Consider the following 72,089-nt stretch of genomic DNA (forward strand, 5'->3'; position numbering starts at 1 on the left):
AGAATCATAATTTCCTTAGTAAATAACCTAACTCTAAAAATTGCTTAGTTGTCATCCTTGATAATGTCCCTTTATTTCCGCCTCTCCATCCACCCAGCAAGTCTTGTCAGACCCATCTCTGAAATATATCCACACTCACCTTCTTGGTCCGGGCCACCATCACGTCTCCCAGACTCCTGCAACACTCTCCTCCTCAACTGGCTTCCTCACCTCCACTGGCTTCTTCCAATCCATGTTTCACCCAGTGGCCACACCGACATTGGAAAACAACAATCAGATCACATCACTGTGCTTCCTTAAACACTCTCATGGCTTACCGCAGCCAGAATGAAACCCAGCTTCCTTAGGGCAGCCAACATACCTTTGCCTTATCTCTGCAATCTCACTTGCTCCTCTGCCCCTTTATTCTCACCTTTCCAGCCCCATGGTCTTCTCACAGTTCCGGTCTGCAGAGAAGCCTGAGCACAGCCCCAGACAGCAGACAGCAGGCAGTATTTTACAGTACATGCCATGGGGAGGGGAAAAAAAAAAAAAAAAAAGAAAGAAAATAAGGACAGAAAAGTATCTTATAGCCGACCAGTTTGTTTTCCTTTTATGGAAGCTACCAGAAGACATATGCTAATAGGTTTTAGAAGAAGTAGAAACCTTGCTTTGAAGGTTGGAAAAATATAGATTGCATATGGGGGGAAATACATGGGACAGCCATGTTCCCAGTCTCCAATGGGGGTGCCCTGAGCATCTTCAAGCTTTTGTGGTTGTCCTCATCTCCTTTGAATCTAAGGACAGGGTCCTGGAGAAACTCAACCAACACAATTTAAAAGGGTTCTTGGTCAGTATAGCTATTTGCATTCAAAGGAAGTCATTTTTGAAGTGTTCCTTTCGGAATTCCAATTAGAGATTTAAAACATACCCGCACATAAATGGGAAAGCTTTAAATTGAGGTGTAGAATCATATTGAGGTTACTAACTTAATAGTATTTGAGCCATCAAGTAAATGTTCCATAGTACTTAGTTCATAACACATTTCAAGTTACATCTGGGCTAGTTTGGGTTAATAGTCCCTTTAATTATTCTAATGAGGCTTACTTGCTTGCCAAGCTATATTCTCATTCCATTTAGCCGATTATACTACCGTATATATTTTGATGAGCTCCCTACAAGTGGTACAAAGGGAGTCACTTCTGTCCAGGAGAGATGAAAGTTTATCTTTGTGCCTCGGAATTCATGCATTTATTCCACAAAGATTGACGAACACCGACTGTGTTCCTCGGCTGAGCACTGGAGACAAAACACAAACAAGACACAGTTTATACCCAGTTAGCATGCAGAGCGTAACTGGCAAAAGGCAGGCTCCAGGAGCATTGCACGGAAGCTGAGACACAAGGAAAAGTCAGCGTGAGCCAGGCAAAGTTTGAGTCCCCAACGGAGGAAACAGCCTGAGCAGAGACCTGGAGGCAGTGACCATGTGGCATTAGCATCCCAGATGGACTGGCTTTTATTGGGTAGTTCATCTTGACCTTGCAGATTTCTGAGTCTCCAGGATCCTAGATTCCTCTTTGTCTTTAGCTTAGGTAACCTTAAATGCCCAAGAACCCGGGTTCCTCAGCTCAGGTAAATTGAGGTTTACCTGTGCCAAACATCTTTGTTGTTCTCAGGTTTAAATTTCAAACGGGAAATCCTGGAGAGGCCATGCCCCAGCACCCCCAAAAAGTTAATAATGTACTTTTTGTGTAACTGAGGATAGATTCGATATGAAGTGCATAGCCAATGAAAGTGTAATTCAAAAGAAACTTATTTTAGTAACTGTGTTGAATTACTTTAATCCTGGATTTATGAAATCATTTGGGGCTTAAAAGGGCGACTTTAATTTTTACTTGTACTTTGCCGCATTTTACTAGAATAAGGTTCACGAGGGCAAGAAACTTTGTTTTGCTTCATTGATGTTTTCCAAATGCCTGGAATAGTACTTGGCACACAGTAGGCACTCAATAAATAACTGTTGAAAGATATAGTGCTCTTATAGAGGAATCACATTCTGTGTAAGTTTCCTACATCCTGGACTCTTGACTATCAAGGGTCCATAATACTCCAATGAAAGAGGGGTTGGGGTTCCCTCAGAGTGGGCTGCAATAGTCCCAATGTTGCAAAGAAACCAAGGACAACATTGGTAAAAGGAGAGGCCTGTGGGGCTTATGATTACCTCATCAAGGTTTAGGATAAAGCTCTCTTTTTTGGTAAATGTTGTCTATATATGGCATATGGACATGACTCTTAATCTAGTCAATCCCAAGTGTTCTGTAAATCCACTTACTTTCTATTCAAAGCTCTATCTTGCAGGAGTGGGGGAGGAAGGCAGGAATTAGCCCTCAGTCTTTATTGGGGAAACACACACACATACACAGTTGTGCCAACATCCCTGGGCCAGGGGTCAGACTGGCTACGACTGAGAAGCCCATTGTTCCAAGGGCTTCAGTTTCCCTGAACACCCTGGTTTCCCTGGACGCTCCACACAGCCATCCTCTCTGTGGTCCTGATACCTTTCGGGGAGGGTACGGTCCAGCCAGTCATGTGATTGTCATGATTGTCTATTTCAGTCTCTGAGATGCCCTTGAGCACTTTGAGCCCACAAAGTCAGCCTGCTAGCCTGTCCTCCTTTCTGGATCCATTGCATCATTTCAATGAACTCAACCACCTCTGCTTTGTGCCCAGCAGAAAAATCCCCAAGGCAAAAGAATATAGTCCGGCTACCAGCATGCAGATAGAAGCGGGACAGAGAGGACGTGAAGAGAACAAATAGATCGTCTCAATAAATTATTCTCTTCCATGCAGGACCGAGCGGCCATTTCCATCATTCTTCATTGATAAGCCAATTAAGAAAACACTCCTAAGAGAAGTCCAAGGACTGGGGACCCAATGCCTGACTTTGGCAACATTTGCTCACAGTAAATAGAAAGCAAGGAACCGTTGGGCACATCACTCCTTGCTCTGAGCTCACTTTGGCTGGAAGGCAGGGGGGGCTCTGTTTTTGCCAGCACACGTTTGAATGTAACTGAACCCCCCTGGCTTCTGGGCATCTTTGTGGTGTGTGAACCCTTCAACCTTCTGTCACTCGAGGCTTTTTTCCATTCTCACCTCGAATCCCTAGGAAGCTTCTCAGAAACTTCAAAAGTCACTCACTCAGACACTGCTTTGGTGGTTGGAATATAAATGTTGAAGTGTCTTGACATCTTCTATGGGGATCTCTAAAGAAGACTTCAAAGAAACAGCTCTCCTGCTTTGAGCATTTCCCACATAAGTAATAAATGAAAATAATTCCCCTTGCTATATGTCTCTGATCTCATTCAGAGGGATGGGTTTATTAAACAGACCTGAGAGATTGCTGAGGAATCTCTCCACAGGCCCTGAGAGCCTGTGTGGTCACTGGAATCATTTAACCTCTTCCAAAAGGCTTATGTGACAATAGGTGGACACTGTCATTTGGAAATCAGGCTTTATTTGTAGGGGACGGGAGGGGGGAGGGGGTAGATGATCATTATCGTTATCCTTCCGCAAGTACCAAAGCAGCTTTTATAATAAAGAAAAACATATCTGGCACGAAAAAAAATCTGAAACAATGTCTTACTTCCGGATATGGCATCTTCCCCTATTTTACCGAGTAGCATTAGCACACCTTGTGTGCAGGAAACAGGATAATGTCAGAGGGAAAAGGAAAAGCTTAGAAGTTCGCTAGTGTCCACCCTTCTATTTAAAAACAAGGAAACACAATAGAAGGATTTTAACTTTTGTCCTATACCCTGCCATAGGAAAAAGATTGAGAAAAAAATGAAGCAAATTGAGTCGGAGTCTGATCCTCAGCTCCTTATCATAAAAATAGAATAAAAGTACCTGTCTCACAGAGCTTTTGAGAAGGTTAAGTGAAATCATACCGGGGCGCCTGGGTGGCTCAGTCGGTTGAGCATCTGACTTTGGCTCAGGTCATGATCTCACTGCTGGGCCGCACTGGGCCCTGTGCTGACAGCTCAGAGCCTGGAGCCTGCTTCAGATTCTGTGTGCGTGTGTGTCTCTCTCTCCGCCCCTCTCCCACTCGCTCTGTCTCTCTCTCAAAAATAAATAAAAACATTAAAAAAATTTTTAAATGAAATCATACCTGGGGGGAAAAAAGACATAGCCCACTTACTGGCACACCTTCAGTGTGAAATAAATGTTAACTACTAAGGAGGTTACCACAATGCTGGCCCAGAACAGGGACCTCAATCCAGCTGCACATCAGAATTTTCTGCGATATTGCTTCAAAAATACTCAAGCCTGGGCCCTGCTGCAGACATTCTGAGTCAATTGGTCTGAGGAGGGGCCCAGTTTAGATGTGGCTGAGAAATTCACCAGGTGACTTTCTTAATTTTTTTTAATGTTTATTTATTTTTGAGAAAGAGAGACACAGTGCGAATGGGAGAAGGGCAGAGAGAGAGGGAGACACAGAATCCGAAGCAGGTTCCAGGCTCTGAGCTGTCAGCACAGAGCCCGACGTGGGGCTCGAACTCACAGACCCCGAGATCATGACCTGAGCCAAACTCGGACGTTTATCCAGCTGAGCCACCCAGGCGCCCCTCACCAGGTGATTCTTCATGTGCAGCCAAGATTGAAACCTGCTGGCCTAGGAGGTCCAGGGACAAAGGAGAGACCGTGGTTCCTTAGCATGGGCTGACTACCAGATAGATGATAAAGGAAGAGAGAGGAAAAATTTTTTAAATACCATAGAAAGAAGTTTGAAAATGACACACACAAATAGCAAGTGTGTGGCTGCCACAAAAGGTAAATTATAACCAACCTAATGGAAGCAACTAGTAAGCCTTAGCAAGAGTCTTACTAAAACAACAGAATTCCTCCCTGTGCACATGGGTAAGGAGACCCGTTACCACTGCAGAAAAAAAGCACACCCAGACTAACAAGAGGGCAGTCATTTAATGCAGAAATCCAGTTAACAGAAAGAGACAGAGATTAACCAACAGGGAAGACATCGAACAATACTGCATAGTGTCACGGATTAGCTCTTACACGGTTGGTCTGTTCTTCTTAGGATTTGGATGCCGGTACAAAGACAGAGAAGAGACTTCCATTAAAAATAAATAAATAAATAAATAAATAAGGCAACAGAAGAGGAATCTTCCCGTGACAAGGAACACCCACCAATGATGCACAGATATTTGGTGCTGACACAAGACACCATTAGGACACGTGCCGAAGGGACCGCATTAAAACTTAACAAGCGTGGTACAATGACAAGAAAATTATACTTGCTTTGTTACGAACCCTTTTGCAAATAGAAAGGACTCTCGGGTAATTGTTATATACAAACTTTCTGAAATAAACGGCAATCATACAAATTTTCCCATTGCAATTTCCCCTTTTTTCTAAACCTAGAAATGTTCCATGGCACTGCTCCCAATTTCTCACAGTCAAAGCATAAATAGTCATTAAAGCACTTGAATCCACAGTAGTCTTGTCCGTAGAAAGGTATGGAGGTTTTGCGTGATTTTCTATCAGTCGTCCAGAAAGGGCTGGCAGGCAACGGTTTGGAACGTAAAAGACCGCTTTGTGCTTGGGATCCCAACTTGAATTCCACCACGTTCCTCTCAGGAGTCGTCGGCACTGTGGACGGGCCACCGAGCAGTGAACTTGAGTGCGGACAGTCATACCGTGGAGTCCCTGCCAGACTTTAGATGGGCAATCTTGGTCCGGCTAATAAACGGATAAGCGATGCACAGACCTCCAGCTGCCACGATAAAGCCCAAACTGCACCAGGCACAAAAGATGGACCAGCTGTAGCCATGTTCCACGTCATCAGGCAGGCTATAAATGAGCTTCGGGAGCCGGTGCAAGTCGTAGGAGATGCTGGCAGCATACGTACAGAGGGAGATGGTGCAAAATATCCCTATAAATAATGCAAAAGAGAACACGGTTACGGTGTTGCCTGCTAGAAGGCAAGTGCCACACAGGCCTCTGTGAAAATCGGGCCAACTGATGAAAAGGAGCTGTAATTCCCGCACTGGAAGTCGCCTGAATTCGTTCCACAAACACTGGAGAAACTTTCGTGCGCCAGGCTGTGCACAAGGTGTTGGAGGTAGAAGAGGAAAGAATACAGGAGGAAATTCTGACATCTTGAATTATTCAGAATTAGCTTGCTTGGATTTTATGTATGTTTGAACTTATTTTTGGCTTTTGTTCTTTTTTTTTTTTTAATTTTTTTAATGTTTATTTATTTTTGAGAGAAAGCGAGAGAGACAGAGAGAGAGCACGAGAAAAGGAGAGACACAGAATCCGGAGCAGGCTCCAGGCTCTGAGCTGTCAGCACAGAGCCCGACGCGGGGCTCGAACTCACAGACCGTGAGATCATGACCTGGGCCGAAGTCAGAAGCTTAACCGACTGAGCCACCCAGGCGCCCCTTGGCTTTTGTTCTTAAAACAATAAAATAAAAATTCTAACTATTTTTGAGGAAACGATCTTTTCTAAAATCACTCACACCTAATACGAGAGTCTTCCTTTCCCCTTACTCTGTACCTGATGGGATACATTTTTATGCAGTTACAAGCATCACACAAAGTCTATTTTCTTTTTCAATTACTATTTTCATTAGTATTTACCATGTTCCCTGTAAATAATATCTTACATGAAATTTTCAAGTGCTAAATTATGTTTTAAGGTACAGAGCATGGTATATACCAAGGCCTCAACAAATCATTGTAGGTTTTTTTCAATGGATGAATAAAAGCTTTTAAGGGATATAAATTAAATCCAGGATGTTGGAATTGATGTAAAATACCTGAGTTAGGAGATAATATACTTCAACCATTCAGAATATAGGAGGCAATTTGAGTGACATAAAGAAAATGGACAGGGACCCGTGGGTGGCTCAGTCAGTTGAGCGTCTGACTTCGGCTCAGGTCATGATCTCAGGGTTCGTGAGATCGAGCCCCGAGTCGGGCTCTGTGCTGACAGCTCAGCGCCTGGAACCTGCTTCGGATTCTGTGTCTCCCTCTCCCTCTCTGCACCTCCCCTGCTTGCACTCTGTCTCTCTCAGAAATAAACATTAAAAAAAAAAAAAAAAGAAAAGAAAAAAGAAAATGGACAGACCCCAAATTTTACTTTTTTGTACCAACACACGTATGTATAATTGTCTTTCCAGAACGCTAAAATCAAGACTTTGATAAAAATTCTCCAAACACAGTATTTTTAGTACTTAAGTGATGTTCCAAGGATATAGATGGTCTATTCCACCACAATGGACTGCCAGCGGTGCTCCTTTTGATGGGCAGGGGACCAGAATGTGGCAGTTGCTGACGATAGGTAATGAAAACAGAAATGAACACCTAGTGCAGTAATGGGATGCCCAGTTCTGTTCCAAGTCCGGTGCCTCTCTGCTTCATACTTTGGTTTATCCCAGCGAACAATGGAGGTTGTATCTATTTGCTTGAAAATTGCATTGAGGATATATTGAGCATCTCCATAGGTAATAGACATAGATTTGAGGGCTAAAAAGAGAGGGCCTAAAGTAACAGATTTCCCTCCATTCTTTTTAATAGAGCTCTGGCGATCAGAAACCAAATTCAGTGTAAGCAGCAATTGGGAGAAAATAAAGGTGACCTTAATGCCATTTTTAAGTGCCAGAATTCTGCCTGCACTTAAATCACATAAGGGCACATTGCCTGAATCCTTTTCCAATTGTGCATTTAGAAAAGAAATGTTTCAAATTAAGAGGATACTTGATCTGAGATAATTTGATATTTCCGACTCTTTGTCTAATTCTGTTTTTCCAAAAAGGATACAATCTTATCTTCTGACTTCCTGCTCCAGATTATTATGGCAAACATATCATTTTGAGTTCCCCAAAGATCAGATGGAAATAATTCTTCCATAAAGGAACAGGCCAGTCAAAAAATAATACTCCTCTGCTTTTTTCAAACCTCATGAAGAGCAAACGTTCTTATGTTTACATGAATGTTTTCACTGGCACCAAAACAAAGCCAGTGTTTCTATATAACAAAGTCCTTCTAAGGAATGCTGGTCATAGAACAATAAGGCAGTTAGAAAAAAATGATCTCTGGAGTATCAACAGGTAAAATATCATAATAGAACAATGACCCATTCACAGGAAAAACAACTCTATTCTGCATTCAGCTGTCTGCACAGAGATGAATGCCTAAAAGCAAGGCTTTTTACAAGTAATGTAGGTTTAATGACCTCTGAAAACTTGAGTTCAAACTAAGACTTTTAAGCATCCTTTGATGTCCAAATGCATTGGGCTGAGATGCGGGAAATGTGTCTTCTGGTCCCCAGATCTACCGCTGATCACTGTGTGACCTTGAAATTACCCGAGTCTTAGTTTCCTCAACCGGGAAAAAGAAATGGGGACTTAGTTACTGCAGACCCTTACAGTATCAAATTTCTGTGATTCTGTTATTCCAAAATAAAGGCACGGAGCAAGAACATTCCCCACCCCCACCCCCCCCACCAAAAAAAGAATGCCATGTATATACTATATATGCTCCCGTTGATTTTATACTGAACATTGATTTTATTAGCACCTCTCCCCTGCCAACTCCATAAAATTGCTTTTGGTGAAATGAATTCTAGTATAACACCACCGGTTTACACTGAATAGAAGCGGATTATAAGAAATCATCTACCCTGAAGGCTTAACCAGAAGGATGATTTTCTCTGCCCCTGGTGTCATGAATGATTGTGCCTTATGTCTACGGAGCTCATGGAGACTGGGAAAGATGTCACTAACAGAAATTCCTTTCTCTGGGGCGCCTGGGTGGCTCAGTCAGTTAAGTGTCCGACTTCATTCAGCTCAGGTCATGATCTCATGGCTTGTGAGTTTGAGCCCCGCACTGGGCTCTGTGCTGACAGCTCAGAGCCTGGAGCCTGCTTTGCATTCTGTGTCTCCCTCTCTCTCTGCCCCATCCCCACTCATGCTCTCTGTCTTAAAAAAATAAATAAAACATTAAAAAAAAAAAAAAAGAAATTTCTTTCTCTGACCAAGTTCCTGAAACTCCCTAAAGCTAATCAGTGGCCCACCATGAGCAAAAGTTGGGTACTTCATGTCATGCTTTTTGCTACTGATCTCACCCTCGGACCCATCTTGCCTTGCAAACCCAATTGTCCCTTTGTCGTATTTGTATTACTTGTATTTATTTTATGGTGAAATATCTATGTCTCTCAAGTTCTTTTTGGAAGAGGGCACTTGTCAGATCTGGATGAAAACCTGCCTTATTTTCTGCTGCCTTTACTCACTTTGCTTAAAGTTGGCAGGAGGGTTACTGCGAACCCACAAAAATTCCCCCGTCTGCCCTTCTCCCTTCCCACCAGTGCTCTCACAAGCTGCCCTTCGGTGACATTTTTAATTCTTCCAAGATGCTTTTGAAATTGTTCTGAGAAAGAGGAAAGCAAAGATGAACAAAACAGCATATGCGAGAGTTCCTCTTTTTCAGACTCTCACATCGTTCAGAGAGCTTGAACATAGGTTGCTGCCACAGCTGCTTTTTGTGGGGTGGGAAGGCCTGTTTGTGATTATTTCCAGGAAATGTACTGACAGGAGACAAAACATTGTTTCCACCTTGCCCAAAAAGACTTTATAAAAGAGGCCTAACCCACTGAAGATATTTTAAAAAGGAAAAAAAACTCCAACACTAAAGACACCAAGAAAGAGTGTTGATCATATTATAGGATTAAGGCCCACCTTCATGACCTTATTTTACCTTAATCACCTCTTTAAAGACCCCATCTCCAAATGCAGTCACACTGTGAAGTAAGGGGGGTTAGAACTTCAAACATCCGAATTTGGGGAGGGATACAACCCAGTCCGTAACATCATCTGTGGGTGTAGTCAATGCGTGAAGTATATTTCTATTCCTTTCATAGGTCTTAGCAAGAGTTTACTATTTTAAATGTTACTTGATCAGCTATTCAGTGATTAGTTATCAAGCATCTACTATGTCCCAATCCAGTTCTGATTATATTAGAGGTGGTTTAACGAGTCCTTATTGGTCATAGCCATGATGGGTTTGACGTCGCCATGATCAGGAACCCACTTCGCTTTCCAGCATGCATCTCAGGGCAAGGTAGTAGAGACCTCCTAGACTTTTGGTAAGTTCCACATAGAGTCTAATAGAGCTGAGCACATGGAGTCAACAAAACCTGATGAATGAAACTGACTTCTACAACACACTGAGTTCTACCAATCTAAGGACCAGTTCATCCCAAATTACCCCGTGTAGGACTTACCCCCTAGAGCCAGTTATTGCTGTTAATGCTGCATTTTTATCATTAGCAATCTAATTAATGCAAGGTATGGGGCAGGGGTATGAAAAGATAAATAAGGTACCACGCCTGCACTCAGAAAGTTCAAAATCTAATGGTCCTTCCTGATGATCCATGGAGAGAGACGTCGTCTCTCCTCCATTCTTCTCCGAGGCGTTCCTTCCCTTTCGCTCACTCCCTGACCAGCCAGAAGTCCCCCTCAGCTACCACTGACAGTCTTCAGCCCAGCTGGTGGTGCCTGGGGAGAGAGGTTCTTGAGTCCCAGCCTCGGTCATGGTTATTGCTGGTAGCATCTTCAAAACAGTGAATAATTGGGGGTATAGCTCAGGGGTAGAGCATTTGACTGCAAAAACAGTGAATAATTACTGGTTCTGAAAAGCCCTGTATGCAACTCCTTTTCTTATAAAATATTAAAAAGTTTTCTACCAATATTCTTAATTAGAAGATACCAGGATATCACAGAATTATAGGGTTGGAAGGGATCTTTTGCGGATCAGGATGGAAGTAAATTTATGCAGCCGTCCCAGATCATCAACCTAATTTCCTTCCCTGAAATCTTCAAGGTGCCTGTGGCCAGCTGGCAAGCTGTAATTAGGGTAACTGGGCCCACTCTTCGGACCATCCTCCTTTGATGTGCTTAACAGTCCGAAAGGAGTGAGGCCGCCTCACCCTGGTTAGCCTTCTTGATAAATAACACAACCGCAACACCCCAAGGCATAAACATTGATTTTTTTTTTCACTCCTTCAAAAGACAGCCTGCCCATCATTCTGGTCTCTTTGCTCTTCCAGCAAAAATGCCTCCTGCGATTTTTCACGCAGATTGCCCAAAAAGCCATTCCTCAATTGTCTTTCCTAAATGAATAGGCAAGACTAACAGAAACAGACAAAACTTAAAAAAAAATAAAATAAAATAGAAGGTCCACAATCTGCAATTATTAAATCCAAAACATCCACTCTTTTCCTGAAAGGTTGCAGCAATCCTGTTTAATGCAAACCCTGACCTGATGTGACATGAGTCTATTTATAGTCCTTATTGATCCTGCTTCATGTGAATATTCATATGTTTTGCTGCAGAAATGTTAATGTGTTTGATTTCAGACCCTGCTGAGGGTGTTAGATAACATAAGGTATATTCACCATATTTACTTTTCTAAAATGAAACTTAAAAATCCTGAATTCCAAAACACATCTGGCCCCAAATGTTTCAACTGAGGTCCTAAGGACCTGTGGTTTTAGGTCATAATCAATGGACAACCTAGATAATTTCATTTATCTACTACAGCGAAGTCTTTTTTTTTCCCCCCTTTAATGCATCAAAGCAAAGGAAGGGATAACCCAACATGGGTGTTGACTGTTCCTGAGCTTTGCTGGGCAGCCTGGGCTCTGTCACTTTTTGTCGGCTGTCACAACACTCACTGGACAGCCCTGCCTGTGAAGGGGAATGAACCAGTGGGCAGTGAGGCCCCCATCGAGAAAGGCCCAAGCTTTACCCAATTTTTGAGATTCCCAAGATTTTAAAAGATAATAAAACAAAAGCAACAGCAACATAAACGTTACATTTTAAAATGTTTGCTTTGAATAAGTTAACCCTTTTAAAGATCTGTGTATATATAACTGAAATTATAAGTATCGTGATTATATCACCATGGCGATGCATCATTGAATGTTGATGGAAATAGGCTTTCACAGCACCCCGAGAGCAGAAGATAAACTGGAGGATGTCTTAATCCCTCAGTCCTCTGCTCGGGCCTCTTCGATCGTGTGTGGGGGGGGGGGGGGAGGGAGGGAGAGCTCAGAGGCCATGAAGTCGAAAGGCTGTATCTGGGGGGCTCTGGGGGATGTGAGGCCTTCCCCGGGTCCTGCTGGAAGGCCCCTGGAGAGGCCCCAAAGGGGGGAAGGGGCCCAGAACGCGGCTCCCATTGTGAACAGTCAGCAGCACTGCTGGTCCACATGTGGGTAATCAAGAGCTGTCTGTATGCAATAAGGCAGAAGGAGGAAGACTGTTTCAAAGTTTCCATTTTAACATCTCAAACTGTCACATCCCTGATGCTCTCCATTGAAGGTTTGGCTAATAAGTTCAGGCGGAGAACGAAGATGCCAGCGCATTAGAAGGGGCTAAGTTTAGCATCAGAAATCTGTGGGAGAGATGCTGACAAGCGCTGCTGAAGACACTTCTGCTTAATTAAAATCAATTCTTTTAACCCTTAGTTGCTCTCTTCCACTGCTACTACACATGAACATCCTCCAGCTAATTTATCTTGTGCAGTGGATTAATGTCGCTACCCCGGCATTTACAAAGGAAATATAAAGGCACGATTTGAAATAGCAAAAATCAAACAAACCTCTCTAAACCCTACAAGGAAGGGAACAGATGAACACAACACAGCATATCCACCCCTCGGACGAGCATGTAACTATGGAATACCATTGAAAACAACAGAGCAAAAAAACAGAATAATGTGGGGAAAGCTTATGGCAGGATGTTATTTTTTTTCCTAATTTTTTATAATGTTTATTTATTTTGAGAGAGAGAGACAGAGACAGAGACAGAGAGCCAGAGCACAAGCAGGGAAGGGAAAGCAGGCTCCAGGCTCTGAGCTGTCAGTAGAGAGCCCGACGCGGGGCTCGAACTCACGAGCCTTGAGATCATGTCCCAAGCCGAAGTCGGACTCTTAACCAACTGAGCCACCCAGGATCTCCCCTTTCTTTTTTAAATTTTTTTTAACGTTCATTTATTTTGAGAGAGACAGAGACAGAGTGCAAGTGGGGAAGGGGCAGAGAGAGACAGGGAGACACAGAACCCAAAGGGAGGACGTTAAATGGAAGCCCAGAAGACTAAATACTTTACTGTGATCATGGTTACGAACATCTTTTTTTTTTTTTTTTTAAATGAGGCAAACTCATGGGCAAGATTTGGTCCAGAATAAGAAAAATATTTCAACAACCTCCTTTTTCAGGTGGTGGGATCTACAAGAGGATTTTCTCCTTATTCCCAAATGTTGGGCCAACCAAACATTTGTTTGGCCAACCAAAAGCCAAGAAAACTGGACGCTGTTATGTTGTGTCTGTTAGTCCTTCAGGACTGGTCATCAGACTTCAAGTTTCTAAGCCTGGGGTATGTTTTTTTTTGGCTGTTGTGGGTTTTTTGTGATTGTGGCTATTGTTTTGCTTGTTTCGTTTTTGTTTAACAATTGCACATGGGCTTTTGATGATAAATCCTGAGGATGCCTGAGTCAATCTGGCTCGGAGTTCTAGTCTACATAAGGATCAGAAATAAGGGCTGAGCATGGAAATGTGGAGCGGGGGCAGGACGCTTGGCTGCTAGCCTTTCTCCCTGCCTACCCAGTGCTCAACAACCACCCCCCTTTATTTAAAACCAGTCCGGCCTGCGACCTTCCTAGGAACTCTCACTAGCCCTGGCTTTTATGGCCCAGTGATTTATTTTACTGCTAACGATTGTTTTATATCTAAGAGCATCCTAAATTATTTATGCATTACCCATATTAAAGTGTGCTTTAAAACCACCACTAAGGTTTTCTTGTCTATAGCTTCTCTCATTTTCCTGACAAGGGGATATAAGGTGAGTCTTTCCAGGGTTGGGAGGGGAGGCGAATCTGCAGTTCTTCGATGTATACACGGACGAGAGTCAGGAAAATGGGGGCTCAACCAATAATGGGAGGGAAGAACATGGATGAGATTTTTAACGACCATTATGCCCCAGCAGAGGCTTAAAGGGATCCTCTGGGCAGACAGGCCTCTCTGCTTTTTGCTACCCTGACTCATCCGTTCTGCAATTTGGATTTTAAATGAGGTACCCAATGGCCAGTCTGGAGGGTTCAAATCTTCCTCCAAAACCTCAGGACCTAGAATTTTAGCCTCCCTGTGCTACAGTCTAAGAGCATTCACCAAAATATGGAAAGCTCAACTTGGTTTTCTGCTCAGACTACTCAGGGGCCGTGTGACCTCAGACGGTTCTGTCAGGGTGCTTACGACGAAGACGATGACCCATCTTGCTCACAGAGAGAGAAAGGGGCTGAAGGAAGGGCCCCTGCCTGTGACTTGGGTTACTTAGGCTGCCGATTGTCCGACCACACCAGAAAGCAAAGCGCCACCTACCTGTTAACCCTGAAAGAAGGACAGACAGGAAATGGTGCCAGCCAATGGTGTCAGGCATCACTGCCTCCAGTTAACCGGTGGGGGAGCGGCTATTAAGGAAGAAGCGCTAGCAAACCCAGGTGTGGTCGTTTGAAAAACTGAACTCCAGAGAAATAGGCAATAGGCTCGTTCAAAATGGCGACATATGCAGAGTCATATTGGCTCCGATACTGAGTAGACTTGTGAAACTGTTAATTTGCCATTTACTAATCACTAATACATTAATTACCTTGTGAAAGAGGAGAAGGGAAAAAAAGGTTTCTTCCCTGTAGCCGCCTTCAGTGTTAGCTGTCAACTCAGCTCCTGACTCCTTTTTAGACAAAAGCACCCTTCACCTGCTAATCAAAGAGACCACAGGCCTGTCTCCACACACTACCCCCTTTCCAATACCCTGCTTGAAGATCCCTCTTCTGCTTAAAACCTGGTGGCCTCCATTACCCTTGGATTGAAATCCAGCCACTGCCTGCATCTCCCACCTCAAGAGACACTATCCTTTTTCTCCCTGCCCTCCAACCACACTGGTCTTCTTTCCACGCTCGAGATACACCAAGCCACCCGTGCCTCAGGACGCGGCTCGCCCTGCAGCACATGCCCGCCCTCTGCCGGCTGCTTTCCATGATTTAGCTGGGAAATCACCTCAGCCAGGTGTTCCCTGAGACCCCTGTTCCACCTTCTTTGTTTTCCTCACAGTATTTATCATTATCACAAGTTATGGTCTCTGTCTCCCTGCGACAGAAATGGAGAAGGATTCTGTTTGCCTTATTCATGGTGTCTCTGGTACCTAGAGTAGTAAGTCCTCAAAAAACATCTGTGGAGTAATTTGTGTGTAAAAATGACACCACGGTGCCTGGGCGGCTCAGCCGGTTACGCATCTGACTCTTGGTTTTGGCTCAGGTCATGATCTCACGGTTCGTGGGCTTGAGCCCCGAGTCCGGCTCTGTGCTGACAGTGTGGAGCCTGCTTGGGATTCTCATTCCCTCTCTCTCTCTCTCTCTCTCTCTCTCTCTGCCCCTCCCTCACTCATGCTGTCTTTGTTTTCTAGAAAGAAAGAAAGAAAGAAAGAAAGAAAGAAAGAAGAAAGAAAGAAAGATGACACCAAAGACACCACCACTAAGAGAAGTACTTTGAGTTAACTTTCAGCCTTGGGGGCGGGTTGTGCTGATCACTCTTTCTCTCCTTGCGGGCTCCTGATAAATGATGACCAGGGCTTGCCAGGAGTCCAGGCCAGGGCTAGGGACATGGTATGAAGCAGAGACAGAAAATACAGGGCTGGCTCATACGGAGATCAAGCCCAAGACATTTCTGTCCAACCTTCTCGGGGCCCACAGTGGAGAAACCAGGCCTGTACTATTAACACTGCTGTTTTCTTTAAATTGTGTATTACCCACAAAAGCCAAACGACCTCTGGTTGCTCTTTGCACAAGTGACAGCAAAATTAACAGAGCGAGGCTGGCCACAGGCAGGCAGCCTCCACTTTTGCTGAGGTGTTGGGCGTACCTGTCATGAGGAAAAGGAGTCCGGCCACGTGTTGGGTCAAGCTTTCCTCCCAGAAGAAACTGACCGTGGCCACGATGCAGCCACAGAGCAGGACGGCTACAGCCATGCCCAGGAAGCCGGCAGTGATTCTTCTCAAGTCTACTCTCGAAACACAAACATTCCGAATGAAAAGCAGAAGCAGCAAAGTCATTGAAAACCAGAGAACGAAGAGCTTTGTATACACATTGTCAAAACTAGTAAGTGACCCAGGCAGTCTTAGGGTCTGTGGGGCTGAGGTGGTTTAGGGAAGTCTCTCCCCAGGTATTCCAGAAGAGGACAGACGGGGTCCCGCAAATCCAGGGGGCAGAGTCTACCTTCTCTGAGTCCACGGAGAAGTCTGTACCCCACGGAGAGTAGGCCAGAGGACAATGCCAGGGTAAACCTGGGTAATAGATAGCAAGTTCCTTAATGTACTGAGAGTGAAGTAGGTAAGAGAAATATCTTTACTTCCCTTAACAGAGTGATGGAAATGTAGCTTACCACCACTGTAGTGGCTCTACTTAATCTGGCTTTGGAGAAAGAGCCCACAAAGTGTGTTACAGTGAAATATGGTTTTACCTGAGCACCTTGATGGCCGATTGTTTTATTTCTCGCTTACATCTACTCCTGCCTATTTTCAAAAAGGATTTGAGAAAGTGGAGGCAATCGTGGTGACTGAAATGGGGCCCAAAGTGCACATATGGGATTATCTGCTCGTAAACTCCCTCTCCCCTTAAACACAGGCCCCACAGCCCAAGTACCCATTTCCACAGGCTGAGGAGAGACCTTTCTCATGGCCAAGTGTCCGCCGTAGACACAACCGGCAGGTATGGTCTGTCACAAAGACGCAATCGGGATCCCGGAGCCAAAAACCCAGCCCCTCCACCACCTCCTAGGCAAAACCAAGAGATGGACGGACTGCAGGCACCTGACATTGTCACTCTGATTGCTACCCTCAAGCAGTGCTCTGATTGCCCACCCTCTGCTATTTCACTTCTTCTATCTCCTTACCTTTTGTTTGAACAAATGTACATTTTTAAAATGGTTAGCTGAATACCTGTGACCCTTCTTAAAACAATAGATCTCAAGCAGAGATCTGGTGCCCCTGAGGCCAGTCAATAGCTCTGGGCACCCTTGGGCCATTCTTTTTTTTTTTTTTTTTTAATTTAATTTAATTTTATATATGTATATATTTTTATTTAATTTTATTTAAATACAAATTAGTTAACATATAGCTTAATAATGATTTCAGGAGGAGAATTTAGTGATTCATCCCTTACATATAACACCCATTGCTCATCCCAACAAGTGCCCTCCTTAATGTCCATCCCCCATTTATCCCATCCTCCCCACACCTCCCCTCAGCACCCTCAGTTTGTTCTCTGTATTTAAGAGTCTCCTATGGTTTGTCTCCTCTCTTTTCATCTTATTTTTCCTTCCCTTCCCCTATGTTCATCTGTTCTGTTTCTTAAATTCCACATATGAGTGATATCATATATTTACTTTCAAAGGGATTTCCCATTTTCAGCTCAGAGCATCTCTGCCTAGATGAGGAAGTGTAGACACCTCAGACCAAGGGCCAGGGACAGTGATAATTTAAAGGGGCTGAGTTTAATGTTAAGGGTATAAGTCATTTGGAGACATCCACATCTGAACAGGGGAAATGTCAGAAGAGTTCAGTCATTAGTATCTCAACTCCCTAAATTCCCTGTGGTTTCAGTAGTAATTCTGTTGTCTATGACCGTTAAAAGGTACAAGGTTCAGATATAATCCACATAGGATTTGCATCAGTACCAGACATGTTAAGCTTATCTGATAAACATGGTACAAATCACCAAATATAACTTTCTCAGAAAGGGCTATGCATGCAGATACCGAAAGTCTCTTTCTGGGAGAACCTCCAAGAGGATGAAGGGAACACTCAAATACCGTCTTGCTGGGCAACAGCAGGGCACAGACTCCTTGAGTACAGAGGTGACGCTCTTTCTCAGGTTCCTATGTCAATCTTTTCTCACCAGACAGAAAAATCAGTGACTGTGTGGCTTTCTAGACTTGTTGATTAAGGCAAAGAACTCCAAACACGCTCATAAAGAATTCAGATGTGAGAACACTTAGATAAAACTCTCAGACCTGCTGAGAAATGCTTGTTAAGATCAGCCAACAAGAGAGAGTTCTCAGGGAGTCATAGCACTAAGGAAAAAACCACATTTCAGCCAATGACTTTCCAAGTCCTAAATCTGCCAATCAGAGTATGTGTAACATTGAGACTGCTGCTGGAGCCGTGTCATAAGAGCTTCCATGGTCGGGTGTGGAGTTCAAAACAGAGCCTTTCATCTGCAGAGATTTCCTCACAAAATGAGGTTCTGCTTGGTTTTCTGCAGTGGCCTTGGCCACCCAACTGGATCACCAACGTCCTCGCTGCTTATGTCATTGGCAAATGACAGTGTCGGCCTCCGATTAGGGTCTAGTTTTTTTCTCTCTCTTTTTTTTTTTTTTTTTGCTTTCCTGAGTCATCTATCACCAGGCAGCATGAGTCAGCAATTTTCAGGTAGATATCTGCCCTCTTTAGTATCACATGGCATGGTCCTTTCTAGATTTTCACATTTTCCTGACAGTGAAAAAGAGTAGTTCCCATCATGGAGATGTCCTCTGATAACAGACCTCCTCTGAGAAAATTACAACATGCACTCATAAAGATATTTTGGCAGAAATACCAAGGTCTGAGATAGACGTGGTAGCTAAAATGAATATTCTACAAACGAAACAAAACCGAGAGTACCTAAGGTATAATCTCCTTGGTTTACTAACCTAAGTGGCCGAGCAGATCTTCATGCACGATGACTTGGTAAAGAAAAGATGCAGGAGGCCATTTCGGTACAGATGCCCCCAGGGCAGAAACACACACACACACACACACACACACACACACACACTGCCCTGTCTCGAAAAGCCTCAGGCCTGATTTTCACACGTTCCACCTGTAAATAAGTTGTGACTGCAGCCTAGCGAAATGACTCCCTGAGTCTCTGACCAAGTCGGATTGGGCCCACATAGAATCAGCACAACGTCCTTCCGTCCAAACCTGAGAGGGCTGGTGGGAATACTTTTTGTGCGGCAAGACACCATTTCCTCTCTGACCCGTTCCCAGAAATACTCACGAAGCAGGTGCCATTCATCTTGCTGAATTGTCTTGGTTAAATTGAAAGGAATGTTTCGTAAGCGGATTGGCTGAGAAAAGTGGTACTTGATGGCTGTGCATCGCTGTGCAATACCTTGAAGGAAATAAGAAATGCGATTTACTAGTCCGTGTATTTGTAATAGAATTCTGGAGATCTACAGCCCAATAATGTGTCCTGAACTGGGTTGAATGGGGGGAGGGATAGGAATCACCTGATGACTCTCAGTGATACAGGCAAGTCAGAGCAGTAAAAATCTAAAACGTGAAATAATTTTTTAAATCATGTGTCACTTGTGAATGTCATAAATTTGATAAAGATCTAAACTCCCCAAATTGTTTTTCAACGCTGAGTTTGTGTTAACTAAACACAAAACTCCTCAAGGAAAAATGGCCTAAAAGTATACATGTGGTTGGGGGAAATCAGCTTAAAATTTTAAGTTAACCCAGATAAATTACATGTGTCTGAACTTGATCCAATCTCAAACGGGTTGCATCAAAAAGTTCATTAGGAAGTGTGTTATTTGGAAACCAGAAGACATTATTTATTCCATGAAGACAACCCTCTATGTGGTGGCTTAGGTGGTGATTCAGTCACCAGATAACCCTCAAGAGCCTATTTAACCCCAGGGCAGCTGATGCATTTCCTTAATACAAATTTTACTGACCTAAATTCTGGGTCCCAAGAGAAAGAGTAATACTAAAAGTAGAGAGGGAAACGAAAATTAAAGTAGAGAGGAGAAAGAAAAAACTTTCCCTACCTTTTCTGGCTGCATGCCCAGCCCTAGGCACAATATTTTGAAATGAGCAAGTATACCCATCGATTTATCTAGTATCTTCTCCTACCCTCTCTCCCAACCCATGCTTTTATTGCATAAATAAATACGGGCTTATTTTTCCCCTAAAATCTTCTGAGGCCCATGATTCAGCCTGAATCCTATGATAACCCTGCAGCTACTAAAAAAAAATCCTCATAGATGCAAATAAATGTCTAATTTCTGGAATTTAATTACTTATAGAAATAAAACTTTGGGGGGCACATAGGTGTCTCAGTCGGTTAAGTGTCTGACTCTGTTTCGGATCAGGTCATGATCTCATGGTTTTGTGAGTTTGAGCCCCACATCCGGCTCTGTGCTGACAGCTCAGAGCCCGGAGCCTGCTTCGGATTCTGTGTCTCCCTCTCTCTCTGCCCCTCCCTTGCTCGTGCTCTGTCTCTCTCTGCCTCTCAAAAATAAATAAGCGTTAAACAAATTTTTTTCTTTCAAGTTATAAAAAAAAAAAATGTACATTCCTGGATGGACCCCACCCAAGATATTCTAAATCAAAGGATTTGGGATGGAGCCAGGAACCTGAACTTTAACAAACATCCCAAGTAATTCTGAGGCAGGCAGTCCTTGAATCTCACTTTGAGAAACACTGCCCCAAGACTACCTCTGCTTTGGGGAAGATTTTTCTTTTTTTTTTTTTTTTTCATCATGAAACCACCAATTCCCTCAAAGTTTGAAGCTCTATTTTTCTCCTTGTTTTTTCAACATGGGCCCGTGGCAGTGGTTCTGTGGTCTAAGGCACATAAGTTAGATGTTTACATAGAAGTCAGAAAACGCCTGTGCTTAAAAAGAACAAACAATCTAGGACGAGAATAGTAGCAGATAACATGCTGCAAATGTATTAATAGCTTGCATTTGTATTTTTCAAAACTGTCATTCCAAGCGGTATTCATCCTCTGGCTGACCTTGAGGCTCTGTAAAGCAGGGAGTGAAGGCTAAGGCAGAGCTGAAGACATGAACGACATCCACACAGAGCCCATCAGCAAACACTGGGACTTATTAGTTCCAGGCAGCTAAGGACATTCCTGTCCATTAGCTTCACACACAGCTGGTCAAGCAGAGACTTCAGGGGCCACATATGACAAAGAATAGAGACTTTACAGAATCAGTTAAGGAAAGTCACTAAAGAAACCAACAACAACACCGCCAAATAATAACAAACCCTGTGGAGGAAGAAGAAGAATCTAATTTCTAGAGTTGCTACATAATATTTTTTTTAAATACACAGTTTTCAGTAAAAAAGTATACAACATACAAAGAAACAAGAACATATGGTCCATGCATGAGGAAAAAAGCCATTCAGTAGAAAGTATCACTGAGGAAACCCAGATGTTGGACTTACCTGACAAAGACGTTAAATCAGCTGCTTAAAACGTGTTCAAAGAACTAAAGGCAAGTATGAGAATGATGTCTCACCCTACAGAGAATATCAGTAAAGTGACAGGAAGGATAAAAAGAAAAAAAAAAAAACCACAAGTGGAAATCCTGAACTTGAAAAGCACAATAAATGAAATGAAAAACCCACTGGAGGGGCAGAAAAATTAATCAGCAAACTTGAAGATAAGTCAATTGAGATTATCCAGTCTGAAAAAAATGAGGAAAGAAGAGAAGAAAATAAACAGAGCCTCAGAGATCTGTGAGACACCATCAATTATACCAATGTCAGTATAATGGGAGTCGCAAGAAGGAGGAAAGAGAAAAAGGGGCAAAAAGAATATTTGATGAAATAATTGTCAAAAGTTCCCCAAATGTGATGAAAAACATACATCCTCACATCTAAGTTTGATGAACCACAAATAGGATAAACTCAAAGGGAGCTACACCCAGACATATCATAATCAAACTCCCAAAAGCTAAAGAGAACGTTTTGAAAGAAGCAAGAGAAAAGCAACTTATCACATACAAGCGTTCCTCAAAAGAGTAGAAGATGATTTCTCATCAGAAATTATGGAAGCCAGAAGGGAGTGAGATGACATAATCAAAGCAACGAAAGAAAGAAAATTAATCAAGAATTCTATATGCAACAAAGTCATCTTTCAGAAATGAAGGAAAAATTAAGACATTTCTAGCAAAACAAAAACTGAGAGAGTATGTCACTAGCAGACCTGTCCAACAAGAAATACTAAAGGGGGTCCTTCTGGATGAAAGGAAAGTACAGTAACTGAATCTACATGAAGAAATAAAGAACATTTGTCAGGGTGCCTTGGTGGCTCAGTCAGTTAAGTGTCTGACTTTGGCTCAGGTCGTGATCTCACGGTCCGTGGGTTTGAGCCCTACGTCAGGCTCTGTAGTGACAGCTCAGAGCCTGAAGCCTGCTTTGGATTCTGTGTCTCCCTCTCTCTGCACCTTCCCTGCTCTCTCTCTCTCTCTCTCTCTCTCAAAAATAAATAAACATTAAAAAAAAAAAAAAGAACATTTGTCAAGGTCATGACATGGGTAAACATAAAAGACAATATACATGTACTATCTGTGCTGTAACTTTTTTTCTATTGTCTGATTTAAAAGACACAAAACATTAACCAATAATTGTAAATCTGTGTTGAGGATCATACAATGTAATTTGTATGATAATAACCATGCAAAGGAGAGGAGAGGGAATGGAGCTATAAAGCAGCAAAGCTTTTATATACGAGTGAAATTCAGTTGGTATTAACCCAAACTTGATTGCTATAAATTAAAATGTTAATTGTAATTCACAAGGCAACTTGTGTGTGTGTGTGTGTGTGTATACATACATATATAATACATATTTAAAAGGTTACTAGAAAACATCCATTTAACACAGAAAAAAGACAGTAATGGAAGAACAGAGGAACGTAGAGAAAACAAATAGCAAAACAGCGGACATAACTCCTCCCTTATAAGGAATTACATTAAATCTAAACAGATCAAACACTCCAATCAAAAGACAGAGATTGGCATTATAAATAAAACAACGTGATCCACCTATATGATGTCCACAAGAGACACACTTTAGATCCAAAGATGCAAATAGGTTGAAAGTAAAAGTACAGAAAAAGATATACCATGCAATCACCAAAAGAGAGATGGGAATGGTATACTAACATCAGATAAAATAAACTTAAAGACAAAAATTTTTACTACAGGCAAAGACATTTTAGAATGGTAAAAGGGTCAATCCCCTGGGAATTTATAAAATTATAAACACATATGCACCTACTTACCAACAGAGCCCCCAAAATACAGGAAGCAAAAACTGAAGGGAGAAATAGACAATTCAACAAGAATAGTTGAAGGCTTCAATATCCCACTTTCAAACATGGTACAACATTTAGAAGATCAGCACAGAAATAGAAGATTTGAACAACACTCTAAAACAACTAGACAAAACACATCTAGGGGCACCTGGGTGGCGCAGTCGGTTAAGTGTCCGACTTCAGCCAGGTCACGATCTCGCGGTCTGTGAGTTCGAGCCCCGCGTCGGGCTCTGGGCTGATGGCTCAGAGCCTGGAGCCTGTTTCCAATTCTGTGTCTCCCTCTCTCTCTGCTCCTCCCCCGTTCATGCTCTGTCTCTCTCTGTCCCCAAAATAAATAAATGTTAAAAAAAACAACAACAACAAAAAAAACACATCTATAGAACACTCTACCCAACCACAGCAGAATACACATTCTTTTTGAGTGCACATAGAATGTTCTCTACGATAGACCATATGTTAGGCAATAAAACAAATCTCAATATACTTAAAATTATTAAAACCATATGGAGTATGTTCTCTGACCATACTACAATGAAGTTAGAATCAATAAGAGAACTTGAGACATTCACAAATTTGTGGAAATGTAGTAACACACTCCTAAACAGCCAAGTGTTCAAAAAATAAATCACAAGAGAAATTTAAAAGCACTCTGAGATGAATGAAAACTAAATCACAGCATACCAAAATGTATGGGATGCAGCTAAAGTGGTGCTTAGAGGAAAATTTATAGCTGCAAATGCCTACATTAAAAAACAAGATGTCAAATCAATAACCTAACTGTCTACCTTAAAAAACCAAAAAAAGAAAAGCAAACTAAACCTTAAGCAGAAGAAAAGAGATTATATAATTACAGTAGAAACAAATGAAGTAGAGAATAGAACACAGAAAATAAGCAAGACCAAAAATTGGCACTAAGATTAATAAAATTGACAAAATTAAGATTAATAAAATTTAGTTAATCTAACCAAAATAAAAAAAAAAGAAGACTCAAGTTACTAAAATCAAGAATAAAACAGAGGGCATTACCAATATGGAAATAAAAAGGATTGTAAGAGAATATTGTGAAAAAATTATATGCCAACAAATTAGATTATACAGATGAAATTTGTAGAAGGACATAAACTACCACAACTGACTCAAGTAGAAATAGAAAATCTGAAAAGATCTATAATAGGTAGAGATTAAGGTAGTAAATAACTTATTAAAAATCTTCCAATGATGGAGTGCCTGGCTGTCTCAGTCAGTAGAGCATGAGACTCTTGTTCTTGGGGTTGTGAGTTTATGCCCCGTGTCAGGTGTAGAAATTACTTAAAAATAAAATCTTTACAATTAAAATCTTCCAGTGAAGAAAAGCCCAGGACCATACATCCTTACTGGTAAATTTTACCAAATATCTGAAAAAGAATAACGATCATTCATAAACTCTTCAAAAAAAAAATAATAGAATTCCCAAATCATTCTAGGAGGTCAATATTACACCTGATACAAAAACCAAAAACATAACAAGTAAAGAATATTTCAAAGTATTCTTGTGACTATTATATACAAAAATCCTCCACAAACACTAGCAAACTGAATTCAGCAACATATAACAAAGACTGTGCATCATGACCAAGTGGGATTGATATCATGAATGCAAGATTGTTCCAACATGTGAAAATCAATTAATATAATAGGCCTTATCAAAAGAATAAAGCACAGAAACCACAAGATCATCTCCTAAATGCAGAAAAAGCATTTGACAAAATCTATTTGATGCTCACCCACAACCCTATGAACCAGATTAAAAAATAATAAGCATGATTTGCTCCATTAAGTAGGTAGAAAAATTTGAAGTTCAGAGACATTAAGCAACTAGCCTAAGGCCACAGTGCAAAGTAGTAACCAAGCTTTAACATATATGCTGTCATCCAAATTTTGTATACTAGTCACTCAGGAAAGTTAGAAATCCTTAATCTTTTAGAAGTGCATCTTAATTCTGTGGGTGGCTACAACGAGTTATTAAGCAAATTGTCAATTTACAGGGAAAAGCACATTTTTTTCGGTTTTTTTTTTTTTTTAAGTTGGCTCCACGCCCAAAATGGAGCCCAATGCAGAGCTTCAACGTGCAACCGATCAAAAGTCAGTGGCTTAACTGACTGAGCCATCCAGGCGCCCCCATTTTTTTTTTTGGTTTAGTAACAACATGTGCTCTTTTGGAAACAAAACCTTAAGGGACGCCTGGGTGGCGCAGTCGGTTAAGCGTCCGACTTCAGCCAGGTCACGATCTCGCGGTCCGGGAGTTCGAGCCCCGCATCAGGCTCTGGGCTGATGGCTCAGAGCCTGGAGCCTGTTTCAGATTCTGCCTCTCCCTCTCTCTGCCCCTCCCCCGTTCGTGCTCTGTCTCTCTCTGTCCCAAAAAAAATAAATAAACGTTGAAAACAAAAATTAAAAAAAAAGAAACAAAACTTTAATTGAGGCTTCTGTCTGCATATTACCCATACCTTTTGACAATGTTATTTGGAGCCTGGATTGGCTCCATGGCTGACTCAGTGACTTCATTCTACCTGCATCTCACAGAAGCTGCTTCATGCTCAAATGGAGTGTGGACTGAGAGCGCGAGCGGCTGGCCCTAGGACAGCTTCTATGCTAGGGAAATATACGGTTGCTTTTACATCACAGGGGACATTCTCAGGGCTCATCTCAGCCCCTTGCTAGGAACAGGCACGATCCCAGGAGGAAGAGCCACAGAAAGGAGGAAGGCAGCTGGCCAATGCTCTCCTGCTTCCCCAGGGGCATCCAGCATGTGCCAGGAGTGAGGTAAGCAGTGCTCACGTAGCCAAATTACCTTTCCTTCCCCGCTAGGCTCCCAGGCTAAATTTAAACTGCCAAGCGCTCTGAAATGAGAAGAGAAAGGAGGTGTGGAGAGTGACAAGGTCTGGACCGGACTGTAACAAGCAGTACTCAACAATCCCACTGATTGGGAGCCTGCTGGCAAGCCCAGAGCCCCTCAGCTGAGCTTGCAAGAAAACAGTCTACGGCTCCTGTGCTCCACTCCCTTGGAAGATGATCAAGACTCCAGGCAGAATTAGGAGAGAAAGTGGGAGTGAAGGACAGATCAGCAGCAGTGTCAGGGGCCCACATTAGCTGTTGTATTTCTTGTTCTTAAACTCCGCTGCTGTCTCAGAAAGTCAAATAGATTCGAAGGGGGGAGTATATTATTAAGGTCTGGCTCCTTACAGCATACGCTTTAAACTGACAAAATGAAACTTGACAAAAATCACACAGGAAAAGACCTGTAGTTGCTTGACAGCTTGCCAAAGACAAATTAGGTCCTTTTGATGAAAAGACATGTGTGCGTGTATGTGTGGATGGTGGTAAAGACCGAAGTTCCGTGCGATGTTATGTTAAAAAGTGATACTGTGGAAATCCACAAGGAGGCATTAGCTTCCAATTTTTTCAAAGCCATGCATGCAAACTTTGAAATTAACTGGCTTTCTGGGTATAGACAGCAATGAATCTGGCTCTCTGAAAAGGAACACAAAAAGCATGAGCTCATAGCACCAGATGGCATCACACAATGGGGGGAAGAAACATGCAGAGGGTTGAAAAGAACAAGTTGTGATCTATATTTAGTGATTAATTAGCTTCTTAAAGGGCCAAGTAGAGCCGCTTTAATGATGATATAAACCACAGAAGAAGATACATAAATATACTGCACAGAGGTTAGGAATAGGGTTTATGGTCCGGTGAATGTCTGTTGTTTCTGGTGCTTAGGGAGATGAATCAAATTCTAAGCTAAGTCACAGAAACTCATACTCAAGGTTAAATGAGAGACAAACAGCAGAAGATGCTGTAAAAAGTCACCAGGACCAGGCAATGATGTGGTGGCTAAAGGTCTTGCAGTCAGACAGACTTGGATTTGAAACCCGGCTGTGCGACTTTTGGCAAGTGACTTAAACTCTCTGAGCCTCTGTGCCTTCATCTGTACAAGGCGGGGAGTGGGGGTGGGGGTGGGAAATGGCAGATGCCTTCTGTGGTTATTATGAGGAATGAAAGAGGTCATTCAAGGACTTAGCATGGGACGCAGCCAGTCGAAGCACTCGATAAATGTCAGCATTTGGTTACGAAATATCTCCTGGCACTTGCTCACATTCACCATACAGAACTATTGCCACACACACGAGGAGTCTGCACCCCAAATGTGCATCACAGATTAACCCAAGTGTACAGAGAGATAAACACATGCAATGGAACGCCTGAACGGCGGTCTACCCAATGGCTCTCGTGTTTCCTCTCCACTCAACGCTCAGTGCAAGACTCCCATTGCTACACTCTTGAAGAGCTGGCCGACTGGCCTCCTTACCGCTCTTCTCTCCACCCTCCAACCCACCCTCTTGCCACTGCTGGATAAATCTGCTGTGGAAATGTCTGGGGCCTCCGGAGCCTCAGCTGCCCATCTGTAATGCAGACTATGACAACCCTTAAGATTTTGCTATAAGGGGCACCTGGGTGGCTCCATCAGTTAAGTGTCCGACTCTCGATTTTGGCTCAGGTCATGATCTCACGGGTTGGTGAGGTCGAGCCCCACGTCGGGTTCTGTGCTGACAGTGCAGAGCCTGCTTGGGATTCTCTCTCTCTCTCTCTCTCTCTCTCTCTCTCTCTCTCCCTCCCCCTTCCCTGCTCACGCTCTTTCTCTCTCTCAAAATAAATAAATTAAAAAATAATTTAAAAAAACAAGATTTTTGCTATAATCACCCGCCATTTACAGTACCATGCACTTAATATGTTTCTTTACATTGATTACTACAAGTGGGACACAATTTTACCTCCCATAATGTAATTAGGTATTTATTGTAGAATTATGTACTTATTTTAAAATGAAGTACCCAGCACATAGTAAATGCCACCTGTTTATTAAATAGCTTTAATGCTGTGCCAATGTACCAACTTCCACACTTGGGCAAACAGAAGATGAGAAAATTCGTGGTCCCTGAGAGCAATAAAGCCTGAGGTTTTCATCTTCTGGCTCTGTCTTGCCTCTACATAGTAACATACCATTGGCTTCCCCCTAATCAAAACCAGGCTCTAGGCCCTTGTCACTTATCCCCGCCCCCCACTTCACTTACTTTTACTGCAACTGGTCCCCAGGGCTATATCTCCACCACTCCCAGACATGTGCCTTGACAGGGTCAGGCCCCTTTCTTCCTGCAGCTATACAGCCATCACCCCAAACCCCCTAAGCCCCCCAAGCCCAACACCTTCATTCAAAATGCCTTCCCGAAGGAACACAGCAGCCGTCACAGCTCATTTCTCTTCTCTGGTGTTGTGATGTTAGGGGCTGAGCCTCACAATCTGGCTCTGGATCATTTCCTAATAGATCAGAGAGTCTGCCTCCGTCGGAGTGTCCAAAGTTCCTTAAGAGCCGAGGTTGTGACTTCTTTCTGGGTCCTTGACGTGTAAGAGCTATGGCTAGCAGATGAAAGGGTGAGTGAACAGCTTGCACTGTTTCCTAAAACATTTCAGAGGCAACGTGGAATTCCATAACTGGCCCGTGGACAGAAAAATAAAGAACTCTTTTCACACCAGCTCTGCCGGCACGCATCCCGGTCTGAAAGGAAAGATCCATCATGGGGTCACAGGGCAAGGGGGCTGCCATGTTCTCGTCAGAGAGATTTCGTTTCAGAGGGAATCAGGTGTTAAGCAGACAAAAAGAAACCGTCTTCCTTGTCGCCTCCTTTAAGGGGTACGAACAGCCCTCACTGAGATAAATAAACCAAATACAGTGAGTTTAGTGGGCTAATGCTGGCAATTTTAAGCCTCAAATGGCCAAAAACCAGTCCTGAAGTCAAGCCCTGAGGGCAAACCCATCATCAGATCTCCAGAGCTGAGAGGAGAGAGGCACAAAGTTAGTGACTGTGGAGTGGCACTCTCCAGTGGAAATACAAGCCATATATAGAATTTCAAGTTTTCTGTGGCCATGCTACAAAAATAAATAGGCAAGAATAATTATCTTCTATTTACTTTAACATAAAATCAATATTTTAAAAAGCATTAGTGGAATTTTTTCGAGTTTACTTATTTTTTTTAGTAATCTTGACACCCGGCATGGGGCTTGAACTCACAATCCTATGCTCTTCCAACTGGGCCAGCCGGGCACCCGTTAGTGAGATATTTTACATACTTTTTTCACACTAAATCTTCAAAATCTGCTGTTTTTCACTTAAAGCACAGCAAGTCTCATCCCAAGAGCTCAACAGTCTCACGTGGCTGCTGGCCACTGTACCGGAGAGAGGAAAGTTCCAGATGAAGGTGAACAAGACTCCAAATGAAGAAAAAGCAACTGACAGCAAGTGTTTGATCTAGGAAGTACCTGACAGGTGTCAAAGTCGTTCTTGTTTAGACTCTCCATAACACACTACTTTGTTCTGCTACTCTTGTTTCTTATTACTAATGGGGAATCACCTCACTTGTGTGGAATTATATCTGTGTTCACTCTATATTCTCTCTCTTTTTTATTTTTTTTAAATTTTTTTAAATGTTTTTACTTATTTTTGAAGGAGAAAGAGAGACAGAGCATGAGTGGGGGGGGAGAAGAAAGATGGAGACACAGAATCCGAAGCAGGCTCCAGGCTCTGAGCCATCAGCACAGAGCCTGATGCAGGGCTCAAACTCACGAACTGTGAGATCATGACCTGAGCTGAAGTCGGACACTTAACTGACTGAGCCACCCAGGCACCCAATTCCCTCTCTTTAAAAAAAAAAAAAAATGTTTATTTATTTTTGACAGACAGAGAGACAGAGAGGCAGAGGGAGAGGGAGAAAGAGAGAAGCCCAAGCAGGCTTCAAGCTGTCAGTGCAGAGCCCGACTCGGGCTCGATCCCACGAACCACAAGATTATGACCTGAGCCAAAATCAAGAGTTGGATGCTCAACCGACTGAGCCGCCCAGGTGCCCCTCTATGTCCTCTTTGAAGCAAGACACCTGGATTTGCATTCTGGCTTCACCACTCACTAGCTGTGTGTCCTCAGCAAACTTCCTAACAGCAGTTTCCTCAGCTATAATATATGGACAGGGGTAGTCCATCTATCCCAGAGGATTAAATGAGGCATTCATATAATACTGTTAGTGTTAGCTTCTATCACTATCGTTATTATATTTATCATTATTATTATTCATTATTATCATTATTCTGCTACTGCTACTTTTTTTTTTTTTTTTTTTTTTTACCTGAACAAACCCAGACAACTGGACTATTCCTTGAAGGCAAGACTCTAGTGAGTTCCTTGAACTGTAAACACATGATCTCTAGGGGCCAAAGAGGGAGGATTCAGTGACAAGTCTGACAGATTCAACCTACTGCAGAGAGAGTAAACATCACCACAGGAAGTTGAAAGGAGGAGGGGAGCAGGGGAGCAAACCAGAAATAACAGTGCTCAAACAAGCATGATCTTGTGCACAGGTAGCAGCTGTCACGGGGTTAAAGCAGTGAAAGACCGCTGGTTTGCTGAATCCATTTTTCAATTTCCTTTAGTGTAGTTAGTATATCTACAATAAAAAAAAAAATAGAATTAAAAAAATCAAAACCAGGGATTCTCAGCTTCTCAAAACCGTGAGAGCACGCAGTTGGTGATTAGCTGGTAGGACATGGATTCACGATTGGAGATTAAAGACAGGATGTGATTTTATGTAGCTGATGGGGGATTTCAGCCCACCGGAGTGCTGTCTGCTTGTTTCTCTCTCCCTCCACTTTCTCCTCTCCTTCCTTTTACCTTCTCTCTCTAACGGGAGACGGTGAACCACAATGTGGAGCCAGGTTCCATTCTTTCCTCTCCATCTCAGAGCCGCCGATGTGGGCAAGGGAGATAGGATTACGCCATTGGTGAGAAGGCGGACACAAGCAAGATCTGACACCTGTCCCCTACCTTGCTCCCTGGGCCCCGACCCAGGTGAGACCAGATACAGCCACGGGCTCAATGGATGTTCCAGCTCAGTACACAGCGGTATTTCCCTTCCCACGGGGGATGTCACATTACAGGGACAGGCCAACAGTTGCTGCTGTTTACTCTTGCTCTGATCATGACCTGCTGACCTCAGAGAGATCGATACAGTCTGAACAAAACCTGTCTTAATAGTACACGAGTCTAAAGCTGTTAATACACACCTGAAGTTCAAATCTCCTAGATTCTGGAAGGCATCCGGTCGGTGTGGGAAGCAAACCTAAGCTTTATTCATTCACTCTCCAGTGTGACTTTTTTCCAGTAGTACGAACATTGATGAATATGACTTTTTTAATTGGAAGTTTAAGCCTGCGTACTCTCAAATATCGGGACTTTTCTACATTTAGTATGTGCGTAGAAACAGCGGCACACAAGTGTGTAAAGGAGAATATTGTTTTTAGAACCAGCTATGTGACTTAGAGCAATAAACTCAACCACTCTGAGCCTCCCTTTCCTCATTTGTACCGTAGAGGTAATACAACCTCACAGAATTGTCATGAGGACCGAATGAGATAATATATATAAAGTGTCCTAACAGTGCCTAGTGCACAGGGACAATGGTCATCCACGCCCTCTTCCTGCTGTCTTTGTAAGTAGCACCAGTAAAGTGTGAGTCCTGACCTGAGGGACTGCGATACTTGTAACCTCATCCTCACCTCCAGCATTTGGGGAAAAAATTAGGGGCCAAGGATCAGTCATTACCTTTTGCCATCAAAAGTCAATCATCTCCTCATTTAGTCTTTCTTTCACTCATTCATTTATTCATTTGTTCAACAAACATTTATTTAGCAAGTGCCTTCTAGACAGAAGACCTACTTTCTGAATCTAGACTATGGTTCCACAAAAATGCCATGACTCTGAAACAGGGAGGGCGGAAGGAGGGATGGAGAGATAGAGAGAGAGAGAGAGAGGGAGACAAATCTCCCACATGCCACATGGGGACCCATAACTTCTGATGACATTAGCAGTTTCCCAAATACTCAGAAAAGAGCAAGTTACTGGAGAAAGACTGCCCATTGTGGAGTGGGTTGGCAGTATTCCAGGGCAAATTATCCTTAAAAACAATGCACTCTTGGCTGTTTCCAGGTGCCTTCATACAGTCTTCCTAATTGAGCTACACTTTCAGAAGTTTGTTTCCTTTATGAAAGTGAACCCTGGATCAAGCTGAATTGACTAATTACTGGCGGATATGGAGATTAGGGAAGCAATGTTTGGTAGAACTAATTTATGGTAGTATAGGCAAGGGTAATGGATCTGCTCAAACTGTGAAAAAATTTAAACATATTTGCTACCATGAACAATGTTCTTATGTCCCCTTCACCAGATGGGCTGCTGGATTTATGATGAGACATGTCACAGATACATATCAAGATAAATGGAAACTGGGAGCCCTTTAGAGCCAGACTTCGGGATCTATAGACAGCACCTGTTCTATTGCTGACTCGATAATTGATAGAGTTGTACTCCTGGGCTTCGGTAGGCTATTGAAATCAATTTCAAAAAACAATATAAATTGATTGGAAACAATATTTTCAACTTTTTCGCAGTAATGATCAAGAATGAGCAACGACCGAGCAAACCTGACAAGTCCGATTTCATTTCCTTTCCCTTCTCCAGCCCCTTCATAGTCAGGTGGCCGGGAAGACACCAGAGACAAGAAGTGAAGGGGGACAAAATCTCCAAATTGAATGGATTATCCAGGATTCACTGCAACGTGAACAATGGAGGACGGCACTCACCACCTCCCAGAAGCAAGAACTTTATGGTAGGAAGAAACCACATCCCAGAGCCTTTTGAGGCAGCGGCAAGGAAGATGAGAGTCCGGGCGGGACCCTCTTTCCCACTATTTCCCGTGTGTGCCGGTTCCTCCAGCAGCTCCACAGACACCCCTAAGTCATGACATAAATCTGCAGCCAGGTAAGCACAGGTGTGGGACCACCAGAACTGCTCTGGTGTGGCCTACAGGAAAATGGCACAATCATGCTTTTATTTATCACGTAGCCTGTTATGCTGTGTTCAGAGTGTCTCGTCACACATCCTCACAAGTCACATACGGACGACATTCCGTTCCTTTTACAAATAGGAAGAACAAGGCACAGACCCCTTAGGTGGCCTGTCCCGATTCGTGAGTCCGAGCCCCACATCGGGCTCGCTGGCGTCAGCCTGTCGGCACAGACCCTGCTTCAGATCCTCTGTCCCCCTCTCTCTGCCCCTCCCCCACTGCTCTCTCCAAAAATACAAAGATTTTAGATAAATAAAGAAATAAATAGTTGTGAGCATAGCTTACTGAAGGATTGCTAGATGACGCCAGACTCTAGGCTCAGAGCTTTGCTCACATGTCCCTCGTGAGATAGACTCTGAGGCTACCTCTGTTTTACAGAGGAGGAAACTGAGGCTCAGTGAGGCTAAACCATCTGTCCAAAGTCCCAGGGCTAACAGAGCTGGCATGGAATCTGTATCTCCTTCCAAAGCCAGTCTCAGATATCTTAACAGACCTTGTCAGATGTGAGTCACTAATGACTACACCTGATCGTGCCCAATTGGTCCCCTTAAAGGGACGAGGACAAAGCAGGCAGGCACGGCTGGACTTGTGCGTTGCTTTTATCCGCAGTATTATTTGTATGCTTCCATTTCCTTTGTTCTCATGCTGCCCTCTACCCACAAGGAAACAGAAGGAAGTACTCGAGGAAACCACTGTCCAAACCTCTGCATGCACAGATTTCTTTCCCTGCTGGCCGAGCAGGCAGTCAGGTGCCTAAAACCCCGGAGGAGGGCTGAGAACAAACAGAAGGGGCACAGGGGTGCCTGAGGAGAGGGAAGCAGGTGGAGCACGGTGGCCGGGAATGAGGGCTCGACCGCATCTCTCTGTCACCCAGAGCCCCACACCTGAGCCCCAGATTGGCGGGGAAACACTCCAAACCTAGAGTGAGGATGGGAAGGGAAAAATCTCCCCCTGGGCCAAATTGGAACCTCCATCCATTTGGGAATCTCTATGTGGGGAAAGAGGCCCACCCCCACGGCTGCACACTCCAAAGTGAAGTCCCCATTCTTCCTCCTACCACAACTCCCCACCCACCCACACAGCTCAAAGGGTCAAAACAACCGTCAAGTGCTTGGGCCCGAAATATAAAACGTACTTCTGGTCCAGTTCCAACGGCAGCGTGCAGCGAAGCTGGGCTTCTCTCTCTGACCACCTGTGCTTATCACATGCAGCCCCCAGAAGCCTCGGCGGAGGACGTGGAGGGGACAAGATAACTCGCGAATGGTCCAGACCTGCACCTCACCACTGTGGCCTCGCATCACACACGAGCCCTGCCACGCTCCAGCCCACATCGCATCAGAACATGCCCACACGATGTTTCCAGCCCTAATTTTACCTCAGGCAGCCTGAATGACATAGACAGCCAGACAGAGGGGAAAAAAAAAAAAAGTGCCAATAAGCAGTTTTGCTAAGCATCATTCCAATCCTCTGAGAATGCAGTGTTAAGAACCAGGGAGTGGGGGAGGGTCTATCAGAATCACAAAAATTAGAGATTAACGCTCAGCCCCCCAGTTCGCCCGGTGGGGCCGCCCTCCCTCCCCCTGGGGAGGGCAGTGCAGACCCCGAGCCTCTTATCCGCTCCCCGCCCTGCCCCTGGGCCAGTGCTCAGTGAGGCCTCTGCCTTCAGCCACCAGCTCAGCCCACAGCACAGCGCATTAGCATTCCTGACACTCCCCACAACCCAAGGGGAAAACTTCCAGCTGCCTGGTACTTAAGCATCACCCTCGGCACCATAAGCCTGAGCCTGTGCATAATTGACAAGGAATATGTTGATAAGGAATGGGACTGTTCCAAGTTTCTGAAGGATAACTAGGTAATTAAAAGGAAAACCTAATTTAAGAAAATCCTGAAGAATTTTTTTAAAACTCTCTGGCAACATCCTCTCTGGATTATTCTCCTTTGCCAGAAGACTTATGTTTTGCCTCTGTTGGGTTTTCAAAGCCTGGGGCTAGAAGTCTGGCGTTCCAGGGAACCCCACGGTTCTCAGCCTCCTGTAGGGGTGGGGGTGGGGGTAACTTCCGAAAGCCTTGGACTAGAAGCCGAAGGGCCACCTCGGTTTCCTTGCAGGGCTCAGAATACCTGTTTCCCTAGTCTCAGCGCTGTGCCCAGGACTTAGCACAGTGCCCTCCGAGGATCCCGGTACCCTGGCCAGGAGCTGCCCCCACCTGTGTAGGGCAAGGCAAAAGGACCGGGAGAGCACCATTAATTGCCAGGGGCACAAATGTGCAGTGATGAAATCAGCCTCTGCCGATCGCCCTGCTTCTGGCTGCACGTCTTTGCTGCCTGGCCGGTTTCAGACCACGCAAGCGAGTCAGCCAGATGCCAAAAGACAACCTGGGGCACATAAAGAACATGTGGGGCTCTACAACAGTACCCCAAGAGGTCCATCACTTCCTAGTAGACAGCCTGGACTGGCCTGTCCTTCATTCCAGGCTGCCTCCCCATCCTGAAGGATGGCTCAACATTAAATTATGGCCCTACCACCTGCCATCTTTATAAATTCTCTGGGTCTTCGTTAACCTGCAAAATGGGGCTGGTACTATTGATTTCATAGGGTATGCCCAGGACTATAAAAGAGCAGGTACTTTTATGCACGACCACCTTTAATCCACAGCTCCTGCGCTGCCCGACTTGGTCACATCTATCTCACATCTATCCAGCTCGATCTCTTGAAGACTTGGTCTAACCTCAGCTATTGGACGTGGGGATTCTTCCCCCAATCCAATTCTATCTATAAACTGGATGAAAATGAACAGAGGCCCTACCCTCAGAGAGCTTGGAGTCTAGTGAAAGACACTGGCGTTATTGAAATAATAGCACAAATAGATGCAACATTGCAACTCAGACATGAAGGAGAAGCACACAGTTCCCTGAGACCATGGGACAGGATGCCTGAGCCATGAGGGCAGTCCAAGACGGCTGAGGTCTTGAGGATAGGCAGGAATATTCTCATGGGGCAGAAGGAAGGGCATGGACAAGACTTTGAAGAGTATGATAGCAAAAGATAGGATAAAATAGGCAGAGGTGGAAAGGATGGGACTTGAGGTCCCTGGGTAGGGAAAACACTTATTCTGCAACAACGCTGGGAACAGGTGACCACAGCAAACCCCCTGAAGGCATAAGGTTCCTCTTAAGAATGTAACAGACACCTCCCACTCCCCCTGAGGTTTCCCTCAGGAATCTGACAGAAGATGGCCATAGACCACCCCTCCTACAATGGAAACGAGCCAATCAGGAATGGACAACACAGCACCTAAAACTATCAAGCCAAGAAGGGTAGAACCTGAGAAGGAACAAGGGGGAAGGGAAGGAGGAGGGCATCAGACCCTTATAAAACAAGAACCCTCGCCTATAGTTCGCAGGCATTCACTTTCGAATGCCCCCTTTCTGTAAAGAGAGCTTGCCTACTATTCTCTCCCTTTCCAATCTTATACTCTAATAAACTTTTGCCTGCTGCTCATTTTGTGCCCACCTCTTCATTCTTCAAAGTTGCAAAATCCTGCGATAAGAGGAGGGTCTGCGGTACTGGGGTGCAGAGTGTGAGGGGGCCAGGGAAGGTGTTGCTAGAGAGCTGAGTGGGGACTAGAACATGGAGAGCCTGAAGGCGGATTGAGACAGAGCCTCAATGGGAGTCGCCACAGATTACAAACGATCAGAATTGAGGACAGGTTCAGAATTGATTTTTTGTTTGTTTTTGAAACAAGCATAAAGCACTTCATTCTTGCCTTCATGTGGAGAACGGATTGGAGGGGGCCAGGAGTCACTTAAGTGACGGTGGTACAAACAGGCTCTTACAGAACTGCCCGGAGAGACCCGTTCCCCGTGAAAGGGGGAAGTCAGAGATGCCATCCAGGAGTGAATTTTAAAACTGAGTCAGCGTCAGCCAGGTCACGGGTGGTGACGTCAGGGGAAGGAATGGGCATTCCGGACAGAGGAAGAGCTAAGGCAGAAGTGCAGAGGGAAGGAGCGTTTGCAGGGACTGACGGACAGGAGGGTCAGTGCTGCCAGAGCATGAAGTGTGAGACGGAGAGTGATAAGAATAAGGATCTGAAAAAATAATAAAAAAAAAATTTAAAAAAAAGAATCTGATTCTGTGTCTCCCTCTGTCTCTGCTCCTCCCCCGTTCATGCTCTGTCTCTCTCTCTGTCTCAAAAATAAATAAACGTTAAAAAAAAAAAAAAAAAAAAAAAAAAAAATTAAAAAAAAAAAAAAAAAAAAAAGAATAAGGATCTGAAAGGAGAGGTTGGCAGGCAGCTGGCAGCCTAGCTTTCTCCCCACTGCAAGGCCTCACCCGGTAGGTTATCAGGAGCCACAGAAGGGTTTCAGCAGGCCAGTGATAGGATCAAGTTTTATTTCAGATAGAAGATTCCGTCAGTTGGGAAAAAAAGGGATATGAGGACATAGGAGAGTCAGAAAGAATAGTTAACTAGAAGACTGGGCGCCCACACGTTAAAATACTACGCAGATATTAAAAATGATGAAAACTGCAAAAATTCTTGTGGCTTAACGCTGGCTGCAAGGCAGTATATATTATATTATCCCAAATACGTCTTTGTGTATACATTTGTGTGAAGTGTGGATGAGAAGAAATCAAACTTTACCAGGCTTCTATAACTAAGTCGCAGGGTTATAAATGATTTTTGTTTTCCTCTCTGCGGTTTTCAGCATTTTCTACAACGAGCATATGTTTTTGTAAGCTCATAATGAGAAAAATATCAAGATTTAAACGACATAAAGTCAGCATGAATGGTCCTATCAAACTGGTGGCAACAATTTACATTTTGCTAGTGCCTGATATCCAGTGACCCTAAATCTTAAGCCACAAGATCATATCGTTCTGTGTTCACAGAGAGGAAAATGAAAAACAGGGAGGCGAAAATGATTCATTTAACGTGACACAGAGGGCTAGAGGCAGAGTAGATAGGAACGAGGTAGATGTATACACACTCTTCAGCTGGTTCAATTCTTTTTGCTGAGAAATTATTTGAACAGAACAGATCATGCACAATCCAATAATTAAGATAGCCAGAATAATTAGGAACAGCCCAACAGACTGCATGATTATCAGCCCCGATCAATAAAGAAGAAGTCAATCCGAAGCCTCGGATAAATAAGCCCACAGGCTATACTGTTGTATATACTGTTATATACTCCAGAATCCTGAGCTCAAGCCTGACAGCATTTTTCTGGAAGTGAGGCGGGGTCAGCATTAGTAGGGAAGAAAGCAGAAGTTGCTTCCGCACCTGTGCCCATCGTCACCCACGCTGATTGTGTTAAAAGGGAGGACAAAGCTAACACAGGTGGTACACAATCGTGGCACACGTAACTTCCACGACAAAAGAGGTGGCACATGTAGCCCCATTTCTCTAATTACTGATCACCTCGTGGCTTTCCCCCCCATACCTCCCTATTACCCTCAAGAGGTACGTAAACACGATCCTGGATGAAGCCACAGCTGCCGACTTTAGAGCCCCCATGCTCCCCTCCTACCCGGGATGAGCTCCTGTCCCCCACCTGGGCAAGGGAGCTGTGGTCCCAGGAAGCACCAGGTCTCGCTGCTTCGCTGGGTGCACCCAGAAAGCACAGCAGAGAGAGCCCTAGGAGAGACCAACCTATGTGATGCTTATTAATTAATTAATTTACTTCAGAAAAGCTTAGAGAAACCCAGTGGTATTTTTTAATATGGCTCCTAGAGCGTGAAGCAACATTCTTGGCTTTGCTGGATGGGTGAGGTGAGACTATGGGGAGGGAGGAAGGGGGGATGTAGGAGGCTTCCCCAAATTGCCAAGCTTGCAAGATTAAACAAGTGCAAATTAGTCAGTGTCCAAATTTATGCTGAAAGGGAAGATACTGTATTTTGCAAGCTAATAAAGTGGCATTTCCATGTAAATATGCAGAAAATGAATAACCAATTTACCTTTTCTTAATCTTCTACAAGTGGCCTTGAGGATCAATACGATGACAATTAACCAGAAGTTCAGCATCCATGGGTCCTAATTCAACTCGGCCACTGCCAATCCCCCGTATCTGCTTTATCTAAAGGAGGTAGTAATGGGCTGTCACGGCAGAGAATGGCTGGCAAGCCAAGGCTGGGAACAGGATGATGGTGGGGGACGCCCTACGAATGAGACCTGGCCTTGCCTGTCCATCATCTGACACTCTCACAGATCCGCCCATTTGCCCTCTCAGTGACCCCTTTCTATTTCTGAGCCCTCTTGGCATTCTTGCCCTGCCACCGTTCATGTTTTCTCCTGCAAGGAGAATGGTCACAAACTTTACATCGTTCCGTAAATATACCTTCATACTGTACTCATGCAAGGCTTACTTACTGCAACGGGGAAGAACGCCCCCAAAAGCCTCAAGCGCTGGCAATCAGGTCTTCACTGGCAGGAATACCTCCTGAAATCCCTCCTAGAGGCTGTTTGCTCTAACTTCAGACCTAATTCCTACTTGCTTGTCTCCAGCCCCCTGTTCCTAGCCCATTCAAACCAGCAAAGTAGAATACACAAAGGGAAGTTAGAGGCGGCGGGTCAGATAACAGAAGCAAAAGGAAGTGGTATTTAGAAAAGCAGCAAGCCTTAAAAAACAAACGAAAACAAAACAAAAAAGAGAGCAAGCACAATTTTTTTAAGAATAGTAGACTGTGGTGTTACTTAGTCTTGAGGCCAATAGTTCTACACACTCACTACATTCCCTACGGGTACCTAAGTACTACATCATTGTTCATAACGATCACCTGAATCACTACGCAAAAGTTAAATTTAGTGCTGTTTCAGAAGGCAGGGATGCGCATAAGGCATTGAATAAATATATCCATCCATTTAGATAAACACCAGTATTGATGCACAGAAAGGCAGGTTTCAGCTATCTGGAAAACTCACCCCGACGTCCTGATGCTATAAATAAACCATAAAATGTAATAATTTGGAAAACTCTTAGAAGCCATGAAGTCCGACCCTTCACTTTAAAAATGACCAGCTGAGGGGCGCCTGGGTGGCTCAGTCAGTTAAGCGTCTGACTTCGGCTCAGGTCGTGATCTCAAGGTTCCTGAGTTTGAGTTTGAGCCCCACGTGGGGCTCTGCACTGACACCACAAAGTCTGCTCTGGATTCTCTGTCTCCCTCTCTCTCTGCCCCCCCCCTTTAAATTTATTTTATTTATCTATTCTTTTTATTCTACTTATTTATTTATTTATGTATTCTTAAATAAATAAATGTATTTATATTCTTAAATAAATGTATTTATATTCTTAAATAAATAAGTTTATATATTTAAATAAAATTTATTTTTAAATATAAATAATTTATATTTTTAAATTTATATTTAAATATTTAAATTTAAATATATTTAAAAATATATTTATTTAAATGTATAAATTTATTTATATTTAAATATAAATACATAAACTTATTTTTAAGTATAAATAAAATTTGTTTTTAAATATAAATCAATAAATTTATTTTCAAATAAAATTTATTTATTTTTAAATACATAAATAAATAAAAATAAGGAAGTAACGTTCACTTATTTTTAAATAAATAAATAAATATAATAAATAAATACATACATACACACATACATACATATACATACGTCCAGCTGAGGTCTAGAGAAGTTTACGTGACTCAGCAGGGTCTTACATGCATACAGGTAGGCCTGTAGCTCCTGGTGCCCAGGTTTCCTCATCTCCCCCCTGTCCCCATATCCCACCACCGCTGGAACACTTGAACCCCCTCTGTATACAAATGGTAACTACCAGCAGTTCTAATGTCCTTCTCCTCTACCACATGTGCTTACTCTGGAAACACGTCTCCTCTTTCTCCTCGTAAAAAGCTGCTTCGAGTGACGTGGAAGGAACATGCTGTGTACATTTAAGGTGCTTTTTTCTTACTCCATAAGCATCACGCTCATCATATGGCTACGACAGAGTAATTTCACTTACCTAGTTCATAATCTCCCAGGGATTGTATAAAACTCTTCCCTAGCATTACTGTTTATAAAAGGAAAGAGAGAAACAAAATCCCAAAGGAATGAAGAAACTTTCTAAGAAAAATATTCCCAAATCAAGGGACCAAAATTAAGACCATTCTGTGATGCCTCTCATTCTCCATGGACTTGCTTCTCTCCCATCTTTCCCATCACCATTCAGTGTGGTTTCCTTAACCTTTTTTCCCTCCTCTTAGACAATCTTCTAAGTAGGTCTTCCAAATAACCAAATGCTTACGACAGGGGCCAGGTTAGGGACTACACTCAGTACCTTAGACCACATACTGTCTTCTGGAAGTCACACTCTGGCTCTCTCGGTGAGAACCAGCCTGACCCCAATGGAGATGATGTAGATAATTGACCTGTCTACCTATTCTCTGCTTCGTGTGGAAGGATTTCAGTGAAAACAACTGTTCCTATCAAGGATCAGAAGTTGAGCAGCAGATGTGCTATCACGGCAAGGGATGACTAAAGAGGTTACCTGGGTATATCCTTTCCTCGGCAAAGGAGGAAATTTGGGGTCAAGGAAAGTCATGGCATGTTCAAATTTTTTGAATAAGGCTTTCAGTAAAATTAACTATTTAAAAAAATTTTTTAAGTTTATTTTATTTTTGAGAGAGAGAGAGAGAGAGAGAGAGAGAGACAGAGCACAAGCTGGGGAGGGCAGAGAGAGGGGCAGACACAGAATCCAAAGCAGGCTCCAGGCTCTGAGCGGTCAGCACAGAGCCCGACGCAGGGCTCGAACTCACAAACTGTGAAATCATGACCTGAGCCAAAGTCAGACGCTTAACCGACTAAGCCACCCAGGTGCCCCTAAAATTAACTATTATGCCAGTTACAATATGTGGCAAGCAACCTAAAATATCATTTGAGGGGGGAAAAAGAAACTGAAATGAATAATCAGGATTCATAACAAGAATTAAATTAAACTGATCAAATATAACTTCCAGGTATCACACACAGTGGAATATTAAATTCAGAAAGCATATCTTTAGAACTTTTGAACAAAATGAAGTGTAACACATAACTGTAGACTTCTCATTGACTTCACACGGATTATAAGTATTAAACACTCTTCGAAGCAAAGAAGGAATAAAGCTAGAATTTTTTCTGTAGTAACAAAAAAAAATATGAGTTTTTTTCTTTCATCAAAATCTTTTCAAAACTTCCTCAAAGACATTTAAAAATGAGCAAGTAAGGCAATATTTAAATGATACTACGCAATTTTCTAAAGGGTAATCCTTTTTGTTCTCTATTATAAACTCTGACTCTAATCCCTAAAACCAGATATAACTTATTATTACCAATTCCCTATAAAATCCTCTAAGAAGAAAAAAAAATTATACAGGTGAATTCTTCCAACCAAATGGCAAACATTGCTCCCACAGAAGAGAATTCCCGGAACAATACAGAAAAGTCCTGCTTTCTCCTTTGAAAGCCTCAGGAAACGAAAAAGAAAATTAAGCAATAAGAAAGCCTGTCACATTCAAAAAAGCAAAGAAAAGAAAGACATATGGGGGAACAATCTGAACACAGGAAAAGCCTCTCAAATTTGAATTGTCCTAATGCTCACCTGCTTCTAGAGAGAACTGACCTTTTCCTATCCTTACACTTTGCAAAGTCAATTAAGCTGCTGTTTTCTGGGCATCCTGTAATTACCACCAGGTAATGGTGAAAGAGACCCTACAGGTTACGCTGATCCAATCTCTGTATGTACGAATGAGAAAATGAGGCTGGAGAGGTGAGGCGACTTGCCCAAGGTCACAGAGTGAGTTAATAACAGAGCGGTGAGGATGCCCCAAGTCTCCTGACTCCTGTCTCCTCAGAAAACTGCAAAATAAACGTGTTGGAGAGAGATCACTTCAGAATGCCAGCAAAGCTCCTGGAGAGCCACCTCTGCTGGGAGAGCCCTAAAAGTGCTCTTGTACCCCGTTCGATTCTCTAGCTGACAAGAGCCTTCTAGTAATGAGCCCGACTCAGCGGACAGCTCGGTATCGAGCCTGATGAAGGGCACAGCCAAAGGTCTTTCTGCAGTTTATTCCAGCTATTCAGGTTGCTGGTCAAAGGAAGTATGTAACTGGACTTGCAACAATGCTATTGAAAAAAAAAAAAAAGAGTATTTAACATACCAAAACTGTACAAAGGAACACTTAGAACGAGCTTTGCAAAACACTACGTATGTACCGGGTTCCTAGTACTTATAAAGCGCCCTGCTAAGTCCTGTGAGTGAACAGGGACAACCTGGGCAGTTCCTTGAGGGGAGAGACTTCCTGTGGAGATAAGCAGAAAGACAAGAAAACCTCAATAATAATATAATCCTTTAGTGCAGGATTAAGAACATATCAGGAGGAAAATCCCTCGTACAGAAGCACTTTGTTAATTTTACACTGATTGTTTTGAACACTTCAAAAATAAAAGCAGGTCATAAATGCTTTTTTACATCTAAACTATGACTACTTTTTAAAAATGCCAAGTACTTTGTCTCGAATTCATTATTAGAGTCCTAGGCTTTGAAAACTGGGAATAATTCTCCCTCCTCCTTGCCTATGAATTGCACAAAAAATGATGGAAGGGGTGACAAGAAAATGAACCAGATAGGATGACCACGATTTGAATCAATCCAATGCAATTCTTTCAACAGCCATTCTATGGAAAGATCACCGTGTGCCAGATGCTGAGCTGGGTGGCATCTGTCCCTGGCTGTAAGGTAGGGAGAAAAACGGACAAGGAAACAAACCAGAATACAATGTAAGAAGTGCTTTCATAGAGGAATGTATAAAATACACTGGGGTCTCAGCTAATAAAGCAATTAATTTTGCCAAGCGAGGGGCTGAGGCTAGGGTCAAGGAAGTTTAGAGAGGAAATAACAAAGGCACTAAGCTTTCAAGGAAGAGTGCCCAGATGGACAAGAGGGCACGGTATTTCTCTGTGGATTGGCCTATTCTGGACATTTCTATAAATGGAATCATACAATACTTTGCCTTTTGTGTCTGGCTCCTTCCACTTAGCATAATGGTTTCATGATTCATCCGTATTGAAACACGCATCAGCAAATCATTCCTTTTTATGGCTGCATAATGTTCCATGGTATAATATACTACATTTTGTTGATCTATTCATCAATGGATGGACATCTGGGTTGTATCCACTTTGGGCTAATATGAATGGTGCTAGGCACATTCGTGTAGAAGATTTCATTTGAGTCCCCGTTTTCAATTCTTCTGAGTTTATTTCTAGGAGTGGAATGGCTGGATCATTTGGTAATTCTGTGCTTAATTTATTGAGGAACCCTGCAGACAGAGACTTTTAATATAAGGAAAGGCATGATAAGATTGTATTTTAGAAAGATTAATGCACTAATAGATATTTAAAGAAATAAGATCCCCATAGAGATGGTCCTCCAACGATTCACCAAATAGTTGCTCATTTGTTCTTTCCTGCTTTCTTTCCTTTCCTGCCTGCTCTCTTGCCTTTTTTTTTTTTTTTGAACCTACAAATTGGCATGCAATCTGGTGGTCCAAATATATGTCCACCCACATACCTTGTGGCTCTCCACCATCTTCTGAGGCTTCTGTGCTAAAATCCTGCTAGCTCAGCCCATCTGTAATGGTTCAGATTATTTTCTTGCCTTGAAATTCCTGCTCTAAAGAGGTATCAAGCTTTAATAAATAGGCCGCTCAGTTTCAAATAAGACGTCCAAGAGGAGCGTAGCAATTCCATCAAGAGATGTGAGGTGCGCTGGAGTGGGCTGGCTTTGAACATTCCTGCTGAGATGACTGAGATTCATCCTGACACAGTCTCCCTCCACCCCCTCCTCCAAACCCAAGATCATACACGACCAAACAACTGCCTCCTCACGTGGCCTTCCGGATTTGCAATTCTGAAAGCAAACAGTTCTTCGCAGAGATCTCAAGGATTATTCAAGCCCCGTAAAGACACTGGTAAAGCGGCTCTTCTTCAGATTAGAATTGGTTAGCTTCTCAGGTTTTGACTACGTGCCTGTACCAACACATCAGGACACGGACAACTGCGGAGTGAGTTGCTCATTTCCTTTCTCCAGTTGTTGTAGTGACAGACACATGCTGTCTCTAATAATGGCCACTCGGTCACCAGTCAAGGGATGAGAATGAAATATGTTATGGTCACCATGGTTTTCCTACAAGAAATTAAAACAAGTCATACTATGGGGTGAACAGATTTTTATAAACCAAGCTGGCTTGAGGTGGGGAGAAAGGTATATTCAGAATAATGGTCACCACAGAGCTCTTCTCTAATGTGCACTGAACTTCTACATGGGTTGAGTGGGGGGAGGGGAGGTTGGGGATGGGGGCAAATGTATATCCAGGAAGCACTAAAAACAATGAACTCACCAAAGTAGTGTGCAACAGATTTATAGCAACTGCACTATCAAATCTTAGAGTACATCCATAGCCCCTAACACACACAATTTTGAACACTTTACCTTCCATGTCTAAAAGTGCATTTATAAATAAGCCTCCTTAGAAATAATCATGAAGTCTCTGGGTCATTAGAGAGTAAAGAATCACAACGGGCTCTTCACAAAGGCACCGGGATTTCACCTGGGTGACTCAGTCGGTTACGCATCTGACTCTTGGTTTTGGCTCAGGTCATGATCTCACAGTTTGTGAGTTCGAGCCCTGCGTCAGGCTCTGTGCTGAGCCTGTGCTGTCAGCACAGAGCCTGGAGCCTGCTTCAGATTGTGTCTCGCTCTCTCTCTCTCTCTGCCCCTCCCCTGCTCACGCTCTGTCTCTGTTTCAAAAATAAATAAAGATTTTTTAAAAATTAAAGAAAAAAAACAACAACAAAGGCACTGGGATTTCAAGGCACTGCTGTGTGCCCAAGAAAGTCAGCAGAATATGCTGCCCCAAAACATGCTACTTTTGCATAAGGACTATTGTGAGCTGAAGGCAATTGAGAAGAAGTAGATATAAGAATACTTCTCTGCCCTCCTCCTTCCCCTATCTACCAGGAAGGTTGGAAATTCATCTCTAAGTGATCCCGTGTATATGCACCATGCGTATGTTAAATTTCTGTTGTTTTCCTTTTGTTAATGTGAATTCCATAAATCTGATTTATAAGGTCCCAAGTGGAGAAGCTAGGCGTGCAGAGGGAAAAAGGTATTTTTCTTCCCCTTTGCCCATGAGGGCAGGATACAGAGAGACAACATAGTAAATCTGGGAAAGCTAGTAGAAAACCTGGGTTCTCCTCTCAGTCCTGATCTACCTGCAGAATAACCACAGCTGGAACAGGACTGCCATCTGAAGTTCCCTACTGCGGCAGGCACTATGGTTGTAAACACAACAACCACATTTCCTTAGCTAACAGAAACCAAATCTTGTTCCCCTGTCAGGCAGCCAAATGCTTCCTGGGAAGACTGGGCCCTTCCTTCTCCAGGGCCAGAAGAACACTTAATTGGTCTACGGGAATTCTGATCATTCCATTCCACTGCCAGGGATTGGTTTAGGGAATGGTCATGTGACAGAATTCTCACCAATGAGACCTCTGGGAAGTCTGCTGGGAGACTTATGGGAAATTACACTTTTTATCAAAGAGGTTCACCAAATGGGGTAGTCTCCCTTCCTTCCTAGTTTGAACTGTTGCTGTATGGGGAAGTGACTCATGGCACCGCTGTGACCAGGAAGAGACAAGCCTGGAGGCAAAAACAGCCATGTTGGGACTACTAAAGCCCAATAGCACTGAATCTTTAATCAGCCCAGGTGCAGGCTTCCTCCAGGCTTCTTGTTATGGGAGATAATACATTTTCCTTGTAGGTAAAGTCGTTTTTATTTAGGTTTTCTGTCATTTGGCACTAAGAGATCCTCAACTGATAAACCCACCTAGGTAAGTGGGTGTTTATCAAGCACTTTATTAATTGCCTTTTATAAAAATTAGACCCACAGCTCAAATTATAATGTTTCATACCTAATCAGAAATGCTGCTCTACCTGACCTTTGCAGAAATAAAAACAACTCCAGAAAACTCCATATATAGACTACTTGGCCAGGGGCAGGAAATAAGTCTGCCATTTTAACCTGTAAATAGAACTGGAAGCATGCTAAAACAAAAACTCTGTGATAGTTTAGAAATAAAAAACCACCCAAACAAACAATAAAACATGCTCTAAAAAGTACCCATGCCACAAATTTCCAAAATGAAAATCTGGCCAATTAGGAAGAAGCGCTCAATTTCCCCCATGGCGTAATCAAAATATTACTGCAGAATCATCTGTATGTGTGGATTAGAGAACAGGGAGTGACTCCGTTTAAGGTCTCTCAGAGGCTCTCAGACATATTTATTTCAATAACCGTGTCACATTTGGAGGGCATACAAAACTGTGCTCCTGTCACTTTTTAAAAATTGTCCCAAATCAGGTGTGCTGGGGTCAGTTCAGAAGACTAACCGGTAATGAGTTATTTACACAGCTCCCAATTTTCCAAGTCAGTAGTGGTGTCCGGGATGACTCCGGGGGACCGAGCACCCATGCGCACAATATCCATCAGCTCCCTTCACCGCCCTCCACGAAGAATATACAATGTGGATAAAGCCCCCCACTGCCTGTCAGACTGCAATCTCTCAGCTTCTTCTATACAAGATTGAAGGGCCTCCTTTCTCCAAATGATAGACTGTTTTATAAACTAAAACAGATTCAAAATGCTGCTGATTACAACATCCCCTCCCTCACAGGCGTTCTGATAATGGGCTTTCAGGAAGAAAAGGAGGGAATTCGGGCCGGTGTGCTGGGAATTGCATGTAATTGATAGGCATTCGCAGCACACGTGGAAATCTTCTACCACAGGCATCATCGCAAAAAAATTGGGTGAGGATCGTTGCTCAAAGTTCCTTTCAACTCTGTGGATCTTTGATTCTACATGTGCTTACCTATTTTCCTCCTACCATGCTGAGTCTCCTTCAGAAAGAAAAGGTAACTCTTGAGAAAAAAGGAGGAAAGAACTACAACCTGACTTTGATGCTTCTTGGGCGGACATCTTCTGGCTGGATGTTCTCTTCTACTGCTGAGTAGTAAACGCTTTCCTTGCATCTTTTGTTTTGTTTGTTTCGACACCCGAACAAAAAGACGGCGTTTTTCAGAAACATTTGTGTTAGCAGTCACTGTCACTTTTCCCACCACACTTTTCTTCAGCTCGTCTCATTATTTGTCTAGTGCTTGTGAGTTTTAGCTTTCTTCAGCCAAAGCTTCCATTGTCTGAACACCAAAGTTTCCTCCAATGTGTTGGATGCGAAGAAGGAAATGATCCAGAAGAAGTGATTCTGAAGCATCAGTGACATAAAACAAATACTGAGCTCCAGTTGGCCTGGGCTCAGTTACTCCCATTGTAACTCCCATTGTCACCGTGATGATCTGTTTCATGATTTCTCAATCCCATGACAAGTGACCAGTTCTGTTGTTTTTCAGAATAACTTCATTGAGGACCATTTTACGGGAAGCACACGCTTAAAATTTCATGACAGCTGTAACCGTTACTGTAAGCAGTTTTCAAAATCGTGAGAACTTAAGAAATGGCATTTGAACCCAAATTAACGACCTACCCAAACCTCCTTCCTCCCTGCTCTGGGTACGGTTAGGGAAAGTACAACCCCACAAGACAGGAGGACATAGCGCCCATATTTTTCACTAAGCAGCCTCTTATCTTCAAAGGCATTTCCTTTCCAACGCTCAGCAACATTTGTTGACTGATCACTGAGTGAAGCAAATGCTCACATCCCCTACACCAAAGAAAAATTCTTTAAAATGTTAAACAAAAGAGATCCGAGCCAAATATAGGTTCCCCACCCTCCCCACTCCACCATTCTCCCAACCCTGCCTGTTCCCCTGCGACAGACCCGAAGTCTCCATGTCAGTGCTTATTGGCAGATGAAAGGATCAGTGTTGATTTGCAGTTGAGTGACCTGTTGCAAAGGGACAGTCAAGCCCCCCTGGAATTATCGATACATTCAGAATTTCCAACTTCTGTTCCTGGAAACTTTTCCCTCCGTACCTATATAGTATCAAATTACCCGGAGAGACCAAAAGGGAACATAGTACATCCTCTAGGTCCTTACAGGAGAAATGAGTCGATTGATTTTTACCTGTGAACAAAACATCGAAAAGTCTGAACACTTTTCTAGCAAGTTCTAGAAAATCATTCCATGTGTCCGCAGTAATTTAAGATCACAGAAACTAAAATACGGTTGGTATTGTTTCCCTTTTTTCCCTTGCTAATGCATCCTCTGATGGATGCCCCCATGACATTATTGTTAGGTCTGCAATCAGTTTATCTGGCTGAACTCCAAGAAAGATGGAGCGCAGCATACAGTTTCCAGTTAACTCCGCAGCAAACAAAGGCTGTCGGCCTCAGACGGCCAATGCCTACTCTCATGCTCCAAGTTCAGTCACATCCTTTTAGTGAAAACTTGCAATAAAATAGATTAATCACTGCAATCACTTTTAACCACAGAGAAACACTGTAAGAAAGTGGGGAAAAAAATAAACTGACATAAATTTTATCAGGTTTCGAAGACAACGTCCACTTTCTATTTACAGATGCCTTTATTTTGATAAAAATCTTTACAACCAGTTGTGCAAAGCTTTAGACAATATCAATATTGTGCTGGGTTTGGTTTTTTTTTTAAATCGTAACTGTAGGAAAACAAATTTTTTTAAACCTAAAGCAAGTCTACACGGTCTTAAAAATGATCTTAGCTGAATTGCCCCAAAATGTGGAGTTAGGTTTTACTCCGAAAGAGACATATTGGCTATGTGACATATTTACCAATCTTCCAGTTTGATTGTTTTTAACTTGGCCTTTCTATTTCACCAGTTGCTTTTGCAAGGGGGGAGGAAGTGAAGAGGATGACCAAATCTGATTATTTTTATTCTTTTAGCCAGCAAGCAGTACCAGAAAATGGAACCCAGATGTTCACGCGATTGGGTAGCAAAGAACAGTGGAAGCTCCCTGAGAGATAAAGTGGGAACAAGCAAAGTGGGCTGAGGGAATGAGGAGACAGCCACACCAAGGTCACAGCTTGCTTGGCAGAGGTCACAGACCAATAATCTGGGGTGCACTGCACTTCAGGTATAAGGGAGATCAAAGGAAAGGTCATGTTTGGTAAGTGTTGGGAACACCGGATGGCCCGCCTAAATTCCTTCAATGTTCCCACTCATTACGGTCTCCAGCTCAGCATCCACACTGGGAGTCTCCCTTACTCCCTCAATGGAATGTAACGTCCAGATGCTCCCCTAACAAAAGCTTATCTTCTACAGCAATCAAGAACACTTGCAATTACCAGTAGCCTGCCTGATGGGATTTGAGGGCTCTTGTTGAGCTGTGGAGAAGAAAAATCAGTAGCTAACACAAAAAAATCACAGCAACTTGGATATAATTGGATATGAACTTTCTATGACATAGCAAAAACTCTTCCTTTTTTCTCCCTCAAAGCCATTGCTAAATGTTATCCATGAGACATGGTGGATACAAATGTCATTGATTCTGGCAATTTTGTTCACAAGCCACTTAACACACCATCCACTTTTGTGTTTAGAAGTCCGTTTTAAAAGACAATTCCTATGTGCAGACGGAAAGAATTTAAGCAAGTATTTTTTTTTTTTTTTTTTTTTTTTTTTGCTAGCAGAGTGGCAAGTCAGAATTTAATTTCTCTTCAAGATAACCTTCAGGAGCGTTAGCAATAGAACGTGTGGAAACACACTCTGTTCAGCCTCAAAACGCTGTGCGGCAAAACTACAAATCTGGTCGTTAAGAGTTGTGTGGTATGAGCCGGCGGTTGTTTAATCAAAAAGGGCTCATTTAATACTGTGCCTAGTGTCAGAAATGATGCAGAAAGAAAATGTGTCTTCTTCCCCTCGTGCAAGATGAATGTGTGTGACATAACAGTGCACTGGGAGATCCCCCATGAAGTTCAGCCAGGATGGGAAAGATCACTCCTTTCTCTGCTCAGATGAGAGACTTGGCTCTGCTAACGAGCAGGGAGAGAAACGCTCTTCAAAGTGGGGTGCGTACGTGCCATCTTTTGGAATGCAGGGTGAAAAGAGTTGAACTTCTGTCGATATCTATTACCACATCCCTTCAAAATTTGCTTCTGTCTGTGCTTTATGATGCATGTGTTAGTACGGTCCATGCACATAATTTAAAAATGAATAAATACAAGCGATATGGAGTGCTGCTCAAAACGGTTTCAGAGACCACTTGCTTTGAGAAAAAAGAAAGAAAAAGGGAGTCTTATTGATATCCCCAGCACCCCCAAAACTAAGGAATCCCTTTGCCAGCGGCGTCTTCCGGTCCAAGAGAAGATCTGGGAACAATATGTGACCTAATGGGTCAGAGGGGAGAAACAGTGCTAGCCTCTCAACCTTCCTAGATATAGCTACTCTTGGGAGATAATTATTCTAACACAAATGATACTTTGGTCTACAAATGGGCTGAAGAAAAGCATCAATCTAATTCTGTGTCAGGTAGAACTTTGTGGGTCCTGTACAGACTATTAATTTCATGGAAAATAAGCAACAAGGGAAACAGATAAATCATTAGCAGAGTGATCCAGTGAATTTCCTACCAATTTTCCTACTTTCTTTCTCTTGCAGAGAACAAAATGACAAAGTATTTGTGTCCCACTGTCTTTGATATCTCTGTTTATCTCATTAGATGAAAAATGCTTCTGAAACCACAAGGACATGTTTTATTTCAAGTTTCAAGAATTCAATCCCAAATGATTTATACAAGTTAACATTATGCATACAGAATTATGATCTTCACATTTCTGAAATTCTATCCCTTTAAATTTCATAAAACAAAACACTGCAACATTAATTTTCTTTTTGTTTATTGCAGGCAATATATAATCAGAATTTGATCTCCATCAACAAGGCACATATATTTGAAACGTAATGTTAATTGCTTTTAATGAAGATTTTTAATTAAAAAATTTTAGGAAACTAAAGTGAAGGCCAGTAAGAACAGTTGGAACTTCTGATATAATTTCAACGACTAATCCCCATTCAAAATTAATTTCTCCAAAGCTCACCACATAATGTATTCACAAATCTCATCAATGTTTATTTATTAAAATCAGTGTTTTCAGTTATTGAAAGCAGCATTATATAATGTTTCCAACTGAGATTCCTTCCATCTGCCCTCCTATTTGACTGTTCATCGAGTGGTTTAAACAGAGGAGTTGTACTTGGAACAGAAGGGCCGGGGACCCCAAAGGACAGAGCACTCCATCACTATGCACTGTACTCTCTATCATTTGCCAACCAGTGCTAGCTGCCCTCCCCAAGTGCTCTTCCCATAACCCACTAAGTGCAGTTACTACATAACCCACTAGAAACTAACTGCACCACTTGATATGAACTCTACGAGGACAGACGTTTGTATGCATTGATTCATTCCTGTATCCTCCACACTTACAGTAATACCGGGTACCTAATATATATCTGTTGAGTGAATAAATCGGATGGATGAATGAATGAGTCAATGAATGAATGAAGATCCTGTCTTTAGGTCACCTCTTCTCATTTCCTGGGCTTCTTATTTAATCCATGCCACGTCTACCCACTTTACTGGCTTTCTGTGACTTTTGCATGGACAGGTCGCATTCAAAATTCTAGCAGTCCCGGTGGCACTGAGGCGCCTGAGGCTCTATGCTTTAAGTCTATTCTCTCAAGTTCCTGCAACCAGGGTCTCTCAACTTTTATATTCTTACTGGCAAGTGGAGGATGACTTCTTTGGATATAGTCCCTACTTTGACCAGTGAAGCTTCCTTAGCATCAAAAGTTAGCTGCAAGAAGGAACTACATGGAAGAATAATTTAGAATCAACAGACCAACTCAAACACAAAAGAGCCGCACATGGCGAATCTTCCTCATATTGCCTTGAACATAATAGGCTTTCAGTGGGCACTTACCGCACTGGATAGTAAACTATGGAAAAATACAGTGTGAACCTAATATCTCTAAAGCCTTTACAAGCTATCCCAGTGGGCAAGAGAGTGAAATGGGGACTGGTCAGCGTAGGGCTGGTTAGAGGACTTGCAGCTGGAAAAACAAATGTCTTCCAATTGTGCTGTCGAATGGCCCTCTGTCAGCCTGGTAGGCTCTATCTAGTCTTGGTTCTTAATGGATTTATCAATAATAACTTCACCGCCATTCTCATTGAAGGTCCTGCTTGTTGGGCCAGTCTAGACCTCCTAGGGTCACGCTGGGCTAGCAGTGAACTAGAATCATAAATGAAGGGTGACGATCAGAATTTGGTGACTTTTCCCAAATATCTGTCCCATCGAGACCAATGCTTTTCTGGCTCATGTGATTTCTCTTCAGTAGAGTAAGATGACATAGACTATCCGTCTATCCGTGTCATTTCTAAACTAATCTCTCATTCTCTACATTGAGACTGTTTGTCTCCTCTCCATCTCTCAGAAATACTTGCCTGGCCTCCGGGAACACGAAATGCAAACAATCCCAACTATGAGAATGTTTTCCACATTATCAACTCACACTTTCTTCTCCGCAACTTTTACTCACCTCCAGGCTTGGCCTTCTAAGTCCGTATGTAGAACAGCTAATCTCTTTCTTTTTCTCTCAAAAGCTCACTAACTATCCCAGGCGGGTCTGTGGCCCTTGCCCACCCCACCCCACTCTCCCATTTGAATCTACTTTCCTTCATTTCTTATGGTTAAAATTTCTAAAGGTTAGAACTCATAAACAAGGCAATTCAGAGAAGAAAGTAAAAATAGAACATAAGACGCTAGTTATCTAAATTTTTAAGTGAGATGTGATTTCAACTGCTAGATGTATATGACTCATTTAAGAAATTCATACCACAGCCACTAAGGTCCGATGCCAAGACAAAGGTAATAATGTTCCCCTAATACTGATGCCAAAATCAAATTGTTCATAGAATCACAGAATTTTAAAGCCGTTCATTTTGCCCATTCATTTCGCAGCTAATGAAACGGAGATCCATAAGAGTTATATAACCAGCCCAAGGTAGATTAGCAGGAATGTTGAAAGTACTTGACACATTTTTGGCCATCTCCCAAAAAACAAATTATGATCCTATAATGTACTGATATCTGTCATTTTCTCCAAACTCCTCATGTCTTAATAATGTCAGCTCATTAACTTCCCAGAAAGCTAAATTTACACTGTTATTATTACAACAATGTTAAATTTTAGAACTAGAAAATTCCCTAAAGAGTAGTCAGCTTTCCTGATACCACAGACAAGCAAACTGAAGGCCAATGAGACCCAGACACTTCTTGGAGGACACATTGCAACTGAGCAGCAGAGCCCGTGTCTTCTGGTTACAGCCTAGAACCCTCTAGTGTTCTGCACAAAGAATGAGCTAAACACCATCAATATTACAAAGCTGATATTGCTTTCATCTAAAACACCGCATTCATGATGAGAAAAATATAATTCTTTTAACTAGTATAGGAATCTTATGGAAGTGCTAGTCTGGACAAACATTTGCCAGAAAGACTGTAGAAGAAGGGATTTTGAACAATAGGCAGAGATTGGATTCAGTGACCTCTAAAGTCCCTTCCACCTTTAGGATCATTTGATTCTGGACTGCCCAAGACCTGGGCACCACAGCTAGCCAGGGCACTTCCAGAGGTGGAGAAGGTGCAGTATCCCAGGGTGGGGGTGGGGAGGTGGTCCCTCTCCTGTTGTCAGGTTAGACTCTGCCCTGCTGTCCCAGGCATTCCTCTCTAGCCAATTTACATGCAATCAACTACTGTAGGCATAGAAAGAGTGTAAGGCAATGCAGCTCTCTCATTTCCAAAGACAGACTACACTGCTTAGCTTTCAAAATTGCCTTGCCTAAATGAGCATTCCATAACTGAGCCTCCAAATTCAGCTTTTGCAGTTTGTTCATGTACTATGCTACTATCAGAATTAATTATGCAGCATCTTCATGAGGTGAAATCAGATTTGGATGCGAGTTAGGAGAGGAAAGAAAAAGGTTTATTTCCTTAAGGAAGGCTTCTGTCCTTATCCCCCCCCCCAAAAGCTCTGGAGTCCCTCCATGCACAGACAGATTTCAGATGGCAGTCCCCAGCTGAGCTAGCCATGGGAAGGAGGAAGTTGACATGTATGAGAAATGAAGAATATGCCAACTAACAAGACTCTGAAGGCCAAACCGTTATTAACCCCCTCCTTTCTACGTGATTCCGTTCCACAGTATAATTCAACACAAGTCCCTTCTCTGGCTTTCCTGAATGGCTACTAGATACTAAAACGTACAGATTTTAGACTTTTTCCTTTTTGCAAGAATGAGTCCAAGGGAAAGAAGGTATGCTTTTTCATCTCAGAGAAAAAGAATGTACATTAAGAGTGGAACCCTGAAAGTTAGAAGGAAGCTTCACCCATAGGATGGTCTCGTTGAATATTTTTACATGAATGAGATTACCAAAAAAAAAAAAAAAAAAAAAAAAAAATCAAACTTTTGATTACATGCATGGGACCCAGGTGTTGCACAGACTTCAGAAGAGCAAACTGATGCTCTACAACTCAGTACCCAAAACCAAAACGACAAAAGCAGCCTTACACGGTATCCCAAACACGAGAGACTCCACTCCAAACCCAGAAAGCTGCACTTTAAAGGGCTTTGGAGGGTTCTCTCCTCTCACCCTGGCGTGCCTAGACACTGAGGACGGTGTGAGGAGTGATGGATCCGGAAGGCTGGAAAAAAAGTAGACGTCCTATCTGCGTGCAGCTGCCTCACCAATGAATTAATGCTATCTGAGGTCTAATCAATACGAACCCTGCACTTTGGGGTTGGGAAGAAAACCTCGGGCCTCCTTAGCTTCCCATTAGCCTGCCAGGCTGGGATGACCACACCAGTTCCGTCCAATACCGACAGGAGCACAATACAAGAAAAAGCCCCTTTCTGCCTCTTCTGAGGCTTGCACCACTTTACTTCCAAAGGTATTTCTAAAAGGAAGGCACAACTTGAGAGGTGGCCGGCTCGGAAAGGTCGGGTCTTTCTTATTGTTACCCTCCGTAGGGGAGCAGCGGCGAGAAAAGCTGCACATGCATTCCAAGTCTGGCAGGTGTACAAAGACAGCGAAGGACGAGGGGAGAGGAAAGGAAGAGGGGCACAGGAGGCAAGGGAAAGAAAGAAGCAGCTAGAAGCCGGGGGGGGGGGGGGGGGGGGGGCTACAGCACAGGCTTGAGGGAAGGAGGGGAGGGCAGGATGAGAAGGGAAGAGTCGTGGAAAGAAAGAGCCAGAGAAGAGAAGAGGGGAGGGACGGGGAAGCAAGAAAGGACGAGAAAGGAAGAACCGAGGCGGCCGGGAAGGATGAAAGAATGGGCCGGGGAGAGGGGCGCGGGGACGCGGCCGCGGGGACCGGCGCGCCCCGGGGGAGCCGCGGGCTGCGCTCCCCGCGCGGGCGCCCGGGGCGCAGGGCGCGCCCGCCGCTCACCTTTCAGGATGAGGGTGTCGATGTCCCGGTCGATGCCCAGGAAGTAGCACTTCCTCCAGAGGCCCGAGTAGGTGGCGAAGAGCGGCCGGCCGCACTCGGCGTCCAGCCCGCCGAGCCCCAGCAGCGAGCGCCAGGACTCGGGGTCGGCGCGCCCCGGGCCCCCCGGGAGCAGCCGGCGCCCCAGCGGGGGCGAGTCCCGCAGCGGCAGGTGCGACAGCGGCATGAGGCGGTTCTTCTGGTCCGGGGGGTCTGCGCCCGCGCGGCTGCGCTCGCAGCTCTCCTTGTGGCGCCGGGGGTCGGTCTCGTACCAGTGGTCGGTGAAGATGGCCGTGACCAGCAGCCCCAGGGAGCAGAGGCTGAGGCCGAGGCTGAGCGCCGTGACGAGCGCCCGCGGCTCCATGGCTTCCCGCCCCGCCGCAGCCGCCGGTGGGCTCACGCGCCGCCGCCAGACACAATGCACTTGGCCTCGGCTCTCCGCCGCGCTCCCTCCCGCGCTCCCCCACCTGCCCCCCACCTCCCTCCCTCCCGCGGCCTCCCCGCCCCCCGGCTCCCCGCCCCCCGGCTCCCCGCCCGGCTCCGCTCCTCCGACCGCCCCCCCCGCCCCCACCGGGCCCCCGGCTCCCCGCCGCCCCCCGCGCCGCTCGTACTTTCTGGCCCTCCCCCTCCCCCTCCTCCCCGGCCCCGCGGCGCCCCCCACCCGCTCACTCCCCTCGCCTCCTCTCCACCGCCCGAGCCTGCCGTCCGCCCTTCTCCCCGGCGATCCCCCTTCCCTTTTAATCCCTCCCCGCCGCCCTCACTTTTCTCTCCTGTCCTCCTCTCTCTCCCCCTAACCCTGGCCCCACTTCCCCCTACTTTTCTTCAACTCTTCCTCTCTCTTTTCCCCACTCGTTTGGTCTCGCCGTTCGCCGACTCCGTGTCCCTTTATACCCCTGCCCTGGACTGGAAGCTTCTCTCCACCTACCCCCGAGCACGCTGCCTCGCGTCCTCTCCCCTCCAACGACCTTAAAAGACATCCACCGAAATCAGACTCAGTCTTGTCACTTGTCCAAGTTGATTTTGATCAGTGTCCCGTTTTGCACCCAGAAGCAAATCCCATCCAGAGCTGGCTGCGTGGTGATATTTAACTCTTTGGAATCGTGATCTGGAGCTGGAGCCCCTGTCTCTCGACGCCTGAAGGATGCAGCCTCTTAGACCCCTTGGCCGCTCTCTGTCGGTGCTCTCTTTCCCTCTCACTTGTCCACTGCAACCTCTATGCGTTCTCTCTGCTCCAGCCCCTCTTCTGGGGGCGAGGGCTGGGGGGGCGGGAGAGGCACCGAGTGTCACTGGAGCGATGGAACGTTGGCGGGGGATGTTCTTCCACTTCCCCTGAGCCTGTTGTGAGACGACTGCTTTTTTGTAGACCACCTCTATCTCCAGGCAGAGTGACGGCCTCCTGGAATTTCTAGAAGAGCAGAGGATCGACGAACCCTTGCAATGGCACGTGCTCTGTGAGGCGATTATTGCATTTGAATAAAGAAAGCCCCCAGGGATAGATCAGTGATTTAAAAAGAAATGATTTTCTCCCGAGCAAGTTTCTTGCATGGGATGGGAGGGTCGACAAAAAAGCAAAGCTGCTCGACAAAGTCCACAGCTCAGCCCTCTTCTGGTCTTCCAGGGCACTCGGCGGTCATAGATGTTAATTAGGAGAATGACAGCTTCACATTTCCTAAAATGAGGAAGTGTTAGAAGGCAGGGTGACTGAGGGATTCAACGGCTTATGTTGTGTCGTCTTACTACAGAGGTGCGATACCCTGGTGCCATTTAATGCCCTTGGGGCCATGTCACAGACAGAAAACCTTGCTGCATGAGCCCAGGGATGCCAATTCTTGTGTTCTTGTGCTATAAAATATTAATGATCAAGAGATTATGAGGCATTCATTAGACGCTAAATGTCATTACTGCATGATTTAATGGGACTTATTAATTAGTGCCCCACATCAATTGGTATTAATGGGATTTATATACTTCCTCTGGAATGGTGTCTGTGAAGGTGGCATGAGACTCTTGCTGGGATTTATTTCCATAGCTGTTTGTGCTGGGCAGCTTCGGAGCATATGTTTCCGATGAAGACGGCGTACCTCTTCCGAGCGGTGTAGTTCACAGATAGGTCGCTTAAGCAAGCCTTTCCGCACATGGGACCCCCGTGCCCATATCTGCTGACCTGACAATGTGAATTATGGCCTGAGTTTTCTCACAGCTTCAGCACAATCTATGGGGAGCTCTGGTCTAATTAAGGAAGACAAAGAATTATAATTTTAGTGTTTCTCTCACCTATAAGCTTTTCCTTAACAGGAAACGCTAAGCTCATCAAAGGAGTCTTATCTGGATTTACACAAAAATGATGAGCCTTAGAAGCTTTCTTTTATTTATACTCTATAATGTGTGTAAAATCCTCGATCTTTGTGGATACACAAGAGAGAAATACCTCTAACTGTGAGCCTACAGTTGACATCTGAAATTCACTCAAATTGTCACATGTCTTTTTATTTAAAAAAAAAAAAAAATGCCTCTTGAGAGAAACCTTGCAAGCCCCAAGGATGATCAGACCTTAGCAAGCCCTCACCCCTTTTTCATGCACAGACATCCTGCAAGAAATAAATATCATGCCACGTTTCAGGGTCACCTGATTATCTTCACACAAGAACCCTGTCCCCAACTGAAATGGACAGAAGGAAACCTCTTTTTCAGGCACTTTTGTTTAACTTAAAAGAACCTAATGTTGCGCTTTATTTTCCTAGCCGGAACTCTTTGATCATACCCTCCTTAGAAAACAGCATTATTTCTGAAGTTCATTTATGCCTATGGTCAAAACCAGTCTCAGCATATAATCCAAAGGTTACTCTATGATGGATTACCCTTGATAGTATTTCGTAAAAAATGTCACACATTACAAACATGGGCCAGCAGCATGTAATGAGAGCCCTGCCTCTGCCGGTGCAGCATTAACAGCCTCAGCAGGGATGTGACATATGATGTATACACACTCTTTGCTACGGCAACTGCACATCGCACCGTCCATGTTCCTAAAAATTCTCCTTTGGATATTTCTGACAATGAAGTATCACCCACTAACCCCCACTCTGTTAGGGGCGTGGAGGTACAAAGATGAGTGAACAGTTCCCCTCTTCAAGATGCTCCCAGGCCAGTGGTAAGAGAATCACATAATCAGTCCCATGTGCTCTAGCAGAAATAAGAACAAAGTGTTGTGGGAACACGGACAATGAAAAAATGCCTGGGGAGTCAGGCAGGCTACTTAGAGAGAGAGTAACTTCTGAGTTAGTTCCAAAGGATGCGTTAAACTTTACCAAGAGGATTAGATCAGAGATATTGGCATTACAGTCAGAATGTACCTCTTTGATTTACAGATCTACTTCACAAGCTTGGAGGCTTTAATATTTGGGGCCACCGTAAAATAAGAAGTGTTTTCCACATTTTTAAATCTTGAAGCCAGCATGTTCTAATGCCGGACGCCAAGCTAAATGCTTGCAGATGACTAGAAGCAGAAGTGTAAGCCAGAATACAGTCAGTGTGTGAGGGCATTTAGCCTGGCAGAGAGTCAAGGAGATAGGAGATCAGATATCCAACCAGAACATGGTGGCATGTCTCAGCTGTGGCCATGTTATGACCTCAACATTTTCAAACTTAACTGGTTTTTCATCTGCTTTAAATTTCGTCTTTGCCATCGCAAGGTCTGGTATCCCCTCTGCATCCCTCAGGGAGCCACAATGTCCTAAAATGACGGGGGTAGAGCCAGGGAACTGCCATGTGGGTGTGTCACTGCATTATTGAATTCTACATGTGCAAAAGCAAATTCCTATTTTCCTGTGGTCTGGCTGCCCCTCCCCACTTCTCCTTCCTTGGCGTTGACAGGTCATTCAAGTCCTCAAACTCAGTATTGGAGAATTATCTATCACGTTCACAAAAATCACAGGGATTTTTCCTTTGAAACATCTTTTACAGCCAGTCCTTCCTCTACATTTCTGCCACTTGCCATCACTACGTCTCTGTCCCCTCACATCTGGATTATTGTCACAGCCTCCCTTTTGGCCCCAATGGTTTCACGAGCAGCACTGCCTGAAGTTATCCTGGAAACTGTTGCCAAATGCCTCTTTCTCAAATAAGACTTTGATTATGTCATCCTTCGGCTTCCAACTCTCCTTTCCAGGTTCGAGAGCATTATCCACTATATTACTCACATTATCTGCTATATTACTCTAGAGTCCTTCTTTATTCCCATAACGTTTACACATCCCGACTGGTGTGTTGGCCATGTTTAAATATTTAGAAAACAAAATACTTTTGTCTTCTGCAAACACACTTATAATATCTAGGTGCTTTGTGACATTCATCGTATTTCTCTTCACAACCAGGAAGTTCCTAAATAAATATTTCCTTACAAAATGTCCGTGTGTGTGTGCACAAACACAGATCTCCACTTATCACAGAGCCATGGCAATGATTTTTTGACATACCTATGCTAAGCTACCCATGCTAACCATGAACATTCTAAAAGGCTTTCACCCTTTTGCCCCAATGTTGAGACCAAAAGCAACATCGTTCTTCATTTCAAACATTTGGATTCCACAGAATTTAGACTGTGAAGTTTAACCAAACCACCCCCTGGCTTAATAAAGAATGGGATTTTTTTGCTTTTTTTTTTTTTTTTTTGGTAATATCAGACTTTTTTTTAGCATTTCACATAAGGATCTAGTCAATGATGTTATTGATATGCAATATGTCGTTTCTGCAAATAACTGAGGTATCTTGTGTTAAAGTCATTATCCCGATCTGTTTCCCTAAAACAATTTTAATTTCATTCAATAGCATATATTGAGGATGTCTAGGTCCGACCGGATTATGCAGAGATGAAAAAACCAGGGCCTGTGCCCTCAAGGGAGTTTAAGTCCGTGGAGGAGGAAAATAAAAATGCAAGAGGCTATGCAAGGAAGGATTGTCTGGGATGAGCGCCATCACAGAGGTTCACAGAGGAAAATCTAGTACAGAGAGGTTAATTTCCATTGGGAAGAATATAGGTAAAGCCAAGTGGTATAGACGCGATCTCAGTTAGGCCTTGGAGGGAAAGGCATATTTTCTGTATGTGTGTCATCTCAGCCCAGGGCAAAGCCAAAAGTAAATTTTAAAAGTGGTGCCTACCACAGTGCTCTTCTGCACCCCACGCAGGTGGTAAGTCACGCTGGGAGTGCCATTTTGTCACTAACTCAAACCCTGGAACCATAAAATACCACAAAACCCCTGAAATAGACGGTGCCTGATAAGTTTCTCATTTCAGTGACACACCACAGAATGTCACCAATTTTTTTCACATTCCTGGATTAAGCTGTTTCCTTTTTGGAGCCTTTAAACACATATGGTGGGAAAAACACACACACACACACACACACACACACACACATTCAAAGAAATCCAGAGCCATGTTAAATCCCACTCAGAGTGTGATGTTTCAGCAGATGGTAACTTATTAATTGCCATACGTAACTGTATTTCCTGCCTTGTCTGTGTATGTGGATACTGGGTTTTGAAGTTGGGGTCTAATGCAGCTCACTGAGGCCACGTTTGACAACCAGTGTAGAATTGGATATAGTTGAGATACTCAGCCTCTCCAGTCCACGGCAGCCGGGGACGCTGTCCACGTGAACAAAAGAGCTAGTGTTTCCAGGTGACTCCCTTTCTCTTACCTTTGAACCTCCTCCCTCCACTGTGTCTGCTCTAAGGCACCCGGATCTGGGAACCGCACAGAGCCACTGGAGTCAGACCACCTATAAATTCCAGACCTGCCGCTTCCTGCCTGCTAACCCTTAACCAGTTAGCTGACGTCTCCAAATCACCTAAGTTTCAACAAAAAGGGATATCAACACCTACCCCACAGGATTCACAATTCATGATTACCGCATGTTAAATATGTTACCCCCCCCACCCTCCCCCCGACTACCTTCTTCTCTCTACTCCATATAAACAGGCTTCAGAAAATCCGTAACCTAATTATCTTAAACTCACCTCATTTATATATCATAAACACAAATGGCTAAATAAGTTATTAATGACGTGATGTCTTTCACATTATTTATATTATTTTTGTAGGAGAGGCAATCTACTATTCTCATTTTTTCATGTAACGTTTCTTGAGCGCCTATGGGCCAGGGAGAGCACATTCCAGGTAGCGGGAACAGCCAGTGCAAAGGTCCTGAGGCACAAAAGAGCTTTGTACCACTGAGGAACTGAAAAGAGACCACTATAGCCAGAGAGCAAGAAGTAAGGCAGTGAGTGGGTATGAGATTCAGTTGCAGGCCTAGCCAAGGGCCAGATCAGATGTGGTCTTGAAGGCCATGCTATGGAGTTTGGAGTTTAGTCAAATGAAAGCCTTTGAAGAGTTTTAAGCAGGGGTGGAGCATGAGTTGATCTGTGTTTTAAATGTCACTCAGAAGACTATGGGAAAAGTGAATTGGGGCTGAGGATGGCAGGTATGAAAGAAGGGGAAACCAGTCTGGAGTCTATTGCAATAGTCCAGACAAGGGTTATTAGTGGTTTAGACTAAAGAGACAACAACAGACACAGAGAAGTGGGTAGAGGTTGAAGTCACAGAATTACTGGGAGTCCAGATGAGGGAAAGGAGAAACCAAGCCCAGGCACCCATTTCTGGTCTGTTCGAACTGTGGTATCATGTGTGGGATGTCAGGATACTTGGGGGAGAAGTAAAAATTCTGTTTTGGATTTGTTAGGCTGAAGATGCCATTTAGAAATCTCAGTTGGATATATGAGCCTGAGAGGCAGGCAAGCAGTCTGGAATGAAGATTTAGATTTGTAGAGATGTCAGCATATAGGTGTTGTATGTATGTTGATATTTAAATTCTCGGGATGAGATAAGATTGCTTAGGGGGAAATGTAGCTAGAAGAATTGAGAGGTTCACATCAAGGCCTCCTCATAAACACTCAAGCACACCAAGATAATGCATGCCCCCCCCCCAGCCAAGGCAGGGGGGTCCAGTGATATGTCCTGATGATACATAGAGAGACAATACAGAGTCTGGGATGTGGAGTCCAAGACTTGGGTTCAAATTCTAGCGTGATTTTGTTGTGGGGAAGAGGGACTTACATAGCCTCTCCACACCTCTGTTCCCTCATGTGAGCAATGGGGATCCAAGTAGTAATAGTCTTCTTAGGGTTGCTATAAGAATCAAATCCAAATCAAAGCAAATCCAAGTAAGTGATCATAAAGCACTTAGCAACATAGTGAATGTAAAGGCTGACCTATAATAAGTGGTCCGGATATAAACGGCAGCTGTTGTCACTGTTATTTATCATCTGCAACAATAACATTTAGTGGCTGTTCACATTTGCAAGCCACGATCCTAGGTACAGTACAGAACGTCACTCTCCTAGGGACTGTGCCCTAACGAAAAGCATGGAGGCCTACCATAAGGCCCCTAAAATATGAATCGTCTATAGTATTGGTGGAATGAAAGGCACTCAAAAGTATGAGAAACCATTATGCTCTTCCAATAGGTTCTTCTGTTATGAGCCCGTAAAAGAGGTTTAATGCTATTTTGTGAACAGCCAAAATAAGCTGCCAGACGACGATAAGGTATCTCCATTCCTCAAGGTCTTTAAATGGACTAGAGAGAAAGGCCTCTATGACACTGCCCATAGCTACTGCATTTTATGGGTACAAATCATGTTTGGAGAAGACAGAGAATGCCTACATCTTGCCCTCCCCATGGGGAATCCACGAGAAGGCAAGGAGACGCTAAACCAGCTGTGGGTAGCATCTGGATGAGAGAAGTAAAACAGACAGACTCCTTTTAAGGACGGGGAGAAGAGAGTAAAGACTCAAAGAGGACCCAAGACTCAGCCAAGATCAGCTGCTACAAGTTAGAAGAAAGCTCTCCACAGATGATGAGAAAATCCACACTTTGCCCACATGAGCCAGGTCAACATTCCCGATTCACACTCTCAAGACCAGGAGACTAAAATTGAGTCCTACATCCCTGGAAAGGGTGAATTCAACCGAGGTCTGCAGGCATGTGTCTCCGCCTCAGAGAGATCACCGTCCTGAACAACTTGGTTTTTTTACCTTCAGTTCTTGATTTGGATAAACCTCTTGGAAAATTGAGTCCAGGGAATCATTAACCAGTACGTGAACGGCTATCATGAATGAGACACTCCAAAGAGTACACAACAATGTATTGTATTCTCTGCAGCTGTCACCATGCCAGGATTTTATCAGGCACCGTGGAGTGTAATCATCTGATGTGCACAGTGCTTGGAGAACCATCCTGTTCTTTTGGAAGGAGCAACCAGTTTGGCAGGACTTGGCACACACCTCCCCACAGCCGCACCTGAGCCCCTGTAATGAATGGGTGCCACGTGGCATTGAGGGTCACTCAAGTGGAGCCGCAAATGGAAGCTGGAGGACAAATTACCATCTCACCTCCGGCTATTGGTATGGAGAGGTAGGACCTTGTCAGGGTCAGATTTATGAGGCCGATTAAAAAAGAGAGAGAGGAAATGCACCAATGGCCAAAAAGGAATCCAAGTAGGTGGCTTTGATGTATGAGTTCCATCTGCCTAATTTATTTGGTGTCTGCAATCTGTATGTGATCAAGAGCCTTGGACTATGTGAGTGGCAAGTCGGGGAGGGGGTTGGCGGTAGGGGGGATGTCTCTTAGTGTTTTCCAGCCAGGTGACCATGTGCCCTTATGAATCCCGCTGAAACAAAAGCACAACAGAAAGGGATTCTCTCCTAAGAATTCTAGTATTTAGCTAAAAGAAATCCCTGAAGTTTTAAACATTGAAGTTTAATCTCAATGTCAAGGGGTTGTTTTCTGGATATTTAGGGAAATTCTTTAATTTCTCAATTTCCTTTACTACCTGGCCTTTGTGGTTCTGAATTTTGTGGGGATAGTTTGTATTAGTTACTTTTTCCACTCTCACTCAGCACTTTCCCCTTTTTCCATTCCACATCAGCCTCTTTTGCCAAGAAGCTCCGGTTCTTTGTGTCAATAAAATGAAAACTTAAAATGGCTCTCACAGCCGTATTGTTAACTGGATTTATAGAGCACCTTTTAAATGTTATATTTGGTAACAATGACAGCAAATTAGATATGGAATCCTGAAAGGGGGAGATCAACCCAGAATATAGCCAGCATCGAAACTAAGGCTGTCTAAGTTTCCTGGATATTAAAAGGAAGTTTGGAGAAGAGGAACTACAGAAATTGTTCTCAAGACAAAGGAAAAAGAGGGGACAATAGCAAATAGTACACAATCAAAAAATATTACCTATGTACTACTGTTCTATAAATCTATAGGTAAAAACTGTACAAAATAAGCAAGATACTAAGCAGTAGGCACAGGTCAGTGGGTTGGAACAATGATTCCCAAGCCTCGGTCAGTGTGGGTTTGGGTATTTAAAGACTTGATCTTAGCCAAAAGGCTGAGAAGCGATTGGGTGTTTAAAGATTTGAATGGCTCGTGCTTAGGAGAATGGCCATTTCCACAGTTCCCTGATCTTGCCTACTACCTTTTATCTATTATCACGGAGTTCCATAAAGACCTATAGAATAACAGTAGGTAGCTAACATTTGTTGATCACATACTATTTGCTAAATACTTTCTAAGCACTTCATATGTTTTTCTTTATTATTTAATCCTTGTAGCAATTAGTAGTAGTCATATTGTTATTATTATTATCCCTATTTTACAAATGAGGAAACTGAAGCACAGAGAGAGTACATAATTTCTCCGAGGTCATTCTCTTAGTAAGTCGCAGAGCCAGGATTAAAGCCTGCATGCTGTGACTCCAAGGCCTGCACTCTTAACTGCTATCTGTATGGTTAATAGAGAGATGACAGTGTTTTAGAACAGGTGGTTAACAGTAGAGGGGCAAGAAGTGGGGTGATTCTAGAAAGATACTGAAAGTTGAGCTAACGAGATTTGCTGATATGTGTAATGTGTGGTGAGAGAAAGAAAGGGACCAAATGGAGCTATCATCAACAGACATGGGAAAGATTATGGCAAGTGCAGGCTGGAGCAGGGACAATATCAGGAGCCCAGCTTGGAGTGCACTAAGTTTGAGATGCCTATTAGATATCTAAGTGGAGATGCCCAGTGAGAAATTAAAAATACACATCTAGGGTTCAGGGGAGGAGTTCAGGCTGAAGCTATAAGTTTGGGAGCCGACAGGATCTATATACTGATGGAACTTTAAACCATGAGACTGGATGATGTCGCCCAGGGAGGGAGTGTTGATAGAAAAGAGAAGGAGGGGCACCCGGGTGGCTAAGTCAATTAAGCTTTCGACTGTCGATTTCTACTCAGGTCACGATCTCACAGTTGGTGAGTTTGAGCCCCACATGGGGCTCTGCACTGACAGTGTTAAGCCTGCTTGGGATTCTCTCTCTCCCTCTCTCTCTCTCTGCCCTTCCCATGTCCTCTCTCTCTCTCTCTCAAAATAAATTTTAAAAAGAGAGAGAGAGAGAAGAGGGCCAAGGCTTGAGACAGGGTACACTGCTACAGGTTGAGTTCTAGGAGAAGAGTAGGAGCCAGCAAAGGAGATTGAGGGGAGTAGCCAGGAGAGTGTGGAGTCCTGGAAGCCATGTGAAGAAAGTTTCAAATAGGGGATCAAGGACTCAAAGTCATCAAGGACTCAAAGCTTCTGACTGGTCAAGCAAAATGAGAAAAAGAGAATTGAGCATTGGATTTAGTGGAGGCCTTTGGTGACCTCAATAAGAACATTTTCGGCAGTTGGGGCACCTGGGTGGCTCAGTGGATTGAGCATCCAACTTTTGATTTCGGCTCAGGTCACGATCTTGAGGTTCATGAAATCGAGCTCCACATAGAGCTCTGTGCTGAGCATGGAGCCTGCTTAAGATTCTCTCTCTCTCTCTCTCTCTTTCTCTCTCTCTCTCTCTGCCCCTGCCCTCGTTCACAGACTCTATCTCTCTCACTCACTCTCTCTCTCAAGATAAATAAACATTTGTTTTAAAAAAGAGCATTTTTAGCAGAGTGTTGGGGATATAAGCTTGACTGGAATGCATTCAAGAGAGAATGGAGAGAGAGAGGTTGGGGCAGTGGCTACAGATCACTTTTCCAAGGAATTTTGCCATGAAGTGAAGGAGGAAAAGTGGATACTAGGAGAGGCAGAAGTGGGTTTAGGAGAGGGTTTGTTTGTTGTACTGAAGATGAGAAGATAACAGCATGTTTGCATGCTAATGGGAATGACCCAGGAGGGATGGAGAAACTGATGCAGAATGGCTGGATCAAAGTCAGTGGATGGGCAAGGGGAGATGAGTAGAGAGGTTGTGTTAGGTAGATGCATGCAGAGTTCATCCCTAGGAGCAGTGGAAGGAATTGAGGACATGATGGCAGTTGCAGGAAGATAGGGGGGGGGGGGGTGGAGATTGGTCCTTATGGAAGTTCTCTGCTGATCTATAATATGCTCGGAAAATGTTAATGTGTTCAGAGGAAGGAGAAATCTTATAAATAGAGATGGCCAAAGAAGTACTGATGAGGAAATTGGGACTTGAGCTTTGAAAGATCTATGGGAGTAAATTGGTGGAGAGGAGAATACTTCAGGGATGGAAAACCACATGCACCCAGATATAGTAACAAACAAGCTATGTTTCTGGGACAGCGAGCATCCTGACCCTGCGAGAATGGAAGGTTTGTGATGAAGAATTCAGGATAAATTTGGAAATACTGATTAGATTCAGACTGTAGAGGGTTTAAACAACGCTAAGATCTTAGGCAATGAAGAAAAGAAGAATTGACGAAAGAAGGGAGATTAGGAATTAACTCTAGCAGTGGTGGTGAAGTACGTGGTGGGAAGGACTTCAGATCACCGAGGCCTGTGTGATGGGAGTCATGATGGTGGCATTAGCCTCAAAGGAAGAGATGCCAGAAACATGAGGAGTGAAGATGGCGAATATGTCAAACAAAGGGGGGAGAAAAAGAGACACAAATGCTAGAGATTCAAGCCAAAATGACTAGGACAATGACGGATCTGTTGACTAAAACAAATAAAGAATATTTACATAAGCAAGTAGGTAAAAAAATCAGGAGGGAGAATAGATTTGGAGGCTTAAGCTCTGGCCATTTGCATTTGAGAGGACAGAAGGATATCTGTATGGAAATGTCCACCAGCTATCTAGACAGTACATTGAGCAGGTATCCAACTTAGAGGCGACGATGTTGCAGCAGGGGTCGTGTCTGGAGGCCAGGGAGAGATGGAGGGCAGGGAACCAGGGTCTGGCAGCTGTGGGTGAATCAGGCGAGCTACACAAGCCAGTGGTAGGGAGTTTCAAGAAGGACCTGGTCAGTGGGATGGAGAATTGCAGGAACATCCAGTAGTCAGTAGAAGGGAGAGAAAAGGCCTCAGTGACATGATCCCCAGGGCCTTAGGCAGGTTGGTGTCAATGGAGAGGATAAAGCAGGAAAAAAACTTCCGGGTTCTGAGGGGTGAATAGAAGTTGAAGGGGGAAAAAGTAACAAATGTTGAGTAATTTCTGGAGAACTTAGGCAGTCAAAGGAGGGAGAGGAATCATTCTGTAACTAGAGGTCAGAAAGATTCAAGTTTTTGAAGGCAGAGAAAGCTCATGTATGTTTAAAGAAAAGACATGGAGAGGAGAGAACAAATTTATCCCTAAAATGGAAATTAAAGTAATAAAAATGAATAAAGAAAAAGTATGATATCATTGGGGTGCCTGGTGGCTCAGTCCATTAAGCGTCCAACTTCGGCTCAGGTCATGATCTCATGGCTCACGAGTTCGAGCCCCACATTGGACTCTGTGCTGACAGCTCAGAGCCTGGAGCCTGATTCGGATTCTGTGTCTCCCTCCTTCTCTGCCCTCCCTCACTTCTGTTCTATCTCTCTCTCAAAAATAAACATTAAAAAAAGTATATCATTAGTATTATTATTGCTTGCCTATAATTTCATTTGTCACAAACTGAATTGATGTCAAATAGGGATTTTTAATTTATTTTTAAAAATTTTTTAAATATTTATTTTTGAGAGAGAGACAGAGTATGAGTGGGGGAGAGGCTGAGAGAGAGGGAGACAGAATCTGAAGCAGGCTCCAGGCTCTGAGTTGTCCGCACAGAGCCAACGCAGGGCTTGAACCCAAGGACCGCAAGATCATGATCTGAGCTGAAGTCAGACACTTAACTGACTAAGCCACGCAGGCACCCTGGGATTTTGTTTTTTGTTTTTTGTTTTTTTTTTAAACTATGGATATCCCATTAGACCTGAGGATGACAAAAAAAAGTAGGTCTAAAGGTCTTCCTTTCTCTATCTCAGTGAGGATATAAACTTCGTGGTTGTGTTAGGATAGGATAACTCCTCTCCCCACTCTTGAACCTATGAATATGTTACCTCACGTGGCAAATGGGACTTTGCAGATGTAATTATAGATCTTGAAATGGGGAGATTATCCTGGATTATCTAAGGGAGTCCAATCTAATCATATGCATTCTTTTTTATTTTTTTAATGTTTATTTACTTTTGAAAGAGAGACAGAATGCGAGTGGGTTAGGGACAGAGAGAGAGGAAGACACAGAATCTGAAGCAGGCTCCAGGCTCTGAGCGGTCAGCACAGAGCCCAACGCAGGGCTCGAACTCACGAGCTGTGAGATTCTGACCTGAGCTGAAGTCAGACAGTCAACTGACTAAGCTACCCAGGAGCCCCTAATCACATGCATTCTTAAAACCAAAGAACCTTTCTTGGCTATAGTCAGAGAGAGATGTACAATGGGAGTAGGGTGAAAGAAACATATTGTTGCTGGCTTTGAAGACAGAGGAAGTCGGCCACAAGCCAAAGAATGCAGGAAGCCTCTGGATGCTAAAAAAGGCAAGGAAATAGATTCTCCCCTAGAGCTCTTCGAAATACGCCCCTGCCAATGCCTTGGCTTTAGCCTGGCAAGACTAATTCTGAATATCTGCCCTACAGAACTGTAAGATAACAAATTGTCTTGTTTTAAGTCCTTAAGGTGGTGACAATCTTTTATACCAACAACTGGAAACAGACAGGTAGCCTACAATTCCCCACTACTTCCCATCCTCCTTTACCCTTCTCCCTCTTTGATCATGCTTCCAAGGGTCTACTGAATTCCAAAAGAGATGACAATTAAAATTCCTAACAGCTGGAGATTGAATGTCTGAGCCAATCCTCTTGAGCCCAGGCGGCCATGTTTCTCAGGCATTTATTTTGGCTGAGCACTCCTTCCCTCGCCCAAAGTGCTGCTCCAGCCGCCATCCAGGAATAGGAGAGGTTGACAGTAATGGTAGGCAACAGAGAAACCCAAGTGCAAACAAGTGTTCGTTACAGTCACAGGAAAGATGCATCCAGTGAGTTCTTCAGATTTATGTAGAACCATGAACTGTTTTCTGTCTCAAACAGCCGGGAAGATTTTTGTTTCCCTTTCAGCTTCCCGTTGAACTCCATCATAATGAATTTCCACCTGGTGTTTACCAGAAAGAAGAATGTATAACTATTGCCCCCATTACTGAAACCCAAGTTATCAAGGCCATAGCAGTTGCCTTTGGACTCTAAATATTGAGTCTGAAAAAAAGACCCAAGGTTTTTGAGAGTTACTTATAAGGCAGGTATAAACTGAGTGAGCAGTATTGATCCAGAGGAAAAATTTACTGTACAGCAAGAAGGAAAGACATCAAGGTTAACCAGTAGAAATAAAAGGTGCTAAGTTAATAAACCCAGGGGAGTGTGGCTAGATGGTGAATATTTTATGGAAAAACAGCCAAAAAAAAAAATAGGAAGGAGTTTCATATGGTGACAGATATTAACTACATTTATTGCGGTGAACATTTCCTAATGTTTGTAATTGTCGAATTGCTATGTCGTACACATGAAATAAAATTTTGTGTGTCAACTATACTTCAATAAAAAAAATAAAAATTTTTTTAAAAAGCTATCATAAAAAAAGAAAATAGGAAGGAGAAACTGAAGAATGTTTATATTCTTAACACTATAGAAGTTGAAAGGTGTCAAGAAAACAATTGGGGTTTAGTCATAGAGCACAGAGGGTTCCACTGAGCTGAATTACACCTGCTCCTGTCTCTGTTGCCCTAGCACTGGGTTTTTTGGGGTTTTTTTGCCTTGTCAATGATGTTGCGATAAGAAAAAATTACATCCGTTAGTTATTAGAAGTTGGACTACCTGTCTAATTAGCATCATTTGGGAAGGAGATCTGAGTAGGGGCTTGGAGGAACGGTGTTGGTGTAGCCATAAATGAGGTCATGAAAGAAAGAAACTGGTTATGTCTACAGGATGCAGTCATAGCTTTCCAACAGAGAGAGCTCCTGGCCCTTGTTGCTTCTCTGGCTGAACCAACAAGTGGATGTAGGTA

General features: G+C 43.5%; 1 protein-coding gene across 1 annotated transcript; it reads right to left on the minus strand.

The window, feature by feature from the left end:
- Positions 1-4,705: 4,705 nt before the first annotated feature.
- Positions 4,706-57,098, minus strand: TMEM178A (transmembrane protein 178A). The gene is made up of 4 exons (XM_030311244.1): positions 56,676-57,098; positions 19,147-19,260; positions 15,971-16,108; positions 4,706-5,929 (listed from the first exon to the last, which is right to left on the minus strand). The coding sequence occupies exons 1-4, from the start codon at positions 57,073-57,075 to the stop codon at positions 5,688-5,690; spliced, it is 894 nt and encodes a 297-aa protein (XP_030167104.1). The 5' UTR covers positions 57,076-57,098; the 3' UTR covers positions 4,706-5,687.
- Positions 57,099-72,089: the final 14,991 nt, after the last annotated feature.

Source organism: Lynx canadensis, chromosome A3 (genome assembly GCF_007474595.2).
Source record: "Lynx canadensis isolate LIC74 chromosome A3, mLynCan4.pri.v2, whole genome shotgun sequence".
NCBI classification, from domain to species: domain Eukaryota; kingdom Metazoa; phylum Chordata; class Mammalia; order Carnivora; family Felidae; genus Lynx; species Lynx canadensis.

Coding starts and splice junctions, on each gene's coding strand:
- TMEM178A (XM_030311244.1), bottom strand. CDS start 57,075: ATGGAGCCGCGGGCGCTCGTCACGGCGCTCAGCCTCGGCCTCAGCCTC. Junction 19,261..56,675: donor CGACACCCTCATCCTGAAAG/GTGAGCGGCGGG, acceptor ATTTCCTTCAAG/GTATTGCACAGCGATGCACA. Junction 16,109..19,146: donor AGATGAATGGCACCTGCTTC/GTGAGTATTTCT, acceptor TTTCGAGAGTAG/ACTTGAGAAGAATCACTGCC.